The 70,844-nt window shown below is 35.0% G+C and overlaps 4 protein-coding genes, 1 long non-coding RNA gene, 13 other non-coding genes and 1 pseudogene across 20 annotated transcripts in view; 9 read left to right on the top strand and 10 right to left on the bottom strand.

Annotated features, from left to right (window-relative positions):
- Positions 1-13,778: 13,778 nt before the first annotated feature.
- LOC130721468 (NAC domain-containing protein 21/22-like) lies at positions 13,779-14,325 on the bottom strand. Its single transcript, XM_057572265.1, has 2 exons — positions 14,110-14,325; positions 13,779-13,958 (listed from the first exon to the last, which is right to left on the bottom strand). The coding sequence occupies exons 1-2, from the start codon at positions 14,323-14,325 to the stop codon at positions 13,779-13,781; spliced, it is 396 nt and encodes a 131-aa protein (XP_057428248.1).
- A 4,114-nt stretch (positions 14,326-18,439) lies between these two features.
- LOC130721459 (NAC domain-containing protein 83-like) lies at positions 18,440-19,483 on the top strand. The gene is made up of 3 exons (XM_057572257.1): positions 18,440-18,644; positions 18,858-19,117; positions 19,298-19,483. Exons 1-3 carry the CDS (start codon positions 18,440-18,442, stop codon positions 19,481-19,483), a joined length of 651 nt encoding a protein of 216 aa, XP_057428240.1.
- A 656-nt stretch (positions 19,484-20,139) lies between these two features.
- Positions 20,140-22,337, bottom strand: LOC130729747 (glycerophosphodiester phosphodiesterase GDPD1, chloroplastic-like). The gene is made up of 6 exons (XM_057581580.1): positions 21,965-22,337; positions 21,599-21,658; positions 21,221-21,502; positions 21,023-21,118; positions 20,747-20,943; positions 20,140-20,631 (listed from the first exon to the last, which is right to left on the bottom strand). The coding sequence occupies exons 1-6, from the start codon at positions 22,244-22,246 to the stop codon at positions 20,391-20,393; spliced, it is 1,158 nt and encodes a 385-aa protein (XP_057437563.1). The 5' UTR covers positions 22,247-22,337; the 3' UTR covers positions 20,140-20,390.
- Positions 22,338-27,823: 5,486 nt separating this feature from the next.
- LOC130729746 (uncharacterized) lies at positions 27,824-35,021 on the bottom strand. 3 transcript variants are annotated; one of them, XR_009016100.1, is made up of 6 exons: positions 34,481-35,021; positions 34,277-34,381; positions 33,698-33,858; positions 29,479-29,643; positions 28,937-29,343; positions 27,824-28,771 (listed from the first exon to the last, which is right to left on the bottom strand). It is a non-coding gene; the product is annotated as an uncharacterized LOC130729746 (long non-coding RNA). The 3 variants fall into 3 exon arrangements; XR_009016099.1 differs by having other exon boundaries at positions 28,937-29,643; XR_009016101.1 differs by lacking the exons at positions 33,698-33,858; positions 34,277-34,381; positions 34,481-35,021 and adding an exon at positions 29,836-30,313 and having other exon boundaries at positions 28,937-29,643.
- Positions 30,157-30,352, top strand: LOC130734758 (U2 spliceosomal RNA). The gene has a single exon (XR_009018104.1). It is a non-coding gene; the product is annotated as a U2 spliceosomal RNA (small nuclear RNA).
- LOC130734795 (U2 spliceosomal RNA) lies at positions 32,767-32,962 on the top strand. The gene has a single exon (XR_009018137.1). It is a non-coding gene; the product is annotated as a U2 spliceosomal RNA (small nuclear RNA).
- On the bottom strand, positions 34,526-34,628 carry LOC130734695 (U6 spliceosomal RNA). The gene has a single exon (XR_009018055.1). It is a non-coding gene; the product is annotated as a U6 spliceosomal RNA (small nuclear RNA).
- Positions 35,022-38,951: 3,930 nt separating the features above from the next.
- LOC130734694 (U6 spliceosomal RNA) lies at positions 38,952-39,054 on the top strand. The gene has a single exon (XR_009018054.1). It is a non-coding gene; the product is annotated as a U6 spliceosomal RNA (small nuclear RNA).
- A 1,193-nt stretch (positions 39,055-40,247) lies between these two features.
- Positions 40,248-40,443, bottom strand: LOC130734770 (U2 spliceosomal RNA). The gene has a single exon (XR_009018115.1). It is a non-coding gene; the product is annotated as a U2 spliceosomal RNA (small nuclear RNA).
- Positions 40,444-41,757: 1,314 nt separating this feature from the next.
- On the top strand, positions 41,758-41,860 carry LOC130734693 (U6 spliceosomal RNA). Its single transcript, XR_009018053.1, has one exon. It is a non-coding gene; the product is annotated as a U6 spliceosomal RNA (small nuclear RNA).
- Positions 41,861-42,042: 182 nt separating this feature from the next.
- On the top strand, positions 42,043-42,145 carry LOC130734709 (U6 spliceosomal RNA). Its single transcript, XR_009018068.1, has one exon. It is a non-coding gene; the product is annotated as a U6 spliceosomal RNA (small nuclear RNA).
- A 7,036-nt stretch (positions 42,146-49,181) lies between these two features.
- Positions 49,182-49,234, top strand: LOC130734728 (U6 spliceosomal RNA; annotated as a pseudogene).
- A 1,140-nt stretch (positions 49,235-50,374) lies between these two features.
- On the bottom strand, positions 50,375-50,570 carry LOC130734830 (U2 spliceosomal RNA). The gene has a single exon (XR_009018170.1). It is a non-coding gene; the product is annotated as a U2 spliceosomal RNA (small nuclear RNA).
- A 3,641-nt stretch (positions 50,571-54,211) lies between these two features.
- On the top strand, positions 54,212-54,314 carry LOC130734707 (U6 spliceosomal RNA). The gene has a single exon (XR_009018066.1). It is a non-coding gene; the product is annotated as a U6 spliceosomal RNA (small nuclear RNA).
- Positions 54,315-54,990: 676 nt separating this feature from the next.
- Positions 54,991-55,176, bottom strand: LOC130734955 (U2 spliceosomal RNA). The gene has a single exon (XR_009018287.1). It is a non-coding gene; the product is annotated as a U2 spliceosomal RNA (small nuclear RNA).
- A 1,693-nt stretch (positions 55,177-56,869) lies between these two features.
- LOC130734710 (U6 spliceosomal RNA) lies at positions 56,870-56,973 on the top strand. Its single transcript, XR_009018069.1, has one exon. It is a non-coding gene; the product is annotated as a U6 spliceosomal RNA (small nuclear RNA).
- A 638-nt stretch (positions 56,974-57,611) lies between these two features.
- On the bottom strand, positions 57,612-57,807 carry LOC130734864 (U2 spliceosomal RNA). Its single transcript, XR_009018202.1, has one exon. It is a non-coding gene; the product is annotated as a U2 spliceosomal RNA (small nuclear RNA).
- Positions 57,808-59,556: 1,749 nt separating this feature from the next.
- On the bottom strand, positions 59,557-59,747 carry LOC130734922 (U2 spliceosomal RNA). The gene has a single exon (XR_009018256.1). It is a non-coding gene; the product is annotated as a U2 spliceosomal RNA (small nuclear RNA).
- A 6,819-nt stretch (positions 59,748-66,566) lies between these two features.
- The window catches only part of LOC130729745 (probable protein S-acyltransferase 7), a 6,020-nt gene continuing 1,742 nt past the window's right edge, over positions 66,567-70,844 (bottom strand). Inside the window, exons 3-5 of the mRNA XM_057581579.1 lie at positions 68,623-68,919; positions 67,675-67,908; positions 66,567-67,576 (exon numbers count right to left, since the gene is read on the bottom strand). Coding sequence (XP_057437562.1) covers positions 67,073-67,576; positions 67,675-67,908; positions 68,623-68,919 — 1,035 coding nt within the window. The 3' untranslated portion in view covers positions 66,567-67,072. The remainder of the gene's footprint in view (positions 67,577-67,674; positions 67,909-68,622; positions 68,920-70,844) is intronic.

Genomic DNA, 70,844 nt, shown 5'->3' with positions numbered 1-70,844 from the left:
GTGTGAAATCTAATTCTAAAGAAACGAAAAATTTAAAATTGAAAATAAAATTCTCAACAGTTGGTTCATTCACACTCCTGCTTGAGTGCGAAACTGAATTGTGTTTTACACCCTTGAGTGTGAAACACAATTGTGTGAATCGAGTATGTTCATTATCTTTTCACCTTCTTCCTTTCATTTTAAGCGTTTCACACTCATTGAGTTTGAAAATGTTTCACAATTAGTAGGTGTGAAAATACTATCAAACTTTGATTATCTCTTTATAAGAGAGGGTATTAAGAGAATTTAGAAAATAAAAGAGGGTGTGAAATTAATAAGGGGTGTTAAAACTAATGCTCATACATTTATATGGATCAAAATAGGAAATGGGATAGAATTGGGGGGGGGGGGAATCAGTTAATTTCTTACTAGTTTAGGAGAAAACCAGTTAAGTTCAAGCCATAAACATCATTATGGAAAAATCAGATAAATTTCATTCAAAATGATAAATAATTCAATTTGATTTGAGTATTTGACATACCCCTTTTCTCTCTAGTTTCGTTGAATTCGTTTAAAACTTTCTCCCCCTGTTTCTGAGTCAATTTTCCCCTCCAATATCAAATAATCAATTTCTCTCCTTCTCAATCAATTTAGGAAATTCGTTGGTTTTTTATCCCCTTTGAGGAGGGTGTACATCGTCGTGTTTATCTCCTCTCATATATATCAATACAATTTGTGCTTTCGAAAAAATAAAATTATGAGAAAAGCCAGCAATAACGAGAGCATGGAAAAAGTTATTTCAGGCGGATTCGATGTCCTAATGGCCTAAGAAACAATCACTCTCCTCATTAAGATCGATGACCTCAACACTTCCAGCAATTCTTCCACCTTTGGTGCTCTCCCCATTAGACGCTCTTATAATCTTTGCATCCTTCTTCAGAAAGATGCGGTACACAGCCCAATTTTTCATCTGTATTTTGAGTTACAAAGTTTAGTGGTCAGATAATGTCGATGATAAATAAACAAAGAGAATTTTTTATAATAATATTACCTACCTACCAACCAACCATTCTCATGAGAATTCTAAAGATATTACTCTAAACCTTCTCAATTTTGAAAATGGTCATTGTTTTATATATTCTTTCTTTACCTTAGATGGGTTGGCAATTAAAACAAGGCGGAACTCATGCATCACCCATTTGATCCTCCTAGCACATGCTCCTTGCACCTCCCAGAAGATAAGGGTGCTCCTCTTCCCAATCACTTGATTGTTTCGAGGGATAGGGATGTCTTTTCCTTTCTCCACGACCCTTCATTGGCCACTCCCAGCATCTCTCATGTCAAGGCTTTCAAGGTCACGACCCATGGTGTTGTAGAAGAAGCACTTGCGCTCATTGAAAATCCTTCCATCTTCAAAGATATGAAAACAAACTTGAAAACAGAACAAACATTTCATAGGACATGAAAAAAAATGGATTTTTTTAAGCATGACATAATGCTCTCTAGGTAGCACAAGGACAACTAAGAAAGATTAAAAGGCTCATAGAACAAAGAAAAATGAGAGAACTAGAAAAATTGTTTCATTAACCTCCTCCAGGAAGCCCCCAAGGCTCAGTCTGAAACACATTAAAATCCAGGATGACTTGAATAGGAAGAGGTTGACCAAAGGCCCGTCTTTTCAGGTAGAAATCCACAAGAACCTCATCAGTTGCATCAAACTTGTATCCAGGTAGCAACCTAGCACTACCATCTTTGTCATAAGTTATTAGGCCGACCTCCATCTCAAAGGATGTCATCCCAAGTGAAGAAATGGTTGTCTTAACAGTTTGGGAGATCACTAGCTATAATAAACTCATAACGCGTGTTAGGGCATGAATTTATAGTTATAAGACATGTAGTGTCCTCAATGTTTGTTTATAGAGAGAGCGTTGGGGAATGGAGATGCAAGGGTGAAGGGAGTGAATGATCAGATGTAGAGAGAGAAATAGATAAAAAAAAATTCTAAAAGTCTTAGTTTTAATTAAATAAAATTTAAGAAGTAAATTAAACATCACAAAAGTCAAATTATAAAAACAACAAACTAATTGGATTTCTAAATTAAAAAAATTAAATTTTAATCTTTTTTAATAGTTACTAATTAATAATATTATTACTCATTATTATGTTTTAAATTTATTTATATAACCATCAAAAGTGTTTTAAATTTATATGTATATATATTTAGTATTTAAGAAATAATAATATTAATTTATTTTTTATTTTTTTGAATGTTTTAATTTATTATTAATAATTAGTAAAGTTTATCTGGCCTACATATTAATAATTATTTTATTAATTCTTATAATTAACAATATTATTAATTATTTCTTAAATAGTAAATTGGAGGTATAAGGAAATGTTTTTTAAGTTATAATTTAAAATAAAACATAAAAAATGGTAAACCATTCATCACTTTTTTTTTTTGGTTACAACCATTCATCACTTTATATTATAATTATAACATTTTTCTATTTTTACATTTCAATCTATATTAGTTAAATAACTATAGTTAGTTGATTTTTTTGATATTTATCACCCATTTCTTAAAACAATACCACTGGGTGGAGGGAGACCCGTTTTCATTCCCATCACAATTATTATTTTATTTTTGGTCAACCATCACAATTATTAAAAAGCAGTTAACATATGACAAAAATAAAGTTTTAAGTACAAGTAAAAGTACTTTCAAAAAAAGTACAAGTAAAAGAAATAACGTGTAGCAGCCCGGCCCAGTGAACCATCTTTTCTCAACCGGACTCAAAGACCGCCCCGACATAGAATTATTAACATTCTTTATACGTATAAAATATACCCATGATGTACATCTATTCTTTACTCATCTAGAATTAAATGATTAATTAATTTTTTTTATTCAATTCAATCTTATAAAACTTGTCCTTTTTTGTTTTATCCAAAAACAGAAATTTGTAATTGATTTTTTTTTATTCAATTCAATCTTATACAACTTATCATTTTTTTTGTTTTATCCAAAGACAGAAAGTTGTAAAGCAATAGGAATATATAGGGTTAAATATTCTTTTCGTCCCTGAACTATAGCGAAATTTTAGTTTTCGTCCCTCAATTAAATTTCTGATGCTTTATGTCCCTTTACTTAGTAAACCGTTTGTTTTCCGTCCTTTGACCATTTTGACCGTTGATGTGGCATGCCAGCTTGTAGGTGACTGCTGACATGTCAGTTATTTAGCCGGTTTTAAATTATTTTAATTACACGTGGAATATGCAGAGGGACTAAAACAAAAAAAAAGTTAAAATTTCATTTTAACTTATCATCTTCATCCTCAAACCCAGAAACAACAGAAACATTACCCAAATTCAAATCAGAAATTCACCTTGTTCAGCAGGAAAAAAAAACCCAAATTTCCTCTACAAACAGAGTACAGCTGAAATCAAGTTGGCAAACAAATCATTAGAGCATTTGAAACACATCTCGTTTACGTCCTTGCCAATTCAATTCCAACAAGTTCTACCAATGAAGAAGCTGTCAAGATATACCAATAAATATAGTAATTGTAGAACTCTGTTTCTAGGTCTCTGTAATAGATAGCTAAAGCCAGAAAAATGAACTATTGATGTTATTATAAAACCAACTAAAGCAACAACAATAACCCCAAAAATCATCAGCCCCTCCTCCACAAGTCCAGAAATCCTCTCAACTCCACACCCCCCAAATCATCATACTACATAAAAATTATAAATTTCTTAAAAAAGTTGAACTAAAGGACACAGACTAGTAAAAATCAAAACTTTATCACAGAAAAAATCAATACTTTCAGCAGCCATTGTAGAGAAGGGGGTGGTCGGACTCGCGGAGGAGAATACTCTTGTACGGACGACTTCGCCATGGCTGGAACGGAAGCGACGGTGACGCTGGGTGGTGGGTCTTGGACTGCGACGACGAAGGTTTGGCTCGCTGAAGCGGTGCGAACTAGATCGGGGCCCTTGCTTGCTGTCGGAGGTACTGCCATCGTCGATGATGGTGGACGCGAACAAGGAGGCGCAGCGAGGTGTTTGGCAGCGGGTTCGACGGTGACGTTGTGGAGCTCCGATCCGGTGGCCGCTGGATCTGCGGCGGCTGCAGGTTCATGACGGTGGGGGTAGGAGGAGGGTGCCATGAATGTTAGGGTTCTACAGAAATTACATGTGGAATATCTCACGATTTGTTTGCCAACTTGAATAGAAATAATCAAGTTCCCCATAACCCATTACTGAATTAATTTTGGATTAGTGTTCAATTGGGTTATGATTCATGGAAGAATGGTTTTTGTGTTTCTGTGTTTGTAGTTGATGAACTTTTGAATTTACCGAAGAACAAGGTGAATTTATGGTTTGGATTTGGATAATGTTTCTGTTGTTTTTGGGTTTGAGGATGAAGATGATGGGTTAAAATGCAATTTTTATTTTTATTTTATTTTAGTCCCTCTGCATATTCCACGTGTAATTAAAATAATTTAAAATCGGCTAAATAACTGACATGTCAGTGGTCACCTATGAGCTGGCATGCCACATCAACGGTCAAAATAGTCAAAGGATGAAAAACAAACGGTTTACTAAGTAAAGGGACAGAAACCATCAGAAATTTAATTGAGGGACGGAAACCAAAATTTCGCAATAGTTTAAGGACGAAAAGAATATTTAACCCATAAATAAATGACGAGGTGAAAGAAAGAGAGCAAAAAGAATATAAATGGTATAGAATTCTAATATGTAATAGTAATGATTATGCATTGTTAATTAATCATTCATGTAGAAAAAATATTAGTAATTAGTTTAGAGAATAAAAATTTCTTTTGGGGATAGAGGGACTTGAACCCTCATGATTGGATAAGGATGTCTACATATTAATAATTAATTATACCTAATTATTAGTATTAATAATTAAGGTGCTTGCTACCATACCACAACACCTAGTTTGGGTATGATACATGAGTTGATGTGTACCAATCAAATAAATCCACTATGTAATTAATTAAGTATTTTCTCCTTTTATTTTTTCTGTGAAATAAATGTTATTAAAACTACATTATTTACTTAGTAGTCCTTGGTTAATGTATCAATTGATAATAACTCTCCTCCTCCTTCTCCTCCTTCATAAAGTTCTTCATCTTCATAAAAAAATTTCCAGAAAATCAAACTTCTTCAAACCCAAAAAAATCCCAAAACATTTCAAATCAAAAAAACCAAAACAGGTTGGTTCTGCACAATGAAAAGCTTGTTTGGCGGAACCCAGTAAAAACAAAACGAAAAAGACACCCAAAATCGAGATCAGAGCACCACCACTATCAAGTTTGAAACTTTGTCGAATAACTCAGAGAATCAAAAACCCCAAAACCCAGAAGGAGGAGGAGGCACCGTCTTAGAGATCTCTCCGTCGATTTCGAATCTCGATCTGCGAAGGATGTGGGTCGCGAGGTGGTGGGGATTCAACCTAGATCAGAGAACCCAAAACCCAGATCGAGGAGGAGGAACCGTCTTCGATCACTCCATTGTTTTTGAATCTCGATCTACGAAGGACGTGGGTCAAGCTCTCTATCTGCAAAGGATGTGGGTCAAGCTTTTGGGGCCAAGGTCGCTGGGTGGCGGTGGGGATTCAACATGGAGCGTGCTTGAGAGAGAGACAGACAGAGACAGGCAAGACGGGATAGAATCTGCTTTGTTGCGTGTAGGAGATGTTGGGGGTTTGGGTTTGTGATTTCGCTTCTTTTTCCGATTCTGGATGAGTTGGCTCCGTGGAGAGTTTTGCATCACTGGGAAATTTGTCTTTTCCGTTTCTTTTTATTATCTTCCCTGGTTTAGTTTTTGTGGTGTGGATGGATTTGCCTTTCTCAATATTTTCTCTAGTTTTTTAGTCCAGGAGCTAATTGAGGCTAGTGAGAGATTTTTGTCTCTACCAATTTTCGGTGAGGCTTGTTGTTATTTCTAATTTTCTAATAAAATTCATCTTTTGTTGTTCGGAAAAACAAAGCATTGTATTTTGAAATTTGATTTTTGGGTTTGAAGAATTTTATTTTCTGGATTTTTTTTTAAGAAGATGAAGAACATGATGAATAGGATGGAATGATGTTTGAAGGTGATGAACTCGTTGAAAAATCCCAGACAACACCAGTTTTGTAATGGGGTATAGTGTTTGGGACTAGAAGTGGGATTTTCAAAGTATAATTATCTATTCTTTTATATTTTTTGATATTTATAAAAAAAAGTCAAAACTTACAGTCAAACGTTTTTTAATTGGTCCACCTCAATAAGGTATGATACAATTGAGGTATGGTAGCAATTGCCAATAATTAATAATATTATTATAATGTTTCATCAATTGCATAGTAAAAGCTAAAGGACATATAAATTGAGAAGGGAAGGTCTAGGATCAATTCCCGGAAAGTGCATATTTATCTTTCCGACGTACATAAAAAAATGCATAGTAATAATTAATATGGTTGCTCATAGTTTGGACTCTGTTTGATCTGATGATGTCCCTATTTGCTTTCACTATTGTATTCATTTGGATATTTTACTGTTGATTTTCTTATGAAGTTTCACTTTACTGATGAAAAAAAAATCAAAAGATAATTAATTTGATTTCTGAATCAAAATATTTTAATTTTTACTGCTTCGAAAATAATAATTATCAATTTTTAAAGACTTAAAAATGTATTTATAATTATGAATATATACAAATAATTATAAATTTTAATTCTTTATTTATGTTTTCCAAAAAAAATTCATTTGAGTTACTTTAATTAATTGGAAATAAAATTAATTTTAGATATTAGGAATATGTTTAAAATTTTCACATTAATTGAAATTGGATATATAAATGAAACATCATACGAAAAACATTATAAGAACAAAAAAATACTTTACTTTTTGGAAGAATTTATAATATGAGATTGTGGTTTAAAGAAGGAAAATTTATGGTTCTTTTGTAATATTTTAGGTCAAGTTTATGAGTTTAGATGGTGGGTTCTGAGTGGAAGATTGATTCCAAAGATTTAATCAATATGTGAAAATTTTACTTATAAGATTCAATTATATTTGATATTTTCAGTAGAGTAAATTTGGTTTGAGGACTTATACTTTGTAAGACATGACACGACCAGGTTAGTGGTGGCATCGAAGTACAAAACTCTATTAATAAATATCTTACCTAATAATTATTTTGTACACTATTATAAATATAGGTAAATTATAAAAATATGAATAGAAAAATATTAAATATAATGCCTTCAATTTAGTATAAATTTATTTTACTATAAATATAATTCAAATATACATATTTAATTTTTTTAATTAAACTTTACTTAAAATTATTTTGAAAGCTTTTTTTAAAGCTATTTATAAAACCTCATTAAGTCAAATATCAATTGATAAAATTTAAAAATAAATTAAGTAATTTTTTTTATTTTTTATTTGACCAAATAACTAATTATATAAAACACCAAAGAGATTTTTATTTAATATGAGAACTTTAAGCATTTAATTGAGTGGAAATTATTGACTTGATAACTTGTTGGATTCATTATCTAAAGAAACTTTGTTTTTTATTTCTTGTATATATTTATATTTTCCTATTTTCAGTTTGCTCATTGTCTCGAGCTTATATACTGACCTATATAGGACTTAATACTTTTTAAGTTGAGTTTGTATTTTGCCTACATTGAGGATTGAGCTTGTTATTGGTTATTGGTTATTATGACCCATACCGGAATTTCAAATTTGACCTAACACTTATGATTCAAATAGGTTACCATATGAGTGTTTGTGAGCACATGCATGTGTAGATTAGGTTTGGGCCATTTGGGCTTGGCCTAAAGCTACTCGTTTTTGTGGCTTTTCTCTCCCTATATTAGGGTGGAGTTTTATACTTTACTTTCGATTTTAATCATAATATTGAATTTTGTGAGGTACGTAGTGTGTCTCCTCCAAGTTTCTCTCCAAGAGAATCCTCATGAAGATTATCAAGATCCTTTCCTCCTCCTAGACCTGATTGTGGCGCCACCTTCATCACCATCTTCTAGTCTTCTATAAATTCCACCTTCTACTACTTGTTATTGAATAGTTAAGGACTTAAGGTGCTATATCCAACATCTACTTACAAAATTCATGGAGTTTGAGCGTGAATGATGTGCTAAAATTATGTCAATAACAATTAAAAAAACCTACCTAATTATCTAATAAAGAAAACAAATTATCTTATTTCTTTTTTATATATAATTTTCCAAAAACTGTCTACCTTGGAGTTACTAAACTTAGGATAAAAAAATATAAAATAAGGCTTGAATCTCAATACTAAATTATCTTCACAAATTTTCTTAATGGACATCTTATCTGATAACTATTGTATTAACTCGTGCAATGCATGTGTGGTGAACAAAGCAATATGATTCAAAATAAATAAAATATGTTGTAACATTATCAATAGTTACCCTGTTCCTCCTCTTGGAAGAAACCGTCCAACACTTTCCCCAATTCTGAACTCTGAAACCCTTCCTATATTTAAGTTGTTTCAACCCTGAGCACCACTTCTTCTCCGCGTTCTGTTATTTCCTAATTTTGCGCTTTCGATTGCTACAAAATGACTACAAAATCACACCCTATTCTCAACCCTGTGCTTCTACCTTCTTGTTCAACACACCCACCCTGTTCTTCCCGCTTCTTCTCTTTCTCAGCAAAAGAACAACCATGCCCAGTTCCTGTATCACCAAAGTTGCTCAATGGACCGATCAACACATGAAGGTCTATTATGGTATAGGCCTGGTGATTTTCCTATCTGCAGCACCCATTTTGACCCCAGAGTTCACCAAGGAGATTGTTGGAGTTTATGCCTCTTATCTTGTGTCCTTCACCATCAGAATCTTCTTCATGGAATACATGGCCTGGACAGCCATGTTACTGTCAAGGGCAACTGTGCTGAGAGCTAAGCTGGAAAATTTATGGTGGTATAAGCTATGCTTCAGAAGCTATTTCATGGTTGAGTCCCTACTTTTAACCATCATGGTGGACAACCTCTCAGAGCAGGGGAAAAGAGGTAAGGGGGGAAAAGGAAAATTAGCTCTTTCGATATTTGTGATCAACGCCTATATCATGACTGCCTTGATTTACATAGGCGTGTTTTACCTTGGAAAGAAAGTTAAGAGCGGTTTTGAAGGCTCCGTTCAATCTTTCCAAATCAACGCCTGCTTCACGTTTGCTGAAAGTTAAGAGCGGTTTTGGAGAGCAAGGATTCCTGAAAGAATAGACGAAAGAATAAGGTTCTTTCTCTAGCTTATTCAAAAGGATGCATTACCCACCAAATCAGCCCTTGCCCAGCTCCAACCCAATATTAGCATAGAAATTCAAACTAATAAGTTTTATAATTAAAACTTAAATATTTTAGTAAATAATTTAAAAAGTTATAATATAATATTAACATATCAATTTTCACTTATTCATTTATATCTAATATAAGTTATATTTAAAAACAATGATTTTTTTTTTTGACAACATAAAACTTTATTGAATATAATGTAAACCCTTCATGAGAACAATCCTCTCATGATAAAGGGAAACCGTGACATACAACAAAAAAACCTCCTTAAAAGAGCACCTTAGAGATCATGCCTCATTAAAACCTCATTAGGAAAAACCCAAAAGGGAAAAAAACCGAGTGAGGAAAAAGAGTACATAAATCGCTAAGAAGTCTTTGTGTCACACCTACCAAATGCATAACATGTCCAATATACTCCCCCATGTCAGTATAAAACAATAACCCCCCTAAAGCCTTCCATGTAATATATGTCCAAAGCATTTCTAAAAAGATATACCACCAAATCATATTGACATTACAGAATGAATTCTATGACTGCCCTCCAGGTACCATGATGCACTCCACCCTCTGTCAATAATTGTATCTCTTGTACCCTTCGTGAACTAAGGATCATACACCAAAGTGTCTTGATAAATGCTTTCCTGCGCTAATCACAACCCAGCTTAACAAATCTGCATCTCAATGTTTGCTAACACCATAAAATACCATACCAGAACCAGTACCAGTAAATAACACATATTGCAGGTTCAAAAAAGATGAAGAACAATATCTGTTTAATCCACAAAAGAACCAGAAATTCCTTCTCAAACATCATACCAGTGCCTTAATATGAATCCATACTTGACCTGCAATCTAATTTTCTCTCATTGATCCAACACCTGCCATAAAGTAACAAGACCATCTCTGCCACTCTTTGCCAGAAAGTCTGCTACCTCGTTTGCTTCTCTCAGAACATGGACAACACCCAAGCAATTGACCTTAGAAATTAGCCAATCTATTTTGCTCAGGATCTGGTACAGCTTCCACGGTCTTCGGTCACTATTCCCCACCCAACCTACCGCCAATGTGGAGTCACTCTCAATGACAACCGTCTTGAAATTAAATTGTTGGCAGAGGTTAAGCAGCCCACCAGCCGACCCAGTTTCAGGAACCAAACAGTAGTGCATCCCCAGTGCTTTTGCCCACGAATCGATCATTTTCTCTCTATCTGGTCCTAAGTTTGTTTCTTGTATCATAACTACTCCTGGCCTTGCTTTTTCAATATGTTTTGAAATAACTCTTCGTTTAGTTGATCGACCCATTCCTCGAACATTCCACGTAATCCATGGATTCCCCATCACCACGCAAACTAGAGCCAACCCAAAGTGTTATTGTAATTCTGGATGATTAGTACGCACCTGTTTCCGAAGCCTACTGATCATCACTTCATCATCACCTTTGAAAACCACGCCAAGCTCTTTGCCCACTCTCCACGCATTCCTCGCCCAAGACTCAGAGCTCTCAACAGCAATTTCGTCACCAAAGCAACCAGCTGCTTCCACCGTTTGCAGCTTTGGTTTATTTCGACTCCCCTTGGGTCTCCCTCGCTTTGTTTGTGTCTTTCCCCCTCTTTGGCCACCACGATTTAAACTCACAGCACCACCTCTTTTCCTCCCTCGTTTCTGATATACAGATCGTACAATCGCCTCTTCTATGTCTGCAAGCTGTACGTGCTTTAATGATTTATTATAAATTTAAATTTTAAAATTTAAATATTTTGAAAATACTTTTGTGCATTGTACGTGCTTTGCACAAGCTGGTAAAATACTAGTGATTCCTTGACTGAGAGCTAAACTCAATCGATTCATTATCCGACTCTTACATGATAATTTTTAAAGTAGTCTTCACACTTTATCAATATCACTAAAGTGTCAATTTCATTAAGAAAAATTTACTGAAATGTTTAACGTCTATAGAATGGATATATGCTTGTATATATTAGCTAGTCTTTTATGATATGATATTACGTAGTCAATTTAAGGTTGGAAATTAAATCAATCATTTTTTTTAAATGGAGGGTCAAAGCCCAGCAACAAACATAAAAACTACACTAAGGTAGCACGTGGGAAAGTGACTCCCGTGTGATCATACAAAAGCAAGCTAAAACAACTCGGAGGAGGAGATTCCACAACACGAAGACCCAGACTCAACTCATGAGCCATGCCGGCTTTCATTGGGTTGTTCCACACTCCCTGGAATCACTAATTGATGAATGGAATTTTCTGCCATGCTCTTCCGATCAACTTTTGTGGTCCTTAGTGCCTTATTCTGTGATTTGGTCTGTGTGGGGTGCTAGAAATTCTTATATTTTCTGTCAGAAACATATCTGCTTTGAAGACTTGTGGGATCTTCACCTTCTTCGTATCGCTTGGTGGTTGAAATCGTCAAACATTGATTGTCCATACGAGATAGCTCAATTTAACCGTGATTTTTGTCAAATTAAGGTGAATCGCAAGGTCTCTACTAGAAAAATCTCATCGTGGATCCCTCCTTGCTCGGGGCTGCTCAAGTTTAATGTGGATGGTGCTTGCTCTGGTGCCCCCAGAATTTGCGGTATTGGAGGAATTTTAAGAAGTTCCTCTGGGGGTATAATAGGCTATTTCTCGAAACCGTTGGGGCTTGGTTACGCCTTTGAAGCCGAGGTAAATGCTATTCATCATGCCTTACTCTTTTGTCAACAATTTCTTATTAGAAATGTGATTATTGAGAGCGATTCCATGGTGGCTGTTTCTTGGGTGAATTCTCTGTGTAATCGTCCCTGGAAGTTGTTAAATACTTTGAACCACATTGATGTTCTTTTAGCTGAGGTAAATTGTTTTGAGGTTCGTCACATTCTTAGAGAGCAAATGACAAGGCAGATTTCTTGGCAAAGAAAGGAGTTGAGAGTGATTCTATCCTGTGGCATTTTGATGATCTCTTGTAAGATCATGGATATATGAGCTATTGTTCTGAGGTGCATGTTCTGGTTTCTCATGGAAGTTCTGGTTGTGGTAGATATTGGACTGTGGATCCTCTTGCTGTGAAATATGAATCATATTTGGTATCCTAAGAAAGCCATGGAAGTCTGCAGGTCTTATTTTCTCATGTCAAGCAAGACCAATATCCTCTAGACAATGAAACAATGTTGGATTAGCTTGGAAGGCAAGTGTGGTGAGCTTATCAAATTTCAAGTGAAGGTTTCAATTGTTATTCCAGTGAGAAGCCCTTTTGTCATAAGCATGTAATTTAAATTTGCTTGGGTGAATTGTCTTTGCTATATCTTAGGATCCTGGTTCTCTTTTGCTGCATAATGCTATATGTACAATGGTAGTCCGTATTTTCTGTAGTGCCCAGCTTGTGTAATTGCTTTTGGTGATGGCTTTTGCTTGAGCACTCTTTTTCCTCTTTTGGGTTTTTTCCCATTGGGTTTTCCCCTTTGGAGGTTTTAATGAGGCTCTTTCACTAGCTTCTCTTTTCACCAATTAGCACATGGGTATTTTAGGACTCTGAGCTGTATTGATTATTTCTAGGTCCTTTTTCTTTTGTTCCTTGGACAATCTACATGAGAGGATTGTTCTCATGGCTACTTTCATATTAATGCATTCTTTTTGTTCTAAAAAAAATGAGCCATGCCGGTTAGACGATCCGCCACCTGATTCGCTTCCCTGCAGACATGAGAACACCGACAGTCCCACACGTACCCTAGCCATCCAAGCACGAATCTGAGCCACACCATAGATGCATAAGGATGCAAATCATCACACCCAGCATTTACCAACTGGACCGCCACTTTCGAGTCACTCTCGACCAAAACTTTGACATATACCCCCTCTCCCACGCTAGCAGCATCACCGTGAGAATGCCCTAGAGCTCCGCCACAAAACATTAGATGTTCCCGAATTCCTGCCAAAATCAAACAGCCATCGCCCATGCTCATCCCGACACACTCCACCACACGCTGCTAAACTCGATCTTACAAAACCATCGGAATTGCATTTGACCCAAGATGAAGGCGGTGGTAGCCATCCCACTTGAATATGATGATACACACGATGCCCCTGACCGATCGAGACAAGAAAATTAAATGTAATAAAATAAAATAAATCACATATAAATGTAATAAAATAAATCTTATTGAGTGCTAAATGTATAAAAAAGTACTAACAGAAAACTAACTTACTTGAACTCTAAAAGCAAATTAAACTCTCTTTATCGTTCATATTATAATAAGGAATTTGTTAAGTATTAACTTATATAAATCGTTTCAAAAAAAACTTATATAAATGATAACTCTAAACACATGACATTTATTACAATAATAAATCACTTATTGATAAATTAGAAGAGATAACAACTACGAGGAAGAAAGAGTACATTTTTCTTTAGGTAGATTCACTACCCTTACTCAAGGAATGGATCATCAGAGAAGGCCTAAGAAACTATCACTCTCAGCATTGAAATTAATGACTTCCTCACTTTCATCATCAGTTATAGCTCCACTAGAGCTATGGTCATTAGTCCCTCTTGGATTCTTCACCTTCTTTGTATCTTTTTTTTTTAAAATGCGATACACAACCCAGTCTTCCATCTGAATTTTGTGCTACAAAGTTTATTAATCAGATAATATTGATGATAAAACAAATGAAACAACTTTGACAATGATCCTACCAAACATTATCATAAGAATTTAAAAGGAATTAGTCTAAACCTTCTCAATTTTGAAAATTTTCATTGTTATATTCTTTCATTACCTTAGATGAATTAGCTATTAACACAAGGCGAAACTCATGCATCACCCATTTGGTTAGTCTAGCTTGGGATCCTTGCACCTCCCAAAAAACCAAGGTGTTCCTCTTCCCCATCACTTGATCGTTCTGAGGGATATGAATGTCTTTTCCTTTCTCTACAACCCTCCAGTAGCCACTTCCAGCAGCTCTGATCTCAAGGCTTTCAAGATCACGGCCCATGGTATTGTAGAAGAAGCACTTGCGCTCATTGAAATTTTTTGCATCTAAAATAATATGCAAACACAAATTAAATTCAACAACATCTTAGTTCAATTTCCACTTAAAAAAAGTGCATCAATATTACGTGGGGAATGGAAGTATTGAATTTTTTGTTGACAAAACAATTTGTTCACTTTTTGGGTTAGCATCAAGTCTATGAAAGGTTAAAGAGCTCATGTAATAGTAAAAAAATATATATAAAAATAATTGTTTCACCAAATTCCTCCTGGCAAGCCCCAAGGCTCAGTTTGAAACACGTCAAAATTTGGGATGATTTAAATAGGAAGAGGTTGATCAAAAGCCCTCCTCTTCAAGTAAAAATCAACAAGAACCTCATCAATAGGGTCAAACATGTACCCAGGTAGCAAACTAACACTCCCATCCTTATCAAAAGTTATCAGGCCCTCCATCTCAAAAGATGTCATCTCAAGGGGCTTGAACTCTTTGGGTGAATCACTACAGTGAACTCACGTGGTTAGGACTTCAATTTATAGCTGCAAACCTGCAATGTTATCAATTTTTGTGGGTTAGAGAAACCTATTGCTAATAAAATATCTCGATTTCTAATGCATATAAAAGTAAAAAGTAAAAAGTATAAAATATATAATTTGTTTGACCTTTGCATTATTGACATGATTAATTAGTCATTAATAATTTTTATATTATTAATTATATTAACTATTAATTTTAAATATCTTAATTTCTCATATAGAAAATTCAAATATTATCAAATTGTTAAATGATCATTATTTGTAACATTTTGTTAAATGAGTTAAAAGAATAAAACAAATATTTGTTTCTTTTTCATATTTTTTATTAAAAATATAGTATTTTTTTGAAAGTATATAAAAAATATAGTAACTATTAAAGTTATTTAATATATTAATAAAAATTTATTGACCTTCTTATTAACTACAATATTTTGTTTTCAAAATATAATATTTTTTATTTATAAAGAAATTATACAATTAGTTATTTCAAATATTAATTACAAAATATATAAATTTCATTAACGACACTATTAATTTGTTACTAATAAATTATTATATTAATAAATATAAAATATCTTAATTTCTCATATAGAAAATTCAATTATTAAAATTTTTAATTATTTTATTATTAAAAATTAAATCTATATTGAGAATAGAATTCAAAAAATAAATAAAATAAAACTAAGTAATTTTTAATTTATTTATTACAGATATATTAAGTATTAAACATAATATATATTTTAAGTAAAATTACTATAATATTGACATTAATAAAAGTTTTGATTAGTTATTTATTATATTTTATATTTTTAATTTTATTATCTATTAATCTTAAAATATCTCAAGTTTTCTCATATAAAAGTAAAATGTTAAATATGTAAAAGTTACTTGACATTAATATTTTGTCTATTCTTCAATTTTAAGAAAAACGTTCCTTGACCTTTACATTAATTACAAAATTTATTAGTTATTAATGACCTGTATATTATTAATTATATTAAAAAAATCAAATTAAAGCCACATCAGCATCAGACGTTAGGTTTCTAACGACTGATTATTTAAATTTATATTTTTCTATATTTAAATTATAGAAAATTATATAAGTTAAGAAATAATTTTAAGTAAGTAATTTGAGGTGATAATACCAAATTATTCCAAATTTACTATTAATAAACGAATATCTAAAAGTGAATAGTCTATTTATTGTTACTCAATAACTATTTTTTTTTATTTTTATAAAACTAGGTAAAAATGAATGCTAACTAGGTAGTAGCAATTGATAGGATAAATTTTATTTATTTTTATACGAGTAAACCTAATATTTTAATAAATTAGTCCTATTTTTAATCAAATATATGAGTAACTAAGTAGTAACCATCAACGGCTGGTTGGTTCAAGTAGTAAATGCTCGATTCCCCTTAAACAAAGTATCGGGTTCTTGTGCATGAAAAAAATAACGTTGAAATACAATGTTCTTCCATAACACTGACATTGAATTGAGCAAGGTTGGTTAGGCTGACTATAAATCACAATCAACTTTTGCGTCGATTTCTTATGTTCAATGAGTTCTAGGTCAAAATATTAGCGTCAGCTGAGCCAAAGTTCATTTGAAATGGAGTTGGCTCATTAATATCAGTCCATGTATTAGTTTCGGCCGAGCCGACGCTTTCTAGGTCAAAGTATTAACATCTACCAAGCCGACCCTAATTCAATCAATGCTAGGTTGTGTTCTTTTTTAAAACCTCACATAAACACTCTCCCTATCCCTCTCCTTCCCTCCTTGTCCCCACCCTGTTGCCCATCACGCCGCTCATCATCTATTGCTCTGGCATTAAATTAAAGGTAATTCTCAACATCTTAATTAACTTTAAGATGTTTAACACTTAATTCTAATTCTAGGTTTTAGGTAGTATAATACTACATTGAACAATAATTTCTAACAAAAATCAACCACAAATATGTGAAAAGATCACATACTTCAATTTTCCATAGGTAAGAAGACAAAGCTGAGACTCCTTTATTTTGGTAACTGCTTCAAGACTTCTAAATACCCCTTTTGGTCTTGACCAAGGTATTCCCACAGCCGACAACCGCGAGACTAATCCCTCGCCCCGCGGTCAGCGCACTAATCTCAAAGACAATTTCCTTAATTTAATCTTACTCTCTCTTTTAACCAAAAAAATTAAAATTTAAAAAATTATGGCACTTCAAAGTTAATATTTATTTGAGAAATAGGATGACATACTGAACATGTAGGGAAAGTTAACAATTGCATCATTTTCCTGCTTTTTTTACATTTTAGTTGATTTTAAGTACTTATGTGATGTATCTTACTTTGTTATTTTATTTTAAAAATAATTTTCTTTTTTTTTAATTACATTTTAAATATTTTTATTTAATTATTTTATGTCATCCTGCAATTTTTTTTTTTTGAAAGAATCATCCTGCAATTTTTATTTCTTTTGAACATTTTAAATTATAAATACCAATGAAATTTTATTTAAAAAACTACAATGATAAAATAATTTTGTTTGAAACAATGATAAAATAATTAGGGTAGTAAAATCGTTATTATTTTCAAATATTAAGTCTCAATCATTGCAGTTTTACTTTTATTTTCTATTTTAATATTTGTTTATTATATTTTTTCAGTAAAAGTAATTTTAAGAATTATAAAACTTAGAAATAAATAAATTTCATTTAAATAGATGGAAACGTGTTGATTTTATTAACTTGTTATCATATACTAAGAGTATCATTTGAATGTATTACATTTTAATTTTATCATTTCTATATATATTTATTGATTTGCTTATAGATATTGATATATTTATTGGTTTGCTTATATATATTTATGGTAAAATTAGTCATATATAGCCTTCAAGTTATAATCATAACTATTCTTTTCTACCTCATTATGCCATCAAATATTACAAATGGTTAAGTATTATTCCATATTAGCTAATTATTAATGTATTGAACTCTACGCCTTCTTCTTCTTAATTAATCAGCTTTAAAAAAATTAATAATGTTATTATTAAATGAGTTTAATGGATATGCACTGACAGTGTAAAATAGTTTTACACAGACATCCAATTGAATTCCGCCAAATCAGAAAATATCTTATTCTTTTAATTAAAATTAAAGTCAAATGTAATTATCTCTCCTATGTGGCATGCTTTAATTGGATGACTGTGTAAAACTATTTTACACTGTCAGTGCATATCCATTAAATTCTTATTAAATTTCTTATAATAATTTTTAAATCTATTTATAATATAAATGATAATAAATAATTATTTAAATATATTACTTTGCAAATAATAAGGGGTTCTTTCTAGTTTTATGTAATATTTATGGATCGGAATTGATATGTTAAATTTTAACTTTGCAAAAACAAAAACAAAAACAAAAACAAAAAACACTACCCAAAAAACACCCCTCTCTTACAACTCTAACGCTTCTCTAACCCTCAAACATGTGTGACATTGCATGTCTCGTAACTATAAATAGATGTCCTAAGACCATGAGTTTGTTCCATTCGTTCACCCAAATAGTTCAAGCAAGCCCTTCCTACACTTGAGATGACATCCTTTGAGATGCAAGAGGGCCTCATAACTTATGACACAAATGGGAGTATTAATTTGCTACCTGGATACATGTTTGATCCCACTAATGAAGTTCTTGTGGATTTCTACCTTAAGAGGAGGATCTTTGCTCAACCTCTTCCTGTTCAAATAATTCCAGATTTTGATGTGTTTCAGATTGAGCCTTGGGGGCTTCCCGGAGGTTGGTGAAACTTTTTTTAATCCTCTCTTCTTTCACTGTTTCACGAACACTTTAATTTTTTGCCCCTTGGGCTATCCCAGAGAGCATTGGGGGTTCTCTCATAGAAAATTTCATTTTTTTCATTGTCCAATAAAATGTTCATGTATTATTTTTAAGTGGGAATTGAACCAATTTGGTGTTTTGAATTTAATTTGGGTTTGCCTATTTTTTTAGATGGAAAGATTTTCAATGAACGCAAGTGCTTCTTCTATAACACCATGGGACGTGACCTTGGATGCCTTAACATGAGAACAGCTGGGATTGGCCATTGGAAGGTTGTGGAGATAGCCAAAGATGTTCCTATCCCTCAAAGCAATGAGGTGATTGGGAAGAGAAACACCCTAGTTTTCTGGGAGGTACAAGGAGCATGTTATAGAAAGACCAAATGGGTGATGCATGAGTTTCGCCTTGTGTCAACACTTAACCCATCTAAGGTAAAGAGAGCTTAGAACAATGATCCTCTTCAAAATCGAACATGTTTAGAATTATGTCTATTGAACTCGCATGATAATTTTTGGTTGGTAGATATATAAGGTCATAATTAAATTTATTTCCTTTTTTTATTCATCATTAGTGTATTTCTTTATCACTTGACTTTGTAACTAAATATGCAGATGGCAAATTGGGTTGTGTACCGCATCTTTCAGAAAAATGATTCAAAAAATGTAAAGAAAGTAGAAGAGTCTAATGTGGAGAGCTTCAACTATGACAGAATTGATGGAAGTGTTGAGGTCATTGATTTTAAAAAGGAGAATAAAAATTTCTCATGTCTTACCTCGATGACCCCTTCCTTTAAGTGAGGGCAGTGAATCTGCTTGAACTTCATGAAAAAGGTTTTAATATTGGGGGTGGACTCTCTTTGGATATTAGTTGAATCAAGATAACTAATCATGGTTGCTTCGAATCCTACTTGAGAAGAGAAGGTTATTTTCAAAGGTGTTTCTTAATTTCATTAATATATTTTAAAATAAATCATTTTAGTAGATAATGTAATGATGATTTTTAATAAAATATTAATGAACAATTTTTTGATGATATATTTACTAATTGTTAACTTTTTGTCTTTCAACTACTACTGCAAATTATTTCATGATCATTTAAAAAGGAATTTAAATTTGTCTCGAAAATCTAATCATTTTACGCCACACAAATTGAAACAATTACAAGATACATTAAACCCATTCAAAAAAATACGTCATGAAATATTTTCATGTATATGATTGAATTCAGATCTGAAAATCAAATTTTAGGATTTTGTAAAGAATAGTTTAAAATTCGTTATCCTAATGTTTATTATTGTTTGGCATGTGTGCCACGTTTTGTGCTAAAACAACTATGTTTCTCTAACAGAGCGAGTACAATGTAAAACTGGATTTTCCCCTCCCAATTATCAGGGAGCTTAAAAAAGACAAGAACGAAACAAACAAGTTTTCCTCGCCAGAGTAGGACAGTAATATAAGTTTCCAACTTTTCTCCATTGAAATGAAACAGATATGTCACACTCACACGGTGTAAATTTTAAGCAATGAAGATAGCATTTCTGATTTCTCACAATATCTGTAAGTCTGTAACCCACCACCAAACTATTATATTCATGCCTCCCTTCATCCTCCATGAAAATAAAATGTATGTACAAGTCTACCCCTAAACTATCAGTATGTGAAAGGTGAAATCAATGAAAAGCCGCACGAAATGCCATCTCTTCAATCAAATCTGTATCAATTGTGGGATGAGTTTCAAAATAAAAGAAAGCTCCTGCTGCGAAAATTTAGGCTTTGTGTTGTTGACCTGCACCTTCCCAATCCCTTCAGTCAAACCCTCTTCATCATCACCACCCTTTGCTGGCTTCACCATATCCCCAACTGCCTCTGTTATTTCCTGGACAAAATCCACAATCACCCCATCGATTCCCATCATATGCTGCATGTGAACTGCTTCAGGAACATTGCTGCAATGGTCAAACAAACAAACAAAAAGTCAGCACCAAATTACTCAAAATTACCAATAACCAATATGAAAAGGATGCATTACAAAGTCATCAAATATGTGAAATGATCACATACTTCAATTTTCCATAGGTAAGAAGACAAAGCTGAGACTCCTTGATTTTGGTAACTGCTTCAGGACTTCTAAATACCCCTTTAATCTCAGAGACAATTCCGTCCAACCCATTCTCCAAACTGAGTTTCAAAGCCTCATCCAAAGAGTTCCTCCTCACATCTTCATAAAGCTCACAACCTCCATTTGTCAAGAAGAACACCTGGGTCCAAAACCCCATGTTAGAATCTCAAGCTAAAACAAACAAACAAACAAACACCAACAAATAGAAAAGAACTTACAGGGTAAATGCTCTGCAATTTCTTCACAAGCAAAGCAGCATCTGGCTGGAAAGTAGAGAAAATAATAGGCCTGTCCTTAGCATATTCAAACACAACCTGTTCCACAATTCACACCAAGTTAACAACCCTTGAAACAATAAAATTGGTAAAAATTACACATTATTTACGAACTTTTCCGAATGTAATCAATGCATATACCTTCAAGATGGCCTGAAGAACATGAACAAGATAATCTTCCTCATACACAATATGATCATCAAACTTCAACTCAATATTAAACCCCAGAGAAGGCTCCACATCTTGAAACGCTTCTTGAAGAGTGCAGAGCGATGCATCCTGTTCAACATCCCATGGCAAAACCTTCCCATCTTTGGTTTTCCTCAGCAACACTTTCCCTTCCATCCCTTCCTCTCTTTGAGGACCATATGAAAGAAACTCAGCAAGACTCAACTCTGTCATCCTCTTCTCAAACACAGTACCCTGCAAGCATAATCCCAAAACAACACACATTCAAAAAACCAAACCAACAAAACAAAACCCATTTTCAGAAACTAATCATAGAACAAGAGAGCTTACATTTTCTTGAGAGAGGATGAAATCGTCATGGAAAATGACTGGACAGTCATCTCTTGTCACCTACAAAAAAACCCGCAGTTTTGCTTTAACTTTTTTTGTTCTTCTGTTTTTGCCTCAACTTCTTAAGCAAAATCAATCTTCATTTTCACAAATAGAAAAAAAAATTCCATAAAAAGAAAAAAAAATTACCCAATCAGTACCAAAAGACAAAAAAAAAACCTAGAATCAATGACTATTTACGGAAAACCCCAGAAAAGGGTAAAATCGGAAACCGGGGTTAAAAAGGTAAATACGTGGCGATTCTGGAAAATATTTATTTCCTTTTTTATTTTTTTTGAACGGGAAATGAAGAAATGGTGTTGTTACCTGAACGTCGAATTCGATGAAATCGAGGGGGAAAGCGGCGGCGGCGTTGAAGGAGGCGATGGAGTTTTCTTTGATGGCAGACATTCTGCGATCGGAGGATTGGAGCATGTTCATGCCGTGACCACGGTGACCGACGACGACGAATTTAGGCAATTTGAAGGAGGCGGAGGAGCGGGGGGCGGCGTTGGAGAAGCGGGAGGAGTAGAGGGCGAAGGAGGGGCTCTCCGGCACGTGATCGAGGCATGGGACGTCGGAGACATGAACGGCCTTGAGAGCAGCCATGGATAGCGCCGGAGAAAGAATATGAGAAGGAAGGAAGGTTATGATGATGATGAATTTGGTGCGATGGAAGGGGTGGATTTGGAGGTATTTATGCGTGGAAAAGAAGATGCTATGACAACAATGTAACGGGATCTTCGTTTGGAATATTCCTTTCTTTCTTTGTCATATTCTTTTGGATATTCGGCTTTTTGTTTTCATAATTCTTCATTGTCATTATTCGTTCACCTTCGTTTATTTGTTTTTTCCTACGTGATCTTCTCCGTTTATTTCGACACATCATTGTGAACTGTACAAATTATCCATTCCGTAACGTACGATGTTGTAAATTATAAGGAAAATAATAAGTCTTTTTTTTTTTGAAAATAAGGAAAAATAATAAGTCAAGACTATCAAGTTTCCGTATAATGCATATGTACTTCCATTTTTAGATTTTTTTCCCATGCAGTTCAATTTTATTTTTTTTATTTTTTTTGTTTCCAAAAAAAATTTATTTTTAGGTCAAAGATATTATTATTATCCATGAATTAAGAAAAAATATATACTCTATCAATTTCATAAGCGAAATAGGTAAAATAGTGCATGGAAATTTTACAACAATTAATCTATTCTTTAAAAAGGGAATAGTGATTCTTAAAAGATTTAAAATACAATTAATTTTTTTCATTAGAGTAATTTATTTAGAGAAAAAGTTTGATGCACCGACGGTGTAAATGTTTTTTACACCGTCAACCAATCAGATTTCAAGGATGTGAGAAAATCTCTCTTTTCATTTAATTTCTTTAATTGACATGTCACATCCTTGAAATCTGATTGGTTGATGGTGTAAAAAAACTTTACACCGTCGGTGCATCAAAATTAAACTCATTTATTTATTTGTTTCAAGAAGTATTTTACCTATTTCTGTAACAAAATAATAAACTAATCAACCCTAATTTCCTCTTGTAACAAAAAAAAACTTAAGTCTTTCAAGGGCAAAGTAATTATTTAATGGATTTTAATGTGTGTACATTAGCTGTGTATGGAAAAAATTTGCACAAATATCCAATGATTATCACCACATTATAAATAGAATTTTATATTAATTAAAATAAAAAGAGTTTAATTTTGATGCACCGACGGTGTAAAGTTTTTTTACACCATCAACCAATCAGATTTCAAGGATGTGACATGTCAATTAAAGAAATTAAATGAAAAGAGAGATTTTATCACATCCTTGAAATCTGATTGGTTGACGGTGTAAAAAAACTTTACACCGTCGGTGCATCAAACTTTTTCTCAAATAAAAATGTAACTACTTATATGTGACATTAAATAATTAATGTTATGTATAGAAGTTTTATATTTTTTTTCTTCATGGGAAAACATAGAAGTTTTATAAAGTGACAATGTACCAAAATTACAATCTGAGATTATTTTTAATTGTTCTTTCTAAATTAGAGCTCAGAGAACCTCTTATCTTTATGTGGTAGATGTAGGCCGAGTGCATTGCATGGTGGTGCAAGTAATACATCCATGAGGAGGATGGCAAAGGATGTACTGTAAAAAGAACTCTGACACTCAGGTCAGCTTCTGAATCAAAGAGAGAACCTCTAAGTTTTACAAGAATATTCAAAGAGAAAATTATAATACTTATGTTAGCATGTCACCCTTTTTTAATTCAAAAAATTATTTTAGTTTAAAAAATTATTTTTTACACTATTAGCCCACATTTATCATAAACTTTATATATTAAGACCCAATCAATATTTCAGATAATTTAAAGTTGGCCCTAAAGTCTTTAAAATTCCATTATGATGACCCCGGCCTCTTCATCCCCCACTTCATCTTCTTGCTTTTACCTCACCTTCACAATTAGCACACCACCACCCAACCACAATTTTCTCCAGCAAAATCTTATACGAACCCTTCAATTGGACCACCAGAAAAATTAGGTTTGTACAAACTTTGCACAAGGAAAAAATTATGTATGGTAAATGAACCCGTAAATGTGAGAGATTATATAGTTTTTTTTAAAATCAATATATTAATGAAATCATTACATATTTTTTTTTATAAGTGTAATTTTCTGGATATAGACTCTTATCATTAGGATTAGGAATAGATGAAGTATTTTTTTTTTTGAAACTAGGAATGGATGAAGTAATTAAACTCAAAAATCACTCTTAAGCTACATAGAAATTGAAGCATGGAATGACTAATGAGCGATTGCCAATTTTCACGACAAAGACTAGAAAATTCTACAACAATGGGGGAATTTCGTTTATCGTTTATTAGAAATTGGGAGGCCTATACTCAACCACAAAAGCTAGCTCAAGAGTTGAGGTTTGCACTACCCTTATAAAGCTTATCTTGGCTCTATCTCTAGCCAATGTGGGACTTCTAACACACCCCCTCACGTCCAGGATTGAACAGACTGGAACGTGGGATCAACAACGGGTGGCCCAAATATGGGTGGTCTCCACAACAAATGGATCTAGGATAGGCTCTGATACCATATTAGAAATTGGGAGGCCTATACTCAACCACAAAAGCTAGCTCAAGAGTTGAGGTTTGCACAACCCTTATAAACACTTGATTGGCCTTATCTCTAGCCAATGTGGGACTTCTAACACACCCCCTCACGTCCAGGATTGAACAGACTGGAACGTGGGATCAACAACGGGTGGCCCAAATATGGGTGGTCTCCACAACAAATGGATCTAGGATAGGCTCTGATACCATATTAGAAATTGGGAGGCCTATACTCAACCACAAAAGCTAGCTCAAGAGTTGAGGTTTGCACTACCCTTATAAAGCTTATCTTGGCTCTATCTCTAGCCAATGTGGGACTTCTAACATCGTTCCAACTTTTCATAATGATCTCATTGATTAGTTTCATAATTCTCTTATTTTTCTTACTATTTTTAATGATTTAAATTTTTATACAAACATTTCGATTGACACTTTTTTCTTGTTCAAAACTGATAGTCGTTGATCTAATTCAATGGTCATCATTTTGTCGTCCAAATATTAAGGCCACGTTTACCACTATCACACAGTATGTCATTTTTAAAATATTTTTCACACGCAGAGTAATGATCTATGCATGGTCTCTGCTTCTAGAAAAGTTTAAGACGGTAATTGTAGCTAAACTCACCTAAATTAAAAAAAAAAACAATATGAATGCAATGTAAATATATAAATATGAAGGAAAATTGTTTTAGGTTTCGTACAATATTATCCCTATTTTGTTTATAATTTCTTGAACTTAACATCTGATGATGCAATACAACGAGATGGCAATTATGTGTATAAATAAAATAGAAAAATAATACTTTGTTTAATAATTTCATTTTATCCGTTGAAAGGGGGAAGATAAGGAGAATAAAGAAAAAATAATTTAGACAACGGTGCGTGTGGGTGTGGTGTCTTTTGAATTGGCAAACGCGGAAGAGATAGGTGTTGTGTCGGGAATTTGGTTTGGCACCCCACCTATTGGGTTTCGCACCCCACTTTATTAAAAACGGGAATTTAAATTCCGATTTTAATACGAAAAAAATGGGAATTAAAAAACCGTTATGTATTTTAGCATATGTGGCACATTTTCAACCGTTCATTGCATATAAAAAACAAATCGGAATTTTAAATTCCGTTTTGAAAACGGAAATTAAATTTCCGTATTGAATACATGGGGTGCCAAACCCAATAGGTGGGGTGTCAAACCCAAATCCCTATTGTGTCATGTGTGACGGTGCAAATCTTTGATCACGGGTGGTTGGTGAGAACTGAGAACTTGCTTCGTCGTCACAACATGATCAATTTGGTAGTAGAAAATTTTAAACCATTGGATCAGAATCGTAGGACGTGCAGTTATTTTCTGCACTGCAGAGATCCCCCAATTGAATGTGACCAATTAAAAAATGTAGGTTTTGGGCTCAAAGAACATGGGGTTGTCCTAGCATTCCGGATCTGTCCCTCTTTACGTCTTCTTTTTAATTCTATGATTTTGGAAATTGAATTTTTTAATGAATTATTCACAACTCAGCAATGAATGACATGCATGCACAACTAGAATACTGTTATGATGATGCGGTGACACAGCAGCATCTACACGATGTGTATTGTGTACTAATGGATAATGAAAAGAGAATTTTAGATGTTTCTCGTTACACAACACGACAATTAGAGAATGGTTCTATTCTGCCATCACGATAAGAAAGGTGGATGGCAAGCTAAAAATAAATTAAAAACTGATTTCTAGAATGGGTCTTCCAAGGTGAACTAGCGTGGAAGTCTTTAACGGATGCAAAATATTTTCTAACCGGTTGAGTTATTCATTTTTTGTTGGAAAGTTGGGATTGTTTACCAGCACTTTTTTGTTGGCATTTCACTTTTGACAAAGCAGAAGTAAACAATTTGATTCCTATGTCGACTAGATCTAGGTGACGATTTAGACTTACGACACCGTTTGCAAAGTCTGACACAGTTTCTCGTCGGACGCCTCTGGTGTAAACGAACCAAATACAAGTTATCTGATGATGACTCCAAGAAAGAAGGATTCATCTTTGCTGACAGTGGTGGAGATGGTACTTTCGGCAGGAGCGCGTGGTTTAGGTGGTAGTGGCGCCGGTGGTTGGAATCACAATAGATTTGGGGTGGGAATAAGTGGGATGAACCATCTTCGTTTGCCAGACGTTGTGTTCGGTTGCTTGTATCAGGAGTCGATTCCAAACCAACAACCTCGTTGGCATCAAGAGGAGTCAATGCTTTTAGTCAATTCCTAACCAAACTCATCATCTCTTTCTTCTAAATGTCATGGTAAACCAAAAAGTCAGACATGGAGCTTTGGAACAAAGCTTGAAGCTTTACGAAGTAAAAACAAAGACCAATTGGATTGGATCGATGCTTAGACGACGGGGGGATGCTTAGGCATGGAGGTGCTTCGTCATGAGTGATAGGTAGGCGATGGTCGCATATGGCCAGGAATTCCTTTAGCATAAGTGGAAATTTGGCATGGTCTTGGGTGGGCAGACCTAGAAGGTATTGATGATACGTTAACGAGATAAGTGTCTTAGTTCGGGATGCACTTATGGCCCCACTATTGCTAGCAATTTTCCTCTTCCCGCCATTCATTTCAACAATGTTATAAGAATCGTCACTTTGAAAATTGTTGGCGTGAGACATATTGTTCAAATAGGAGATATGTGAAGTAGAAGATGGAAATGCAAGAATGCAAGGAATGATTTAGGGATTTAAATTCTAAGCAAGCATGCAGACTTAAATCCAAATGATACCTGCATTCTCGAGAAGAGGAAGTTTAATGATCACATTTGGTTGAAATGAAGAATGCAAGGAATGCAATGTGCTGACACTCAATAATTGGTTATTCCATATGACGGATATAAATGTAAGTTGAAAAGACATGTTAGCCGACTTGCAAGTAGTTAGTCGTTTGTCTAGTTAAGGTAAACAATTGAATGAAGAGAAAATCTTGCACCTGAACAACATTAACGAATTTTTTTGAAGCATAGGCCTAAGAACAAAGATACTTCCAAGTATGAGTTCGAATGCGAAATCTAAGTTTAAACACGTGGAAATTTGATATGGTTCCTTCCCTTAAATTTTGTAATAGTTGTTACATGCTAAGGACCACCAGATATAAGGAAAGTCAGTCTTTCAATATGACTAGGAGTGAGAGGCACAAACACCCGACAATTAGTAGTGGGGGTAGGAAAAGAGTTATTTGTACAAACACAAAATCACACCATCAATCAAAATACAAATTTCCCATTGAGTTATGATTCGTGTACACCATTTTGTGGCAGACATCTGACACCGGCAATTTGTTGCGGATCTGCATTGAGCATTCGTCATTTTTGTCCTTACTTCCCTGGCTGACTTGGGTGTCAGAGTGTTCTCATAGGTACCTCCTGCGGGAAGACTTCAGCCTTTCACCTCCATCGCAAAGAGTTGTAGAGCCAAAGTGCACCGCATCTAGCATTCACCGTTCTTGACTTCAACACTTGATTGGATGATTGGTTGGACTTAGTCTCGTCTGGGCACATTTATTTTGGATACACTTCCTTCAGCAGTCAAATATTACATCCCCTCCTGTCACTATAATTCCTTCACCACTCCCTTAAACTAAACAACTAACACAACTTACTGTAATTATCTACTCTTTCCATAACACTGACCACTTGTGAGATGTAACCCATAATGATATTCTATCTAAGATACTAAACTGAACACATGAAAAGTCTAGAAAAAAAATGATACAGAAGAACTGGAAATTTCATAGAATTCTTGTGGAAGAAAGAAAAAGTTATCAATTTTGAATGAGAAATGAGAAAAAAAAATTTACTAGTATTCTGCAGCTTCAACTTTAAATTTAAATACATTTGCAAACCACTTTGACCTTGCTAAGAGGGCTCATCCCTTTTCCAATACCATCCGGGTGGAGGAGGATCCTCGTGGGCCGTGGGGCCTGTGGCATTGCTGAGTTGCTTTCTAGGGATGTAATGGCCTCATTGCCTAATGGTTCTTCTGCTTGATTAATATAAAACTATGTTAAAAAATTACATTTTCAAACCTATTTGAAGTAAAGGAAAATAAAAAGGGAGAGCATGCATAATCCTAGTGTAATGGAAGAAAATCTAATAACATTAGGACCTAGTTTGAAGAAGATTAGAGTGAAAAAAAAATTCATACCATTTCTCAATTTGTGCGTCATTCAAGATTAAATTAGAGTTGTTGAGCATTTCTTTATAAGCACTCATAATGTTTTAAGCTTAGTCGGTGTGGGACACCATTGGCAGCGAGACTCAGACACCTGGATGCAAAGCAAGAGGCATCGTTTATCAATTACAAACACCAAAAAAGACCAATTTCCCCCCTCAAAGCAAAGCAACAAAAGTTATAAAGATTAATATTCTAATGATACCTTTTAAATCAGTTTAAAAAAATGTGTAGTTTAATTGATGTTAAACGAAATTACAGCTTACACAAGAAAAACTCTGGCTATGCTCTGGACAAGGAGTTAAAGTTATCTCACCCGGTTTGTATCAGAATTCAGAATGTGACAATAATCATAGATCCAAACCATGTAGAAAAGTTAACTGGTGAGCACAAAACAACAAATGGAAAGGCTAATTAAGTGGTAAGCATAATAAAACATCAAGCAAGCAAAGCACAATCTCATACACTGAAGTTAAAACAACAATTACAAATTACTAGTAGTTGCTTACACTCACATTACCACATGAGAAATGTAACTTTTATCATGACCACTGAACCGTGTGGGACATACGACCCTGCAATGCTAAAACAGACCAAAATAACACTAGTCTGCTCAGCCCCAACATTAGCAGCATGCAAGCATCCAATCCCAAACTTCTCCATCACGTGTTAGTAGGATGCTAGAAAGAAAAACAACAAGTTAGGAAGACACAGATCTTCTCAAAATATCACTAAGAAGCATATTATTCAACTGTAAAATCTTTCCCACAAGCATAGAAAAAAATAGAGGGAAATCTAACACATTGTACGACACTATCAGAGTAACTTCAAATTTGAACTAAATAACTATTGAATGACAGTATGAGACATACATAGTATTAAGAGAGTAAAGGAGTATATTTAGAGCATATGAGCTAGCAATCTTCTATTGGTCATCAAAACAAGCAACATACAGGCAGCACACAGATAGAGGAACTGCTTGAGTGAAAACGCACTTGCTTAAAGATTCCATAGCCACAAAACTTGTTCTGATGTCCATGTAATACACACATTAGAAGGAAGCCAAGTAAATGTCTTCAAGATATAGTAACAACAGCTGCAATACTCAACCTTTCAAGTCCCACATTGTTTGTGCAGCAAAACTGAAGCACATACATTGTATTTAAAAGCAGAGACATTGCAGTGGAAGAAGCATACCTTTCTCGGCCTTTTGGCTAAGATCAAGTGTAGTATCTGTTCTTATCAGTTTAATATCTGATATGTGAGCCAATGGCTCACACGATATTAAATTTATTTTTTAAGGGGGAGGGTCCATCACAGTAGCTTGCTATTGGGGCTCTCAAGCGTCGCCCATGCCTTACACTACTGCAAGGGACTGGCGCACCCCACCCAAACCTAGTTCAAGATTTTCAATTCTAGATGGGTAAGTAATGTTATTACAGGGCCTACACCCAACTATTATTGCTGTTAATCCGAAAACCCTTAAAAACAAGTTCAATCTGAATAATAAGTTTTGCAGTTAGCCACAATTGGGATGCACTCTTCCTTCAGCTGCCAATATCCCATCCCCTAAAAGCATCACTCCCTCAAATTAAACAACTTCTTGCACAATTTTCTCCAAAGATCAAATCTCTCTCTCTGCCCACTTGTGAAATCTAACCCAATGATGATCCATCCAAGATGCTAAACTGCTTAGAATTCTTCCACAAGAAAGATTCCACTAAATAAATTGGCAAACCTACTAGTACCAAAGGACAATAAAAAAGGAGAACACACATTAATATCCTTCTTTTTATATATATGAAATTAAAAAAAAAAATCAATGCTTTCTTTTTATATTTTGATCCTTCCGGTTTATATTAGATAGTTTCTTCCAATAACAAACAGTTAACATAACATACCATAAGAATTTACTTTATATGCAGACATTGCACAACAATGAATTCAATACAAGAAATCTTATTAATCAACAGCAACAGCAGCAACATGTAAACAACACAAACATAAACAAGGCACAAGAAACCAAGTGTTCATTTGTAGAGTGTTACAATGCCTGAGTGAAATAGAAGTAACCTACCAGCAACCTAAGCCTTGAGCAGTCAATATCACATCTCCTGCAGTCATTATAATTACTTCATCACTACCTTAAACTAAACAACTAACCAACACTACAATTTACTCCAAAGATACATTCTCTCTGCCCACTTCTGAGATCTAACCCAAATGATATTCTATCTAAGATATATACTAGACTGAACACACAAAATTCTAGAAAGACAAAATGACACAGAAGAACTGGAAATTTCTTAGAATTTTTTAAGAAAGAAAAAAAAATGTTAAGGAAAAAGATAACTACCAGTATTCTGCAGCTTAAGCTTTAAGCTTAAATACATTTGCAAACCTATTAGAAGTTAAGGAAAATAATAAAGGGAGAAGCAAGTAGAAAAAATGATAAGCAAAAATTCTGATGTGTCAAGCTTGAGTGTTGCGCATTTGCACTAAGAATGTGTTAAGCTCAACCGGTGTGGGACTCAAGAGGAAGTTAGATATCGCAAGGAAAGCTAAAGCAACACAAATCCTGCTCAGCCTCAATTTGTGAAGCAAACAAGAAGCATCATTTATCAATTAAAACCCCGAAAAAGACCAACTACCTCCCTCCAAGAAAAGCAAAAGAAGTTATAAAGATATTAAAAATCTAATGATTTATTTCAAATCAGTTTTAAGTCTAAAACAATGTGTGATATGAGGCTCTGCCCTGGACATGGAGATGGGAGTTAAAGTAAAACTCATCTGGTTTGTATCAGAATTCAGAACATGACACTAGTTGGTAGTAACACTTGTGATAGGCTAAAACACAATAAGCATAACATGCATCATGTTGAAGGACACCATTATTGAAGGAAGAAGACGAGAACCTAACACAGCTGAGCAGAGAAATGAAATTTCAAATAAATTGGACCATTTCTCAATTTGTGCGTGTCATCCTTGCACATGGTCGATAAGAATATATTTGATTTTATAGGAGCTCACTAGCTCCGGATTATTATTGGTTAAATAAGAGAAGCATAATGCACATTGAAACAAGACGCAGTTAACATTTAGTTGCGCAGCATAATGCAAATTATCTTGGAATTCTAAAGAGCAGGCAATTATCTTAGCCACTCATCAAGCATACTACAACAGGGCTAATGATGTTTAACAAATTAATTAATGGTCCTGAAATCAAACCTACCCAGCTATAACCAAAGCTAAGAGTTGCATGATAAGGCTTCTGAACTTCCAAATCTCCATTCAACAATTGCAAATAAATATTCAAAGGTCTCAACAGGTAGAAAGCATAGGTGTCAAGAAGGCATAGTAAACTCAATTATTCTGGTGTAAAATGTTAGAAGGCCAGAGAAAATAAGACTGTATAGCCTGCAATATCCTGCCTGGTTTAAATTATTGTACAAAAATACGTAACCCTGCCTGGTTAGTGGTTAGTTAGTTGGGATTTGGAAATATTAGCCCATTCAATAGAGTAGAGACTGAGAGATGATTTGCTATAAATGATAGACAAGAGAGAACAGAAAGGTTCTTTTAGTTAGAAGGGAAATTAGGAGGTTCTTGCTATGTTAATGTGGTAATAGAAAGGATAAACAAGTCAGAAGCAAGCAAGTCAAGTAAATGTCTACATGATATATATATAGTAAGTTAGTAGCTACAGCTGCTATACTCAACCTCTCAAGTCCCACATTGTCTGTGCAGCTCAACCAAAGCACATACATTGGATATAAAAGGAGAGACATGGCTAAGGAAGAAGCATACCTTTCTCGGCCTTTTGGCTAAGATCAAGTGTAGTATCTGTTCTTATCAGTTTAATATCTGATATGTGAGCCAATGGCTCACATGATATTAAATTACTTTTTATAGGGGGAGGGTCCACCACAGTAGCTTGCTATTGGGATTCTCAAGTGTCGCCCTTGCCTTACACTATTGCAAGGGCCTGGCGCACCCCACCAAATCTAGTTCAATATTTCAAATTCTAGAGAAAACAACATTGGTGCTGTTGCAGCCTAAAAATACTTAATTTTTTGAAGTTGCAAGTATATTAAAGAAATCCCCCAAAAATTATATATGCAAATTGGGAAATGTACAAGATAATCAATATATTAAAGTCCACCCAAATTTTCACATATATCCGATGTGGTACCAGTTGAATGCCTACTGCACAGCATAATATACTAGACACTAGTCTTCCCCAACCATCACACACAAGAGTCATCTCCATCAATTCTATCTCTTATTTACTCATGTTGCCCCTTTCACTAAGCTGGAGCCTGCCATAAGATAGTTACCATATAGAATCCTTGATGTGAGGAAAACATAAAGTATTTAGGTAGGATACAAACTCTCATTTGTACTCAAACTTTTCTCCTCATTGTTATGATCCATCCAGTTGGTTAGAGACTCCAACATCACATTGCGTCATCGCCTGATGTCATTATAATTACTTGACCACTCCCCTAAATTAAACAGCTAACTGACAGCACAATTAACTCCACAGATCCATTATCTCTCTCTCTGCCCACTTGTGAGATCACCCAAATGATATTCTTCTAAGTAAGATACTAAACTCTGAACACAAAATTATAGAAAAATAAAATGACACAGCAGAACTGGAAATTTCCTAGAATTCCTGGAAAAGAAAGTAAAAAATTTCAACTTTGAATGAGAAAAAATAAAACTACTCACCTCTGCATCCTTCTAATTTTGTCAACAAAGGAAGAAGCCCAAGTGTTGCCGCATCAGCTTATATTCACTAATATTGTTTTAAGCTCGACCGATGTGGGACACCATAGGAAGTGAGACATCGCGTTCAAAGCTAAAGCAACACAAAGAAACCAGCTTCCTCCCTGGAAGCACAGCAGCAGAAGTTATGAAGATATTAATAAACAATGGTGGAATAGGGAGCAATCAATTGATATTAAAAGAAATTACAGCTAGCAATCAATTGATATTAAAAGAAATCAATTGATATTAGTGTTTATAAGCACTAATTATGTGTTGAGCTCAACCCCGGTATGAGACATGAGAGGAAGTGAGACATCACATACAACACTAAGCAACACAAATCCTTCTCAGCCTCAACTGTGGTGCAAACAAGGAGGCATCATTTATCAATAAAAACACCTAAAAGACAAATTTTCTCCCTCGGAGCAAAGCAACAGAAGTAATAAAGATATTAATATTCTAATGATTCATTTAAATCAGTTTACTCATGAAAACAATGTGTGTCATAGGGAGCAATTAATTGATGTTAAAAGAACTTACAGCTTAGTCATGAAAAGCTCAGGCTAAGCCTTGGACGTGGAGATAGAGCTAAAGTAATACAGATCCAATGAGACTGTCTACACGAATTGCTCCATATGTGATAGGCTAACACACAGCAAGCATAATAAAACACCAAGTAAGCAAGGTGAAATGAAGAGAATGCAAAAATTATTAACACCATTGTTGAAGGAAGAAGAAGGGAACCTGAAGAACACAGTTGAGCTTCGTCGCAGAGAAATCGAAAATCAAAAAAATTTGGACCATTTCTCGATTTGTGCGTGTCATCCTTGCGCAGGGGCCATGCTAATCTTCTCTGTATCGTTCCAATTTTATCGGATGTCCCCGAAGGGACAAACCTACTTGCTGCGTATCTGGTTATAAACATTTATAATATCGCAGGATTAACCGGTGTGGGACTCTAGAAAGCTTCCCGCGATGCAAAATCAGAAAGCAAGTGTGCTCAGCCCCCAATATTTGCAGCATGCAAGCAAGCATCCGAGCTCCTCCATCGTCTGTTAAGAAGATGCTGCTAGAAAGAAAGAAAAACAATGGAGCTTCCTCTAGTTCTAGGACGAAAGAAAACGTCGAGCTGTGGAGCAAACGACAACGTTTCAAGTTTCAACTCACAAATAAATAAAATATTTTCAGTCATTTCAGCTTTTCCTTCCAGAATAATCAACATCTCCCACTCCCCTAAAGGCACAGAGCTACCTCTATAGCCTTCTTGATTACCTCTACTGTCTGGCCTGCGTGATTTGATTTGACATCTATTTTATTTATATATAAATAAACGCTTTTTCCTACAAAATTTGTCCAGGTAAAGAAATATTCAATAATAAAAATTCTTTCATAAAAAAATAAACAGTTTATTTATCAACTATATGTAAGTGCATAAACCTCTTTCTTAACAAATTCACCGCTTAAGAATTAAATATTTGATAAAATGCTTAAGAAGTCCCATTATTTACTAATTGTACTAGACTTGTTGATAGTGTTCTAGTTTTCTGGCTTAACATAAAAAGCAATTAAAAAAACATAGGAAAAATTAGATTTAAATGATATATGAAGTTTTTTTTATAGTGAAAAATGAGATGAGATATGAAGTTGAGGGAGGCAATTCAACAAGAAAGAATTATCACATTTAGGAAAAGGCATTAATTTGAGGGGATAGATTGAATAGAAATGTGACTTATACAGGAGTAAAATGATATAAATTAAAAGGGTTGAACAAAATTTGTGAAGTTAACCAATTTAGGGGAGAAATCATAAATTGAAACACTAGAATATAGAATATTGAAGTTAAATTACGTTTGGTTTTACTTTTAATGTTTCCAAAACTTAGTACATAGCTTACAAATATTTTTTTAAAAGGATTAATCAGTAAAATTAAGATGAAACCAGCTTAGAGGGTAAGACATTGGAGGAACATCCACCGCCCAAGTCGAAGTGACAAAGGTGAAGACGTTTTTAGACAAGAAATATGCATCAAAGTTATCATTCTTACAAATAAGTAAGAGATCAACATATCAAATGAGAAGAAATAAAATGATAATCTTGGATAAGTAAAACTAGATGTGAAGTAGATATATACACACTTCATTTTCAAACTACTTCATTTCCACCTATTTTTATTTATATCTCCCTCATCTTATTATCTATCACAAATCATACTTTCTCTTTCTTACTTTTCCTTTTCTTCTTATCTCTCTTCATTCCATATCATTCCACCTCCAAGAGAGGTGTGAATGAAACATTATTGCAGTTGCAAGCAACTGTTTCAAAGCAAACATATATGAAACCGCTAACCCCAATGACAGAATCGAGATGGAGAATGATACAATGGCAAGACCAAGCAATCATACCAAACCTTGTAACAGATGCATCCCGAACATAGACATCAATTTATTTTAATCCATCACAGGGAGGGACGACGCTAAACTGGGGAGTGTTGTGGAGGCAGAAGAACGAGGAATAGCACCTCAAAAAAAGATCGAAGGCAGAGAAAGCCCCCGTATTTGGTCTATCTTTTCTTCTCTTTTGAGAAACACGCTTTGTCAAAGCAACTGCCATCATATTATGCTTCTTAGGAACGTGGAAGATAGTAACTCGCTCTAACATTGGTTAAGATCTCGCAAAAATTCTTAGGAACGTGGAAGATAGTAACTCGCTCTAACATTGGTTAAGATCTTGCAAACAATACGTTTGGGCATCCTTGTTATTCAGAAAGATATCTACAACCTCCAAACAATTAGAATAATATATATATTTTTGTACCCCAAATCCAAGACATGGCAAAGACTTGTGTATAAGGCAAGGAGCTATCAAATTATATGCCACCATCATTGAGACGTCATCACATGAAAAATCAGACTTTCCCCGAAAGACACACCTTTTAAATTAGGCTTAATTGCACTTTTGGTTCCCCAACTTTGGCCTTTATGTGAAAATCGTCCCCAAACTTTAAAATTAGCAAAAAACATCCCTAACGTTTACACCCGGTTGCAAAATTGGTTTTCCGTCCAAATCCATCCAAAAAACTAACGGAATATTCCTCAAAAAAATAATTAAAAATTTTAGTCTCTGAATTATTCACCATCTTCATCTTCTTCGCCCATAACCAGACCAGATCCACTTTCGATTTCGGGTTTGTGCGGTTTTTGGTCGATTCAGACCCCTTATGTTCCCCTTTTGGTATCAAGCTTCTTGATCTCTCTTCCTTTATGTGTGAGTTTGTGGTTTTAGATCTGATTTTCGGTTGTTGTTGGTATTGGGTTGGCTGCGATTCTATGTCTGGGTATGTGGGGGGTTGAGGTGAGGCTCAATCTCATCGGCACCGATGGCCAGATCGGGGAAGGGTGGTTGTCGGCGCCGGCTATAAAGGTGAACGTTCGAGGCCTGGGCAATGGCCGCCGCTGAAGGGAGCGACATTGGTTCCATCGACCAGATGAGGTCGTGTTCATGGTTTGGGGTCCAATGATGGTTGCGGTTCAGGCTAAAGACGGTACGATGATGGTTCTCGTTCGGAGTTCGAACACGATCTGCGAACTGGGATTGTGAAGGATTGATTTGGGGAAAACGGGAAGCCGAAAGAAAATGAACGGACGGTGAAGGGAATTGATTCGATTCTGCAACAATTTGGTGATGGAGTTCAAGCACAAATCTGATGGTGTTTGCCCAGATCTGTTGGTGTTGGAGGAAAACGTATTGGGTAGGGGAAAAAAATTAGTAATGAAGCAGATTATTCGTAATTGATCTCACTGTTTCTAGGCATGGTTTTGATTTTTAACTGAAAGATTGTTTTTTGTGTTGATGAGAAATATATTGTTACAGACTTACATTGTTGATCTCATTGTTGAAGGATTGCTTTTTTATGAATAATTTTGATTCATAACGGTTGACGCTGTTCTGTAAAGGATTGCGTTTTTTTCTTCTAAATTTTTTGGTTCTAGTGTTTGTGATCATCTTCAATTGATGGTTGATTTGAGATCTGAAATTGATGTTTGGGGTGGGGTTGATGATTTTTTTGGTTTGCTTCTGCGTTTTGTTTTCTAGAGAAGAATATGAAGATGATGATGAAGGTTCTTTGAAGAAGATGAACATTCATCAATATCAAGTTTTTTGTTTTATTTTATTATTTTTTATTAATTATTCCAGAATTCGTTAAATATTCGATGAAATTGGACGGGAGATCATTTTTACAATCGGGTGTAAATGTTATGGACATTTTTTTGCTAATTTTAAAGTTTGAGGATGATTTTCGCAAAAAGGTCAAAATTGGGGGACCAAAAGTGTAATTAAACCTTCAAATTATATGCTACAATTATGGACTGAGACGCCATCATCATTGAGAAAGTTATAAGAGTGCAACAACCAACAATCTTTGAGAGGGAATAAAAGAAATACTTCCAAAAATCCATTAGAAGAACTATAAATCTTCTGGGCATGTAAATATAACGTAAAATATATGTTATGTTACAACCTTATTTCATTCACATTTTAATTTTTTTTCACACAATTTTTATTTAATTTTGTTTTTATCTCTATTTTATTTTCATATGATAATACATATTATCTCTTTATTTTACTTTATGTGTCTCTTTGCTCTCACATTTTATTTCTTAACTAACATATTCTCATTAGCAGTAGCTATCGTAAGACTAATCTCACACAATAATTAATTATCCATTCTATTTATGAATTTTTATCATTTAATAATTCTTTACCTGTGCAAATTTTGAAGGAAAAAGTTTCTGAATATAAAATAACAATAATACTAATTAGATGTCAAATCAAATCACCCAGGCTAGACAATAGTGGTAATGAAGAAGGCTAGAGGTAGCTCTGTGCCTCTAGGGGAGTGAGAGACGTTTTTCATTTATTGGTGTGTTGAAACTTGAAACGTTGATGTTCTCCACAGCTCCACGTATTCTTTCGTCCTAGAACGAACTAGAGCAACATAATCTGTGTCTTCCTGAAGCTTCATTGTTTTTCTTTCCTTCTAGCAGCATCTTCTTAACAGACGAAGAAGGGTCTCAGATGCTTGCTTGCATGCTTCCAAAGTTTGGAGCTGAGGAGACTTGTGCTATTTGAGTCTGTTTTAGCATTCGCAAGCCCCACACCGGATAAACATACAGAAATCTGAGTGTTTATAACCAAATAGTCAGCAACAAGGTTCGTCCCTTCGGGGACATCCGATAAAATTGGAACGATACAGAGAAGATTAGCATGGCCCCTGCGCAAGGATGACACGCACAAATCGAGAAATGGTCCAAATTTTTTTCATTTTCTATTTCTCTGCGAAGAAGCTCAACTGTGTTCTTCAGGTTCCCTTCTTCTTCCTTCAACAATGGTGTTAATAATTTTTGCATTCTCTTCATTTCACCTTGCTTACTTGATGTGCAATTCGTGTAGACAGTCTCATTGGATCTGTATTACTTTAGCTCTATCTCCACGTCCAAGGCTTAGCCTGAGTTTTTCATGAATAAGCTGTAAGTTCTTTTAACATCAATTAATTGCTCCCTATGCCACATATTGTTTTCATGAGTAAACTGATTTAAATGAATCATTAGATTTCTAATCGGCGGAGGAAGCTGGTCTTTTTCCGTGTTTAGCTCCACAGTTAAGGCTGAGTTGGATTTGTGTTGCTTTAGCTTTGCATGCGATGTCTCACTTTATCTGGTGTCCCACACCGGTTGAGCTTAAGACGCTATTAGCAATTATAAACAAATGCGCAATCCGTTAAATAAACAGTATTAATAGTTCTCTTCATTTTTTCACTTACTTCTTAGTTCTTAACATATTAATGCATGTTCTCCCCTTTTCATTTTCTTTTTCTTCTAATTGGTTTGCAAATGTATTTAAGCTTAAGTTGAAGCTTCTTATCTAGAAATTTGTGTTCAGTTTGGTATCCTAGCATTTGGGTAAGATCTCACAAGTGGGCAGAGAGGTATGGAGAGATAGAGAGAATGGATTTTTGGAGTTAATTGTGCTGACAGTAGTAGGGCATGTGATATTGGAGTCTCTAACGAACTGGATGGATCATAACAAATAGGAGAGAAGTTTGAGTACATATGAGAGGTTGCATGCATAGTAATCAAGGATTTAGTGATTAAATCTTAGGCTGTTTTAACAGAAAAGAGGCCAATCTCATGATCTATATGAAAGGCTGCAGCTTAGTGAAAGGGGCTACAAAATTACATAGAGATAGAATTGATGGAGATGACTCTTGTGTGGTTGGGTTAGACTAGTATATTATGCTGCAGTAGGTATACAACTGGTACCACATCGGCTATATATGAAAATTTGAGTGGAATTTAACATATTTTTATTAACTTAATCATTTTCGAAGCATTTATTTACATTTACTTTTTTGGAATATATTTTAAAATAAATGCAATTTTAGAAATAGTTGTTTACTTGGGCTGGAACATCAGGGTTCTATCTAGAATTGAAAATGTTGGACTAGGTTTGGGTGGGGTGCGCCAGGCCCTTGCAGTAGTGTATGGCATGGGCGACGCTTGAGGATCCCAGTAGCAAGCTACTGTGGTGGACCCTCCCCCTAAAAAAATAAATTTAATATCGTGTGAGCCATTGGCTCACATATCAGATATTAAACTGATAAGAACAGATACTACACTTGATCTTAGCCAAAAGGCCGAGAAAGGTATGCTTATTCCTCTGCCATGACTCTGATTTTATATCCAATGCATGTGCTTTGGTTGAGCTGCACAAACAATGTGGGACTTGAAAGGTTGAGTATTACAGTTGTTGTTACTAACTTACTATATATATCATGTAGACATTTACTTGGCTTCCTTCTGACTTGTGTATCCTCTCCATTACCACATTAACATAGCCATGATATCTTTAAGCAAGTGAGTTTTCACTCAAGCAGTTTCTCCATCTTAGTGTTGTCTGTCTGTTGCATGTTTTGATGACTTATAGAAGTTTTGCTTGCTCATCTGCTCTATATAGACTCCTTTTCTCTTAATACTATGTATCACCCAGAATGCAATTTTCTGCGTCCCTGCACCTAACTTGCTTCTAAGTTCCAACCTTGGTGTTTAAAGGCTTCACTAATGAGCAGTTTATTTAGGCCTTTGATGAAGTTGGTTTGAGCAGAATAAAGGCTTCACAAATGTGCAGTTTATTCACTGCAGAACTGTTTTTATGGAGACTCTGGTGTTATACTACTGGTTGTGTGTGGAATCATCATATCAATAAGCAGTTTTTCTTTGTCTTGTTCTCTTATGTATTTTATTTGATCAATTTATTTTAGAAAAGAAATAGTTACCTTTCTACTCTATTGGGTTATGCTGTGTATGTTTTCAGAATTTTCCTTAACCAGATTGGTTGATTCGTGATCAATCTTAAGGAGACAGGCTTGTGTTTTCTAATCATGATGTATTTAGTTTTTGACTGGGGGGGGGGGGGGCTTAGGCTTCTTCATATGTATCTCTCTCAATCTTGTTTTGCATGTTTCATGATAAAGGATGTCTTTTGCTTGCGCCATAGTTGAGGCTGAGTAGGATTTGTGCCAGTAGTTGTATCTAATAAGCGTGTCCTCCCCCGTAGCCTTTTTAGTTTTTGTTCACTTCTACTTGGTTTTGCAATTTATTTAAGCTTAAGTTGATGCTGCAGAAAAGTTAGCTTTTTTATCTCTTTGAGATGTCATTTTTTTCTTCCTTCAATTCAACTTATAATATCAATCATATGCCGAAGCCAAGCCTCGTGAATGGCTGCATCTTTCTTTGAGAAGATCAATGTCTTCTTAACTTCATTATTTTTCTTTCTTTCTAGCATCTTCTTAACAAACTACCAAGGAGTTTTGGTTTAGATGCTTGCTTCTGCTTGAATGCTGCTAATGAAGGGGGCTGAGTGGACTTGTGTTATTAGGGTCTGGTTTAGCATTCTCAAGTCCCACACCGGTTAAACCTTCAAGAATATGAGTGTTTATAACTAAATTCTTAGCACTAAGGTTTGTCCCTTCGGGGACATCCGATAAAATTGGAACGATACAGAGAAGATTAGCATGGCCCCTGCGCAAGGATGACACGCACAAATCGAGAAATGGTCCAAATTTTTTTGATTTTTCAATTCTCTGCTCAACCCAATTGTGTTAGCCAGGTTCCATTCTTCTTCTTCTTCCTTCAACAATGGTGTTCTTTCTTTTGACATAAATTAATTGCTCCCTATACCACACATTGTTTAAGATCTAAAACTCAGATAAAATGAATCGTTAGAATATTAATATCTTTATAACTTATGTTGCTTCGGGGACATCCGATAAAATTGGAACGATACAGAGAAGATTAGCATGGCCCCTGCGCAAGGATGACACGCACAAATCGAGAAATGGTCCAAATTTTTTTGATTTTTCAATTCTCTGCTCAACCCAATTGTGTTAGCCAGGTTCCATTCTTCTTCTTCTTCCTTCAACAATGGTGTTCTTTCTTTTGACATAAATTAATTGCTCCCTATACCACACATTGTTTAAGATCTAAAACTCAGATAAAATGAATCGTTAGAATATTAATATCTTTATAACTTATGTTGCTTTGCTTCCTGGGAGGAAGCTGGTCCCTTTTGGTGTATATATGATGCTTCTTGTTTACTCGACAGTCTACAGTTAAGCAAGTGGGTTCTCACTCAAGCTTTAAATATATCTCATATTGTCATTCAATAGGGGGGTTATTTAGTTGAAATTTGGAGTTACTGAACTCGTCCTATAATGTATTTCCCTCTATTTTTTTTTCTATGCTTGTGTGAAGATTTCACCGATAATAAATATGCTTCTCAAAGATATTTAGATGATAGGAGGTTTCCTACACTTTGAGGGTGGAAAGTTATGTCATATATGCTCGAGGCTTGAGTGAAAGGCTGCATTAATGTGCAGTTCATTGAGGCCTTTGGTGAAATTGATCTGAGAAAAATGTATTCTTGGGTGTCTATTTCCTCTCAACTTGCTAGGGAGGGGATTGTGTTTATGGAGAATCTGCTGTTTCACTACTGGCTGTACCTGTTTCAGTTGAATCGTCATATCAATAAGCAGTTTTGCTTTGTCTACCTCTCTTAATGAATTTCAATCTTGTCCCTCTATTGAGTTATATGCTTTTAACCATATTTCTTGATGCCCGATTGATTTATCAATTTTAAGCGGATAGGGTTGTGTTTTCTAATCATGATCTATTCTGTTTTTAACGGTTAGGGGCTTAAGGTTCTTTAGATATATCCCTGTGAATTCTGTTTAGCACTTTTGCGGTGTTTTGTACTTTGATTGTGTAGCACTGTAGCATTTGTACTCATTTTATCAATGAACTCGTTTTGTATAGAATTTTTTTTATAGCAAGTGCACCATATGACATCTACGACCTTATTTGAATTATTCTTTCTAACTCTGTGTTGATGCTTCTTTTGGCAGCACCAGGTGGTCAAGATCCTGCATTAATTGGTTGTAGCTTGTGAGTACATGAGAAGAAATACTTGATGGCTTCCTCACTTTCATAGTGATAAAGTATTTGGTGATTAAATCTTAGACTGATCTAACAGAAAAGAGGCTGATTCTGTGATCTCATGATCTATATGGTATTCCACTATCTCCTGAAAGGCAAGGCTGCAAAGTAGTGAAAGGGCTAAAAGACTACTTAAGAGGTACTTAATTTTATCAGTATTTGTATGCTTTCATAGTAAGGAATGGACTTTTTTCTATGCTCGTGGGGAAGATTTTTCAGATGAAAAGTATGCTTCTTAGTGATATTCAGATGTTATGTGGTTTCCTACACTCTGAAGGTGGAAAGTTATTTCGTTATTCCCCAGTCTTGGGTGAATCGATTTGACCTTTGCCCATAAAGGCTTCAGTATGCAGTTTTATTTAGGTCTTTGGTGAAATTGATTTGAGAGGAATGCATTTTTTGGTGCCTCTTTCCTCTCAACTTGCTATGGGAGGGAATTGTGTTTATGGAGACTGATGTTCTACTACTGGCTGTTTCATTGGAATCATCATTTCATTAAGCAGTTTCGCTTTGTCCTCCTCTCTTATGTATTTTATTTAATGAATTTATTTTACAAAAATAAATATTGACCTTGTCCCTCTACAACAGAATACTATACTGTCTTTACTACCATGTTTTCTACCTGGTAATTTTCAGTGATTATTTGCATGTTGAATGGAGATTTGAAAGTTCACAAACCTTATCATGCGACTCTTAGCATTGTATAGAGGGTAATATGTGTACACAAACACTTTCAACTTTATGAAAGCATCCAATTATTGACGGGAGACATCATATTCTATAGGTTTTGTTCTATTGTTCCTAAAACTAGACACAACTGGACTTTCTTTCAGTGACATTGTTGTGGCGACGCTGCTAATGGAATTTTATTCAAGTCCCATCTTCTTGATCTTCATATGGTGGGACCATATTCTATGGAACAATTCACCAGGGATGATGAGTAACTCAAGAAATATAGGATCCATGAGTGCCAGAGACACTGAGAATTTTTCATGAGTAAGCTGTAAGTTCTTTTGAGATAAATTAATTGTTTTTTCTTACCACCCATTTTTTCTATTTTTTAGGTCTAAAACTGATTTAAAAGGAATCAATAGAATATGAATATCTTTCTAGCTTCTGTTGCTTTGCTTTGACAAAGGATACTTTTTGTTTACTCCACAGTTCAGGCTGAGCAGGATTTGTGTTGGTATTTGTATGTACTTGTCTTACTGCAACTTTTGTCCCACACTGCCTGAGCTTAACATGGTTTTAGTGTTTATAAACATTCGATCAGCTGTATTGCTTATCTTTTGGGGCCATGCAGAGAAAATTAGTATAGCCTCTCCGCGATGATGACATGCACAATCCAACAAATTATCCAAATTTTTTTCATTACAGTTTTCTTCCACTGGATCTAAACATGATTTTTGAAATTTGCTTATAAAAAAAAATGATTTTTGAAATTTGTTGCCTCAGTTCAGTTTAGTATATTGAATGGAATATGAGAGAGAGAGAGAGGGAGGGAGATTGGATTTAGGAGTTAATTGTGCTGTTAGCTGTCTAATTTGAGGGAGTGAATTGTTATGAAAGCAGGGGATGGCATATTGACTGCTGAAGGAAGAGTACACATGTCCCAAAATAAATGTGTTCTAAGGCTTTTGGAGGAACAGTCAAATTTCAATGTAAATTATTTGGTGACTGGATTTGATGTGAAAGGGCAGATAAATTTGTTTTAAATGAGTGTGCCTATCCTCCTTTTTTAACTCACTAAATTTGTTTTGCAGTGAAAATATTGACCTTGTCCCTCTGTTGAGAATATGCCTTATATGTTTTCTGTATTTTCTTTAAGCTGACTGCTTTATTCATGATTGATTTATGATTCTTAAGGGGCAGGCTTGTGTTTTCTGTTCATAATGTATGTAGTTTTGACAATCGTAGCACTGATTTGTTGATTCTGTGCCAAATCGGTGCTATATCACAGTGACAATATGAACTTCTTGGAAGCTTAAATTATTAAGGAATCTTGGTCATGGTCCTCATGGATTAAATCCTAATTTTAGGATGTGAAAGTGTTTATGTTTACAATTTAAGCTCCTAATTTAATGAGGTTTCCTACAGTGTGAAACAAATGTGCTGACTAAAACTTAATATTTTGGAGTAGGACTACTTCATAAGATTTGTGTGAAGATTGCTGTAATGAACATTATTTACTCTATCTAGAATTCTCCGCGTCCAAAACCGTCGGAAAATGACTACTTTTATTGGTTGTTGTGACTATCAGCAATGTTAGAAATAATAATATAAAGTCATTCATGTGACACTTACCGAACAATTTAAACTTCTAGGATAATTGTTCCTGACATGGTATAAGAGCATGTCCAAGCAGTTTAGAGTTTGTCATTGTCGTCTTCAATTCTTTAAATAAAAAGTTGAATTTCAGCACAAGATTATTTATGTTTCAATGCCATGACTCAACTCTTAAGACTAGGGCGCAACCCTTCCTCCCCTGTTCCAGAACTTCACGCATAATGCACTACCTCCCTTGTTTTCTATTCACGTATTGCCTCCTGCCTCCGTGTTTGGTCGCCTAGCCCCCTCGCCTTTATGTAATTATCAACTATTTTTATTCTTATGGCTTTGGATCTTTTGTTATTTTAAACTATACTTGTTGGTTCAAGTATTAAATGTTTAATTCCTCTTAGTCTCACCGTGATGTAAATATTCTTAGCTTGATCACAATTGCCTCTCATGGAAGATATTTGTAAGCACAAAATAATGATATATATATTTATTATTCAATTTATGATTTAATTTTTTATATATGTATATTACTATATATTATATGATACCATTCACAATTTAAATATTTCTTACACGATACGTATCTCAATTTGCAATTTTTTGTAGAAATATAGTAAAAACCCCTTACTTGAAGTGGATCGAAGTAGCCCAAAATGATAATTCTGGTGCTCTACTTAAATTCACGTTTTGACAAAAAAAACTTAAATTCACGTAAAAAAGTAATTAAAGAAGAAAAATCATATAAATTTAAATAAAACATCTGAAATTACTATTTTTTTTGTTACATCAGAAAACAAATAACAAAACACTAAGGCATATCAGTGACCAAAAAAAAAAGACTAAGGCATATCTAGCTTGTCCTTCAGTAGAAGCAGATCCAGGTTAGCTTGATAGTCCAGTCTACTATTATGTATAGTAAAAAATATGAATTGGTTTTTTTTTATACTCTTGGTTTAGTTTTGTTTCAATATATTTTTTTTGACAAGACAAATGATTGAAAAAAACGTGCTTAAAGTATGTTTTAAGCAGTTAAATAGAATAGAAAAAACGTTAGAAAATGTCAAATTGAATTTATTTTTTTTGAAAACTAAATTGAACTTTTTTTTTTTGAAATGTAAATTGAACTTGAATTAGTGAAGATTTGAATTTGATTTCAAAAGTAAAAAAATGAAGATTTAAGATCTCATTTGCAAAATTTATTTGAGTTCATTTTTTTGAACCTTATTTGAGTTATATTATAGCATAAACGTTTATGTAGTGTTTAAAAGAGATTATGTAAATAGTTTATGAATTACCTGTAAGTTGTTTTGAGTTTATTTTTATAAAGTTGTTATAATTACCTAATCTTTTTTTTTTGAAAGTTATAATTACCTTATCAATAAGAGCTGATACTAACAGAGGTTCTCTCATTTGCAAGTTCTTTTCTGCGCCATAGCTTGGAATCTATGGAAGTGGAGGAATAGTTTCATCTTTGAGCAGCGGCCGTGGCAACCAACAGAGGTTCTGCAGCGCATAACGATAGACGTTGTGGAGTTCCAGCGTTGGGGACCTGGGTTGACGCCGAGCACGGTGATAACGGGTCACGATGGTGATCATGCAAGTCTTTATACTGATGGTAGCTGGCAGGGTGACCCAAATCGCATGGGAGGAGGGGGATTAATTCGCGATAGCAACAGACGGTGGTTGTCGGGATTCTCTTCAATGATGGGTTCCGGTGATGCTTTTAAGGCAGAATTGACTGCGCTTCATAGAGGGTTGCTGCATGCTTGGGAGCTCGGGTTACGCAAGGTGAAGTGCTACGTGGACTGCCTTGAGGTTCAGCAGGTTGTTACTAACAATAACGATGTCCAAAACTATTGGCATGAGGAGATGATTCTGTTGGTTCGTGCCCTGGTGTCTAGGAATTGGACTGTGTCTGTGACCCATATTTCTCGAGAGATGAATTCAGTTGCGGATGCTTTAGCTAAGATGGCGATCACGGAGGATTGGGATTGGAAGGTTTGGCGGGTTCCCCCGCCGACGGTGGTGCCTCTTCTTTGTCAAGAAATAGTTTCTTAGTTCTGTTGTCTGGTTTCTTTCCCTTTGTAACCAAAGAAAAAAAATAAGAGCTGATACTAATTCATAACATATTTTCAATTTATTTCAATAAGCTTCTAATATTAACTTACTAGACATAAGCGTTTAATTATGCTACACCATTTAATACTAGGTTTGTAAGGTTTATGTACAAGGATACTTTATAAATAGGTCCTGCTCAGGTGCGGATCCACCGCCTAGCAAGCCTGGCCATTGCCCAGGCTTTGGGAAAAAAAAATTCTTTGGACCAAGTAAGCTTTTGGGGAAAAAAAAAAGACAGAAAAGGTAAAATAAGGTTTTGAGAGGGCCTCGTTGGTTGCTAGCTAGTTTTGAGGGTGGTCTCTTCAATTATTTATGTTCTCTAATGCTGCATTGCTGGTTGATGATCTGGATGATGATGCATGCTGGTCTTGCTGCCCTTGGTGAGATCAAGATGGTCCTTGCTGTTGCTGTTGCTGCTGCTGCATTTTTATCGTCTTTTCCCTATTTTATTGTTTGCTCTTTCTTTTCTAGCCCTTGTCTAGTTTCTCTACTGTTGTTTTTTTTCTTTTGCTATTGTTGCTTTGCTTGGACTTCAACTCATTTGGGAGAGTTTGTTCCCAAGCATTTCTTTTATCTATATATTTCCTTTTCAAAAAAAAGGTTAGGGCAAAATTGAAGAACTAAATCTTTAAAAACAAAAGTTTGCCCAGACTTCTATGTTTCTCTGGTTCTGCCACTGGCCTCAATCTTGTGAAAAACATCCACTTAAAAGGAGATTTATGCATATTAGGGGGATTGGGAATTTCTCTTTACAATTTTATTTATTGAAAAAAACTAACTATTAAGACATTTATAAAAAAAAATATATAATTCACATTTGGATTTTTATTAAACACAATGTGGATTTATATTGAAAAAAACATGTTAAAATCATACTTGTTTGATCATGTTAAACTCAACATGTCAATATGAAATTAGATTTGTGTTGAAACCGCTTAATTAGTTTGTTCTGGAAAACAAATTGGAGGAAAAATGTATAAATATAAAATAAGAGGTCAAATCAAAGAACGCAGAGGCTAGAGGTGAGAGGTCTATGTATCCAGCTTTTCCCCAGTGACAAGTGAGAGACATTTTGAGAAGATCAATGACTTCCTCCTAACTTTATTGTTTTTCTTTCTTGCATCCTCCTAACACATGACGGAGGAGTTTGGTCTGGATGCTTGGTTGTGCTTGGTGTGTTTGGGTTAATCATTCTGGAAGGAAAAGCTGAAATGACTCAAAATTCATGGTGTGTGGGAAACTTGAAACGTTGCCGTTTGCTTCACAGCTTCACGTTTTCTTTCATCCTAGAACGAAATAGAGGTACGTATCTCTGTCTTCTTAGCTTCATCTTATTAACAAACGATGGAGGAGTTCAGATGCTTGCTTGCATGCTGCTAATGTTGGGGCTGAGGAGACTTATGTGTTTTGGGTCTGTTTTAGCATTCTCAAGTCCCACACCGGATAAACATACAGAAATCTGAGTGTTTATAACCAAATAGTCAGCATCAAGGTTCGTCCCTTCGGGGACATCCGATAAAATTGGAACGATACAGAGAAGATTAGCATGTAGACATTTTCGATTTCTCTGCGAAGAAGCTCAACTGTGTTCTTCAGGTTCCCTTCTTCTTCCTTCAACAATGGTGTTAATAATTTTTGCATTCTCTTCATTTCACCTTGCTTACTTGATGTTTTATTATGCTTGCTGTGTGTTAGCCTATCTATCACAAATGGAGCAACTCGTGTCATCTGGGTTGATTTATACTACAGAGACCATCTCATTTGATCTGTATTACTTTAGCTCCATCTCCATGTCCAAGGCTTAGCCTGAGTTTTTCATGACTAAGCTGTAAGTTCTTTTAACATCAGTTAATTTCTCCCTATGCCACACATGTTTTCATGAGTAAACTGATTTAAATGAATCATTAGAATATTAACATCTTTATAATGAAATGTTGCTTTGCTTCGAGGGAGGAAGCTGCCTAGAATTATGCTTCTTGATTGCTCCCCAGTTGAGGCTGAGTAGGATTCGACCATTTGTGTTGCCTTAGCTTTGTATGTGATGTCTCACTTCATCTTGTGTCCCACACTGGTTGAGCTTAACACATTATTACTGCTTATAAACTCTAAAAAGCTTGCTCGTTAATCTGTAAGCTTGCAAGGGTACTGACAAGGGACAAAGAGAGGCATGGAATGAGAGAGAATGGACCATTGGAGTTAATTGTGCTGTTAGTTAGCTGTTTAGTTTAGGGGAGTGATGAAGGAATTATAATGAAAGCAGGGGATGTGATATTGACAGTGAAATTTCATTGTCAATTTGGTGACTGGATTTGATGAGAAATCGCAGACATGAAGGGAACAAGAGGGGTGAATACAATTTGTTTTGCAAATTACATGACCAGATTACATGCTTACCGCTTAATCGGGTGCTATTTTTCATCATAAATACCAGCCTATAGTTGGTGTTAGAATATAATATAAAACCATTGCTAACAGTTGGAAAAGGCCATTGAATCAATAGATATTTCATCACCAAATTTTGATATGGTTGAGTGAGATCGAGTTTGGATAGCCTGGAACTATGATTTGCTCTCAAAGTAGATTTAGTTTGGATAGCCTGGAACTATGATTTCTGTGAAATAATACAATTTTAACAATTTTCAGTTATTCAGGGAAGAACAGCAGTATTTAAAATCTTAAACTAGGTTTGGTGGGGTGCGCCGGGCCCTTGCAGTAGTGTAAGGCATGGGCGACACTCGAAGATCCTAGTAGCTAGCTACTATGGTGGACCTTCCCCCTTAAAAAATAAATTTAATATCGTGTGAGCCATTAGCTCACATATCAGATATTAAACTGATAAGAACAGATACTACACTTGATCTTAGCCAAAAGGCCGAGAAAGGTATGCTTATTCCTCTGCCATGACTCTGATTTTATATCCAATGCATGTGCTTTGGTTGAGCTGCACAAACAATGTGGGACTTGAAAGGTTGAGTATTACAGTTGTTGTTACTAACTTACTATATATATCATGTAGACATTTACTTGGCTTCCTTCTGACTTGTGTATCCTCTCCATTACCACATTAACATAGCCATGATATCTTTAAGCAAGTGAGTTTTCACTCAAGCAGTTTCTTCATCTTAGTGTTGTCTGTCTGTTGCATGTTTTGTTGACCAATAGAAGTTTTGCTTGCTCATATGCTCTAAATAGACTTCTTTGCTCTCTTAATACCATGTATATGTCTCGTAATGTCATTCAATAGGGGTTTACAATATCACCCGGAATGCATTTTTCGGTGTCTCTCTATCCTTGCACCTAACTTGCTTCTAAGTACCAACCTTGGTGTTTAAAGGCTTCACTAATGAGCAGTTTATTTAGGCCTTTGATGAAATTGGTTTGAGCAGAATAAAGGCTTCACTAATGTGCAGTTTAATCGCTGCAGAACTGTTTTTATGGAGACTCTGGTGTTATACTATTCGTTGTGTCTGTTTCAGTGGAATCATCATATCAATAAGCAGTTTTGCTTTGTCTTGCTCTCTTATGTATTTTATTTGATCAATTTATTTTAGAAAAGAAATATTGACCTTTCTACTCTATTGGGTTATGCTGTGTATGTTTTCTGAATTTTCCTTAACCAGATTGGTTGATTTGTGATCAATCTTAAGGGGACAGGCTTATGCTTTCTAATCATGATGTATTTAGTTTTTGACTGTGGGGGGCTTAAGGTTCTTTATATGTACCTCTGTCAGTCTTGCTTTGCATGTTTCATGATCTAGTTTTGATGTGGGTTGGGAAATGCTGGCGACTTGCGTGAATGTGGCATGAAATGGTTGCTTTATTTGTTTGGAAAGACTGGTGACTTGCTTCTTGACAGTCTATGCTGCTTGCCATTTGATCTGAAATGCATGTCAACTGTTTGATATTTCTGATAGAACGCGTGTCTCTGGGAATTCCATGATTGCTGGGTATTTTGAAATGGGCTGTTCCAAAGAAGTCATTTGTTTCAAGTAATGCAATATCTTGGAATAGAGCCTAATGTGTTCAGCTTGGTTAGCTTGCTTTATGTTTCCTCATCACATAGTTATTTGAATTTTGGACGATTATGTTGTTGTTTATATCACCTTGGGTTTATGTGCTCTTGCTGTGTTTTGAGGTCGCAAAACGCAGTTCAAATGTCGGCATTTTGGTGCTTTGGGTCTTCAGCTGAGACAGGGAGGGGAGGGGGGATTTCTCAAGGGAAGTTGAATTGCCAGAGAATGTAAAGGTGGATCAGATTAAGGCACATGTGGAAAATTGGAGTGCCGCTCACCTATGTAACGCGTAAATTTGCCTATTGGTCATGAATAGAACTTTTGTCTATTTTTACAATTTAGGTTGGAAGTACCAATAGTAATAACTATGACCTCTGCTTCATTTGATCGCAATAGTAAGAATATGCTCATCAATATATCTTATGTTCTTTCCTATGCTCTTAGATTCTACACCACTGTATTTTTTCAGCCTTCAAGAAGTTTCCTTCCTCAAAACAAAGTAAGAATATGGCTTACAGTTCAAAAACTTATGTCCTCAATCTGAAAGCCATGAATGACTTCATATTTTTCGTTAAAAATTTCTTGCTTTTTGTTCTTCCACAGATTTACTAAGGTTTCTCCAAATTGGTTGGTGATGTCAAGTTTTTTAAGCTCATCGGCTTCTTGTCTATGGAATTATTTGAGTTCTGGTTTTTTGCATTTCTGTTTGTAATGTAAATGATTACAAGTCGTTTGATAAAGAAATTCCACTTTAGAGGATTTCATTCACAAGCGGAATAATGTGGCTATAATATGATCTTAGTTCTTAACATTATCTTTGCTCTTTTGGTTTGTACTTATGTTTTATTGTTTATTCCATCACTGTTTTTCTTCTGTCAGAACTCGTAAGTGCTATAATGTGGTATACTTAAGTAGTACTATCTATGTTAGTTACTTGCTCTCTGCTTTAGTTTTTTCAGTTTTCTTAATAGGTAGGGAAGAAGCCTTAACATATATTTTTTTTTCATTACTTTTCTTAAAATAAAAACAGTACATATATGGTATATACTGCTGAGGAGGTTGTATCAAGTGGGAGGTTTTATGTGAGAGTGAGACGATTAATTTTCAAATCTTAGATAAAAACCAATTTTTTTCATATTACAACTTATAAAAAAAAATGCACCTGCCTTCTTTCTCTCCACTCTCACTAATTTAACTGTTCGATTAGATTTAAAATAACCCCTTCCTTTGTTTTTGAACGTAAAACCATCCAACAATTCAATTCCTTTCTCACGTCCTAGAACTCGATCCTTTTTACTTTTTTGGTGCTTTGGAAAATTAACAAAACAAGAGACAAAACTACAAGGCTAATGAGTCTTGCAAGAGCAAGACTTCTAAATCCGGCGTAGAGCGCTCCACAATCTGAACTCCAAGGATGGCCATTGAAGACGCTTTCTTTGCCAGCCAATCTGCAACAACATTACCATCTCGGTGCACCCAAACCAGCTTCGCATGCCAATTCCGATCAAGAATGTCACGGATTCCTTGGAGCAGTAAAGCCTGTTCATGGAACTGACAAGCATTTGGTCTCTTCAACACAGACACGAGGTTGGAACAATCAACTTCGCAAACCACGTTCCTATAGCCTTTGCTCCAAGCGAGTAAGAGTCCTTCTCACAATGTCGTCGCCTCCGCCGTGAAGGGATTGCCACCAAGGCCGCTCCAAGAAAAACCCCCAAGCCAAGTACCAGTGTGATCACGAAGGAGCCCCCGCCACCTTTTTACTAAATATATGTTTAAAAGTTAACTTTAAAGGATTTTAGATTTTGATTTCATTTGATAGCAAAGTTATAAATCTAGCTTTTGAGTTACGTCCACAAATTGAACGAAATACCAATGTTATAACCTGAACAATTAGTTTTGATCCAATACTTGGAAATTAATTATCTCACTCTTGTAAGAAACCCTCTCTCACTTAATACATTCTTTACTAATGAGATTTAAGAGAGATAATGAAACAGTGAAAAATCAGATCATATTAATTATAATGTGGATTTTGCAATGTGAGAACTAAGAAGTGTAATTTTAACGTTGTCAGTAGTAATATTTTGCATTACTAATTTACATTTGAAAAAAAACTAATAGATAAAATACCATTATTTTAAAAAATTAATTTATGATACTCATAACCGTACGTTAGTTCTTTATCTCAAAAATAAAAAAAAAATCATTGTATCTAACTTATAAAATGAGATACTTGTACACCGTAGATATGATAGCATGTTTCTTATACATTTGTGTGGAAAAACGTTAAAATATAAAATAACATGAAGGAAGTTAGATGTCAAATCAAAGAACGCAGGGCCACAACAGTGTAATCAAAGAGGTCTATGTAGCCAGCTATGTCCATTGGAGGTGTGGGAGACGTTGATGATTCCCAAAGAAAAACTTCTGTTTTAGCATTATCCAGTCCCACACCGGCTAGACTTTGAACAGTAGAAGTGTTTATAACCAAATACTCAGCAAGTAAGTTTGTCCCTTCGAGGACATCCGATAAAATTGGAACGATACAGAGAAGATTAGCATGGCCCCTGCGCAAGGATGACACGCACAAATCGAGTAATGTTCCAAATTTTTTTGATTTTTCATTTCTCTGCTCAAGCTCCACTGTGTAATCCCCAGGTTTCCTTCTTCTTCCTTCATTTCATAGTTTAGTATCTTAGTTAGAAGAATATAATTTGGGTGATCTTACAGGTGGGCAGGGAGAGGGAGAGGGAGAGTGAATGGATCTGTGGAGTTAATTGTGCTGTTAGTTAGCTGTTTAATTTAGGGGAGTGGTCAAGTAATTATATAATGACATCAGGGGATGTGATGTTGGAGTCTCTAACCAACTGGATGGATCATAACAATGAGGAGAGAAGTTTGAGTACAAATGAGAGTTTGTATGCTACCTATATACTTTATGTTTTCCTCACATTAACGATTCTATATGGTATTTCACTATCTTATGGAAGGCTCCAGCTTAGCGAATTGATGGAGATGACTCTTGTGTGTGATGGTAGGGGAAGACTAGTATATTATGCTGCAGTAGGTATTCAATTAGTACCACATCGGGGATATGTGAAAATTTGGGTGGATTTAATATATTGATTATTATTATTTTTGAATAGTATATTGATAATCTTGTACATTTCCCAATTTGCAAATATAATTTTTGGGTGATTTCTTTAATATAATTGCAATTTCAAAAAAATTAAGTATTTTTAGGCTGCAACAGCACCAATGCTGTTTTCTCTAGAATTTGAAATATTGAATGGGGTGCGCCAGGCCCTTGCAATAGTGTAAGGCATGGGCGACACTTGAGAATCCCAATAGCAAGCTAATAGCAAGCTACTGTGGTGGACCCTCCCCCTTGTGAGCCATTGGCTCACATATCAGATATTAAACTAATAAGAACAGATACTACACTTGATCTTAGCTAAAAGGCCGAGAAAGGTATGCTTATTCTTTTGCCATGACTCTGCTTTTATATCCAATGCATGTGCTTTGGTTGAGCTGCACAAACAATGTGGGACTTGAAAGGTGGTACAGTGAGAAATGTCATTGAGTATACCATGAAGACATTTTCTTGGCTTGATTCTGATTGATGACCAATACAAGTATTGCTTGCTCATATGCTCTACAATATGAGTTGAAGAAGCATAAGCAAGACTGGCAGAAAAAGGGCTAAGAACTTTATTTAGGTATGCCTTTTAGTGCTAATTAATCTATTAATCTATATTAAAATTGATACATCTTGTGTAGACTTTGAATCTGATTATCCAAACTCTTCTTAATGCAGCTTCTCTCAGTCAAGTATGATGCCTTGATCAGTTTTAAAAAGATCAAAGGAAAACTTGGGGTTAGAAATTTATTTAGGTGTGCCTTATACTGCTGACAGTGCTGAGTGTTTTGGGAACAAATGGCACTTCATCAGATGCCAAGTTCAGGGGGCAGAAGGTGGGAAAATTAGTACTTTAAAGCCTTTCTTGGCTGTGTTGTGATTTTTAGATTCCAATTTCCTGATCAACTCTCATATCATGTCTATTACTCAATCTTACACTCCTTTTATTCCCCGCATTGTGGGTGAATCAAATGGACCTTCATCAATTAATGTGCAGTTTATTTAGGCCTTTGGTGAAATTGGAAATAAAGGATTTACTAATGTGAAGTTTCTTTGCTGCAGGATTGTGTTCATGGAGACTCTGGTGTAATACTACTGGTTTTGTCTGTTTCAGTGGAATCATCCCACCAATAAGCAGTTTTGGTTTGTCTTGCTCTCTTATGTATTTTATTTAATGAATTTATTTTACAAAAGAAATATTGACCTTTTTCCTCTATTGGGTTATGCTGTGTATGTTTTCTGAATTTTCTTCAACTAGATTGGTTGATTCGTGATCAATCGTTAGGGGATAGGCGTGTATTTCTAGTCATGATGTCTTTGGTTTTTAACTGTGGGGGGCTTAAGCCTTAAGGTTCTTTATATTTATCTCTGTCGGTCTTGTTTTGCATGTCTGAGAGGAAGAATTCTAGACAATCCAAAGAGTTGGACACGCCCTATCATGCAACCCATAGCATTGGATAAATGGTGTATGAGGACACCACTTTCAACTTTTTGAATGTATCCAAGCATCCAACTATTGACAGGGACCTTCAGTTACATGATTGAGTTTCAGTGACATTGTGATGGTGATGCTGCTAATTGAATTTTTTTGGAGTCCCATCTTCTTGATCATTCATATGGTGGGGCCATATTCTATAAACAGAGTAACTCTGATAATTTGCTGCTCTTGAGAAATATTGGGTCCATGAGTGCTAGAGACAGTTTGATTCAATGTCCGCGGTGTCCAGTGCGCAGCCAGGACTTTTCATGATTAAGCTGTAAGTTCTTTTCAGATAAATTAATTCTTTCTGCTTCCCACACATTTTTCTTTTTTAGGTCTAAAACTGATTTCAAAAGAATAATTAGAATATAAGTATCTTTTTAGCTTTTGTTGCTTTGCTTCGAGAGAGGAACTTTGTGTTTTTAATTGATAAAGGATGCTTTTGCTCCACAGTTGAGGCTGAGCAGGATTTGTGTCGGTCCACACACCACACTGACTGAGCTTAATATAGTTTTAGTGTTTATAAGAATATGCTCAGCTGTTGGAGGTTTTCCTTCGGGGACAATTTGATTAAGTTGGAACGATACAGAGAAGATTAGCATGGCCCATGCGTAAGGATGACATGCTCAAATCGAGAGATGGTCAATTTTTTTTAACACTCCAATTTTCTTCCATTGGCTTCAATCATTATCCAATTTTTGGTTGCTGAATGCCCTAATTTTTATTTGCACAAGTCTATGTAGAATTCTATGCAATGGGAATAATATTGCCCGGATGTTTATGCATCTCCTCCCTTTTTAATTTTTGTTTACTTCTATGTTTGCCAATTTACTTAAAAGTTGATGATGCAGAAGAATCAGTTTTTATTCCCTTTTTTTCTCTTTCAAAGATGTCATCTTTTTTCTTTCTTCTAGAATTTTGTTGTCTCAATTCAGTCTAGTATCCTAGATGGAATGTCATTGGGGTTAGAATTCACAAGTGGGCAGAGAGATAGGTTTTGGATCTTTGGAGTAATTGTTTGAATTTAATGGAGATGGTAGAAGAACAAATCATATCTAGCTAGAGTTCTTCTATGTCAAATCATCAAAAGCACACATATATATATATATATACATACTTTTGCTGCCTTCAGCATCTTTCTTCAACATAAATGCAATCTTACCAATTGTGGGTACCTGGAAAACTTGTTATTTGGGAAGAACTTGTTAATGGACCAAGATTAAGTCAGGTGCAGGCCCTATAATGAACATTACTTAACCTATCTAGAATTGAAAATCTTGAACTAGGTTTGGTGGGGTGCGCCAGGCCCTTGCAGTAGTGTAAGGCATGGGCGACGCTTGAAGATCCCAATAGCAAGCTACTGTGGTGGACCCTCCCCCTAAAAACATTAATTTAATATCATGTGAGCCATTGACTCACATATCAGATATTAAACTGATAAGAACAGATACTACACTTGATCTTAGCCAAAAGGCCGAGAAAGGTATGCTTCTTCCTTTGCCTTGTCTCTGCTTTTATACTTATTACATGTGCTTCAGTTGTTCTACATAACCAATGTGGGACTTGAAAGGTGTTACAGTGAGAAACAGAAATGTATGATATAATCTTTTAGCACATACATGATATGGCACCTGTGAGCCTGTATAAGTATTCTTTCCAACTCTATTGATGCTATAATCTTTTCAGGTTTTGGATCTTCTTTTGGTAGCACTGGTCAAGATCTAAAGGTTGGATAGATATGTGGTCTGATTTTCTTTGGCAATCTAACACTATACAACTGAATACTTGAGTTTGCTATGCGTTCTTGACACCTATCTTTTCAGTGTTCATTTGCGTGTTAAATGGAGATTTGGAAGTTCACAAATCCTATCATGCAACTCTTAGCATTGGTTATAGATGTGTATATGAGCACACCGCTTTCAACTTTATGAATGTATCCAAGCATCCAACTACTGATGAGGACATATATTCCATAGGTTTTGTTGTATTACTCCTAAAACTAGGCACAACTGGACCTTTAGTGACATGAATCATGATCGATATTTCTTTCAGTGACATTGTGGTGGTGACTAATGGGATTTTCTTCATATGGTGGGGGGGCCTATTCTATCAGTTGGAGCAATTCAATAGGGTTGATGAGTGACTAAGATAATTGTCTGCTCTTGAGAAATATTAAATCGATTGTGCTAGAGAGACAGTTTGGTCCAATTAGTGATTATTATAGGAACTAGTGCATTGTTCAGAATTCGTTAAGATAAATTAATCGTTTCTCCTTCCACATATTTTTTCAATTTTTTAGGTCTAAACCTGATATAACAAGAATCATTAGAATATGCTCAGCTGCAGGATTTGTGTTGGTATTTGCATCTACTTGTCTCACTGCAACTTTTGTCCCACACCGACTGAGCTGTTGGAGGAAATTTCCTTGTAATCTGATGAGGATCTAGAGACTGTTTTTCCAGATGATCAATGAAGAACCATAGAAAATGCTAAACCCAGTCACTGATTTCCTGGAATCTGGACCCAGTCACTATCACCAAGGCCTTAAGAGATAGAGTAGAATCAACTCAGAAAATAAACCTTTGCCTGGGCAGTCCTTGATATGCCTGAGTATTCAAGAGAGAAAAAGAGAGACATTAGATTTTAGAGTAAATTGTGTTGTTAGTTCACTTAGTTGTTTAATTTGAGGGAGTGATGGCGGCATATTGACAGCAGGGGATAGGATATTGACTGCTGAAGGAAGAATCTGTTCCCAGGTTTTGGAGGAACAGTGAAATTTCATTGTAAATTTGGTGACTGAATTTCATGAGAAATGGCAGATAAATTGATTTTAAATGAGTGTGCCTTTCCTCCTTTATTCTTAACTAAATTTATTTTACTATGAAAATATTGACCTTGTCCGTCTATTGAGTTTATGCCTTGTATGTTTTCAGAATTTTCTTTAAGCAGATTGCTTTATTCATGATTGATTTATCAACCTTAAGGGGAGGGGTTGTGTTTTCTGTTCATAATGTATTCAATTTTGACAGTGGGGGGTTAAGGTCCTTCAGATAAATTAGATATACAGATGCTCCATTGTAACAATATGAATTTCTGGCCTTCTGGAAAGCTTAAATGCTTAAGGAATCTAGGTCTAGGATTAAGACCTCTTTGTATGGGTTGTGAAAGTGTTTCTACTTGCAATTTATAGCTCCGAATAATTTACTACATCTAAAATTTAAAATCTCTAGGTTTGGGTGGGGTGCGCCAGGCCCATGCAGTAGTGTAAGGCATGGGCGACGCATGAAGATCCCAGTAGCTACTGTGGTGGAGCCTCCCCTAAAAAAATAAATTTAATATCGTGTGAGCCATTGACTCACATATCAGATATTAAACTGATAAGAACAGATACTACACTTGATCTTAGCCAAAAGGCCGAGAAAGGTATGCTTATTCCTTTGCCATGTCTCTGCTTTTATATCCAATATATGTGCTTTGGTTGAGCTACACAACCAATGTGGGACTTGAGAGGTTGAGTATTGCAGCTGTAGTTACTAACTTACTATATATATCATGAAGACATTTACTTGGCTTTTATTTCTTTTTTTTCTTTGCACTAAACATTGTATAGCCATGCACTTCTATGGAATTGAAGGATTTGAGCTTTTTGCAAGTGTTGTTTTAGCTTCGGGGTATGAGATTGTGCTTTGCTTGCCACTTGGTTAGCCTTCGCATCTGTTCTATACTTCTATTATGATTACCAATTAACTATTGTACATGGTTTTGTTCTATTACGTTCCTAAAACCAGGTACAGCTGGACCTTTAATGGCATGAACTTGATAACTTTCAGTAACATTGTCTCTGCGGTGCTGCTAACATGGGCGGATCAACTTGTAAGTGAGGGGGTTCACAACTGAACCCCTGAACAATTTTTTTTTTCACTTACATCCCTATGTAATATATTTTTTGAACCCCCTGAAATTTTTAAATTATACTAGTAGATTAAGTTTTGCACCTATATGCACTAAAGACTTACCATCACTTATTCCTCTCACTCTCTCGCACACACACGCACTCAGCCACTCATCCTCTTTCTCTCGCTACCCTAAGTCCCACACAACTGAGATGTGAGAACTGCAATCAGAATCATCGTATGCAAAATAATTCAATCTCAAATTATGCTTCCTTTATTCAATTTTTCTGTTTCGAGTTAGTTACTTAATTCTTGAAGACAATCGAATTGTTCATTTATCTGATTTTTACTGAATTGGAAACGTTCAATGAGAATAATATATTTTTCTGGTGTTTTTTAGTTTAGATTTCTCACCTCAGTTGGTCAATTTAAACTAAGATATTTTGCACGTGTATATATACATAAATATTAATGAATCATACATACATATACATGTGCATATATACATAAATATTTGCAGATACAAAATTTCAAGTGACATATACTTTTTCCTATGTTTTTACTTATTTGGACTGTTATTTTCGTTAGTAAGTAAAATAATAAGAGAAAGTTGCTTTTATATATTTCTGCAACTTTTATGCAAGATTTAACTTTATTCAGTTTTCCTTCGATTGAGGGGAGAAAATGATCGCTACTGTTAATGTAAATTGTTCAACGTTTTCATAATATGAAATCACGTAGAGGACAACTATGACTTGTATAATTTCTGAAACATATTAAAGTTGTTTTTAATTATATTTTTATCGATGTGTTCATGTGAAAAATTTGAACCCCTGGCCGGGGGTCCTGGATCCGCCTCTGGCTGCTAATGGGATTTTGTTTTATCTTAATCTGGTTGGGCATATTCTATCACAAGTGGAGCAATTCAACTGGGCTGGTGAGTGTCAAATATAACTCTTAAGGAATATTTGGATGATGAGTGCTAAAGATAGTCTGGTTCAATGCCTGATGATTATAATCATTTGATAGCGCAGCCAGTGTCATATTCTGAATTCTGATACAGACCGGCTGATAAATTACTTGAACTCCATGTCCAGGGCATAGCCTGAGTTTTTCATGATAAATTATTTGTTTCCCTATACCACTCATTTTTTTAGATCTAAAACTGATTTAAAAAGAATCATTAGAATATGAATATCCTTATAACTTCTGTTGATTTGCTTCGAGGTAGGAACTTTGTCCTTTTCGATGTTTGTAATTGATAAATGACGCTTCTTGTTTGCTCCACAGTTGAGGCTGAGTAGGATATGTGTTCTTTAGCTTTGCATCCAGGTGTCTCACCACACTGGCTTAGCTTAACACATTGTTAGTGCTTATAACAAAGTGCTCAACACTTGAGTTTCCCCCTTTTAATCCAATAAGAATTGGAACGATACAGAGAAGATCACAAATCAAGAGAGATTCGATTTTGGAGTAAATTGTGTTGTTAGATGATTAATTTGAGGGAGTGATGGTGTTATTGTTATGACAGCAGGGGATGGCATATTGACTGCTGAAGGAAGAATGTGTTCCAGGCTTTTGGAGGAACTGAGAAATTCCATTGTAAATTTGGTGACTGGATTTGATGAGAAATAGCAAGCTTTATGTTAAATGAGTTGTGCCTTTCCTCCTTTTTTCTTAACTGCATTTATTTTACTATGAAAATATTGGCCTTGGTTCTCTGTTGAGTTTATGCCTTATATGTTTTCTGAATTTTCTTTCAGCAGATTCCTTTATTCATGATTGATTTATCATATTGTATTCAGTTTTGACAGTGGCGGGTTAAGGTTCTTTAGATAAATTAGATACAAACTTGCTTTGCTCCATTGCATTATTCTGTGCCAAATAGGCACTATGTTACATGAACAATATTTTGTTTTGGAATGCTTAAATTATTGAGGAATCTTGGTCATAGATTAAGTCCTAATTGTCTGGGTGGCGGGTTAAGGTTCTTTAGATAAATTAGATACAAACTTGCTTTGCTCCATTGCATTATTCTGTGCCAAATAGGCACTATGTTACATGAACAATATTTTGTTTTGGAATGCTTAAATTATTGAGGAATCTTGGTCATAGATTAAGTCCTAATTGTCTGGGATTTGAGAGTTTACGGTTTCGTAGCTCCTATATTTAATGAGGTTTCCTATATAGAAAGTTACTTAGCAAGGTTGGTATATATGTACATTTGCACTAAGTCATTTGCACCAGGTCCTTGAAGATCCCAATAGCAAGCTACTGTAGTAGACCCTCCTCTTAATATTGCTTATAGTACATGAAATGGAGTAGAAAAAGTTTAATGTGACAATTTGATATCTCACGCTTCAAATTTAATATATTATAAATAAATTTGTAGTTAATAATTAATTATACATATGAGATCCAATTTTGTTTCATTGAATTGTTTCTGCTGTGGCAGAGCTTCAAAGAAAAATTTGGGGGAGCAATTTAGAAATTAAGTATATATTAAATTGTTAAGTAAAATGTTAACCCAACCATAGTATAATTTTTTTGGGTTTCTTCTTTCTATCTTCTAAAAATATTTATCATATGTTTTAAAGAAGTTATAATTTATGATGCAAACGCTTTGGATTTTTCAAAAATTAAACTTCTAATAGAAAACAATAAGTTGCTTATTTACTGAAACAATAAAATGAGGAATAGTTGAAGTTTCTTTGAATTTTATTTATAACTTATAAGCATCACCAACCTACGATCTTTCTTCTCTTATGAAATTTCTAGTTACAGAAATAGATCATTTCTAAACCGGAATCTTAGGGTACCACCACTAATAGAAGGACAGGGACCGAGACCATGAGTTCCTAGATGAGTTGCTTAATCACTATTTTGGTGAGCTCAGACTGCCACACAAGATTTAAGCAATTGATGTAGATTTCGCTATAACTACTATTTCTTATTCTACTTTTAAGTTTTAGTTGAGTCCCACTATATAATCCATATACTTTTATTTTTATTTCCACATTTAAATTTAAATATTAATTAATTAATTAATCATCTCCGAATGATAGCTTAAGTGGTAAAAGCCAGATGACATATGGTTTGAGAGGGGAAGGTCAAAGAATCAATCATTGGTGGGTGTAATTTATCTTTCCGATGTACCTAATTAATTAATTAATCACTAATTAATCTTCTTACTAACTAATTTATTAATTAAATACTTTTTTTTCTTCTTTTTAAGGCCTAAATATTTACGATTTTTTTTTTGAAAGTTACGAAGTTACTAGCCCACCTTGCTTTTGTGTTGATACACTATAGCTATCAGAGTGAAAAGATTGGAGCCTCCGTGGCTTCCTTGTTTGTTTCCCGTTTGGGCTTGGGCTGTTGGGCCTCTATCAATGAAAGTATAACAACCTTTGACAAAAAAAAAGCTATCAGAAAATAAAACCGAAAAACTAAAGAAGTATGAGAGTATTTAAAAAAAAAAAAAGTATGAGAGTGAAAAGATTTTGGGTAATTATTATATCTTGGTCAAACATTAATTACAGAAATACTTATTGATTTTGTTTTAGATATTGATTTAATTTCCTGATTCGAACTTAGTTTACGTTATATTCATTCAATTTCTATAAATACCACAATTGAAGAACTCCAACATCACTTTTCTATTTCTACTCTTATAAGGATTAAGCTGCAGTGTGTATTCAAGACAAAACACCGATTACGACAACATAGGTATGATTAAAACCACAACAATGATTTTATATTATATTCTAACAATACTTAGTAGTTACATTTTATTTTCTTTGATAATATCATATGGTTTCAGTTTTATATTTTTGTCTTCCGATGAATCCTGTTCTTGTTTGTTTTAATGGGAATGGGGTTAGTGTTTTTTTGTCGGACTGTGCTCTGAATCTCTAAAACTAAAACATTCTCTCCCTTTGCAATTTTGGCATCAAATTAAGTGATTTTGTCCATGTGTTCTCCTCACCTTTCATGTAAAGATTTATTCTTTTTCAAAAAAAGGTTCCCACTTTTAGGTGGAAAAGGGTAAAAAGAAGAGAGGGTGGGAAAAAAAATAGAGATAACAATAAGTTTTTTTTAAGAAGCATATAAAAAGAAAGTTAAGGTGGAAGAGGAGTACTAAAAAAAGTGTGTATGAATAAATTATAGTTGATCTATGTTACAACTTATGTGACAAAACTTTTCTGGATGATAGTTAAGTAAGTTATTATCTATATAGCAACAGTTTTGTTTTTATTTAACCATAGTTAGGTTTGTTATTTTGTAACTACAGTTAGTTAGCTTAACTAGGATTAGTTAGCTTAATTTTCTGTTTAGATGATAGCTTAAGCTTTCAGCCACTGTATATAAACTGAATTCAGATACAATTGTAACTAAGCAGAATAATGAATATATAATTTTCCACACTTTTTGCTCTTTGTTCTCCACTCTGCAATTTGGGATTCTATGGGTTCTTGAATTCTCACAAAAGTCTTAAAATAGTATATGGTCTTGTTATAATTAATTAAAGTATCCGTATGCTTCACCAATTTCATTTATTTGAAGAGAGAAAAAGAAAATTATCAACAAAAAATTATAAATGTTCTAGGGCACTAATTATGTACATGGGTTGTCTAAATGACTCATGATAAAGTTTAAGTTAAATAATTCATCATCCAATCACATTGAAGATAAATGAGTTGTAAATAAATTAATAAATAAAATATAAAAATTTCAACTCACTCTCTGTCACCCTATGTACATTGTAAAAACTTCAACCCACTTTCTTTTTGTCACTCTGTCACTCTCTTTAGGTGGCTGTGCTTTTACTTGTAACATTTTGTCAATTTATTATAATTATCATCATTATTGTTGCTGTTTTTTTCCTAGATTTAATTGTATTTTATGAGACCAATATTTATATTTTTTTACCAATTTTGTGTTTATGTTGTGATTGTAGAGAATGGGTCGTGCAAAAGTAATCTTGAAACCAATTGAAAAATTGAATGCTCGGAAATTAACTTTCAGTCAAAGAAAGAAGGGACTTGTGAAGAAAGTTTCTGACTTTCACAAATTTTGTGGCAATGAAGCATGCTTGATTGTGTATGATGATGATGGTAATGGTGAACCAGAGATTTGGCCTCAAGAACCTTCAAAAGTACACTTAATCCTTGAGAAGTATGAGCATCAAAAGAGTAACAAATATAAACCTGCTCCTAAGACATTTGATATGGAAAACTTCTTTGATAATAGGAAAGTGATGGTTGAAGCTGAGATTGCTAGAGTGAAGAAGGAGATATTTAAGGTGAAATATCCAACTTGGGATCCATGTTTCAATGAGCTGACAATGGAGCAACTGAGTTTCTTCATGGCTAAGCTGAGTGCTAAGATTGAAGCTTGTGATCATAGGATTAATATGTTGAAGATGGAGCGGCAAAGCGAAGCTTGCAGTAGCATGCAAAAAATGGCCCAGGAGAGTGCTGAATCCTCAAATCCAAGGCAACTTAATTCCATGTTGAATATCTCTCAATGCCAACTTGTATGTGCTCCTGTGAAGCCACTTAATGATAATAGTGTGATGGTGGATTCAACTGGTCAAGTAGATGCTTCCGTCACCGCCTTCGGTAGCGTGCAAAACATGGCTCGGGAGAGTGCCGAATCCTCAAATGCAAGCCAACTGAATTCCATGTTGAACATCTCTCAAGGCCAACTTGTTTCTGCTCCTACGAAGCCACTTAATGATAATAGTGGAATGGTGGATTCCACTTTTAAAGTAGACCATGTGCCTCTTGATTCAACAAACAAACTTGATTGATGATGCGAATTTAGATGAATTGGAGCCTCTAAATTGGTGTAATGTTTCTACCAACTATCAAAGCGATCTTATGCTTTGGGCCAGCCAACTTGATGACCCTATTTTTCAGAATATATCATTTTAGTCACAGAATGCAGACTGTTCTAATTCAGTCTCTCACATGCTTCAAATGATTGGAGTTAGGAAAAAAAAACCTTATCTTCGTCCAATTGATATATTACTTCATATTGACTTCTCTTTATCTATTCTTCACCTGTGTTTATTCTTCACCTGTGTTATTAGGCTTTATTTTGCCCCACAACTTGAGATGCATGAGTTACATGAATGGTTTTAATGTGCTAAATTTAACTTTTTACTTTAACAGTAAAAATTGATACAAACCTATTGCAAATAAATTCTTTTTCAAAGAGATCAATTGCTAAAGATTTTTTTAGATTCCATTTTAAAAGTCAAAACTAAAACATATGTAAACCTTGATTACGCTTTACATTTTTTATCTTTCATAACGGTGGGTTGTATATGTCACACACATTGCAAGTACAGAATGGACTAGGAAATGTATGGTTTTACGTGATTATACAAGGTACACAGTTACACACAATCTTTCTACTAGAATCCCTATGAAACTACAGTGGCAAACATAGTAAAGATTTGACAATCTGTCTCAATAAGTTTATCATCCCAACACACCAACTACATTTAATTCAAGCATCCGAGGTAAGTTAGCAAGAACAGTTCCACTTGACCCATCATCAATGTCCTCCACAACATTCTCCCAACACTCCATGCTAACTGCAGCAGCAACTTCCAAAGATGCAAAGGCTAATTAATTGGTAAGCAAAGAACAACATCAAGCAAAGCAAATCAAAGCTCACTCAGAACACCAAACAATTCCTTCTTAGAAGCAGAATGGCTAAAACAACACTTAAAACACGCTCCAAATGCCTAAAACCCCCACAACCTTTATAGCACATGCAATAAATTTGTTGCATAGTTGCCATATGATATAACAGAAAACCCAAATCTTCTTGTCTTTTAGCCATGCTATTGGTGTGCCAAACTACTACTGCTTCCTCCTCCACCCACACGATTTGGTTCCCCCACCCTGGCTGCCAAAGCAAGAACTTCTGGGGACATTTCCCAGCTTCCACTTTTCCTTCCCCAGCTAGATCGCCGAGGATGCATTCCAGCACGGTCCCCCGTTTCATCTGCTGTCGTCCTGATTTCAGGAGACAGCTCACCATCCTTTATCGACACTCGATCATTGCTTAGTTGAGCTTCAGAATCATCAATTCCAGCACCACCCATGTCCCACACTGCTTTTCTGCCCACCTCTATGTCCTCCCCTGCTTTTCCCCCACTTTGGTGCAAAAATCCTCTACCCCCTGATTGAGCAGGTAATTCTTGTTCATTTGGCACCCTTGCCCTGAAATTGTTCTTTGATGGGGGAATGCTGATGCAGAATATCTCTTTGAAATTATTGAACACTCCTAGATTATATGGGTTGACTCGCCAATCATATCGGTATCTGAAGTTCTCATATGTAGTCTGCAGCAGTAGTAGTAGAACAAATATCAAGTTCTATATACATTTGACAAGCTAGCTTTTATTTAAAGAAAATGAGGACAGTAAAGAACAACAGTTACCTGATTTGTAGTTATCAGATAAAAATGGAAGGCAGTGAGGCCACCTACAAACCACATTGATATGAAGGTGTAAATTATTAACACTATGGAGGCAGGAGTTTTGATCATTGCCTTCCAAATTGTTATCCCCTCTGAGTCCTTAATTCTTCTTATATAGACCCAGCAAAATGCGAAAACATAGATACAAAGTAGTGTGGTTGAGAAGACAAACATGAAGAAGAACCGATAGTTACGCTGCAAAGCAATTGTCCAAACATTAAGATACGTCACATATTTTTCAAGAATGACATGTAACAAATGAAAACTGAAAAGTAATCAGAACAAAAGATCTTTTATGATAAATATGAAGAATTCATTGAGAATGAAAAATATAAATGTGAAATAGAAAAGTAATCTATGTTTAAGACCCTTATATTATGGAACTAAATAAAATGAGGCCCCTATTCCCCTGAGTTCACTATGAAGCATTTGTTAACCCATATTAACAGTTTATGACACACAAACAAATTGTAGGGAAATTTTCCATGGCATGATTCACTTTCATGACAATATACACCGACTAAGTGAAAATGTTTGTTTGTTCTAGAACTTCAGACTACTATGCATTAGTGACTATGCTAAGCTTGAAAGCGAAATTATACTTGCAACAACATAAGTATAATTTACCGAAGAAGAGTTTTCACTTGAACAAAGAATCCTGACTTATAATAGTTCGATAAATTTATAAAACATGATAATTTTCTCAATGGAACCCCATTTACAATTTATGAACGATTTCAATATGTTCAAAGCTGAATCACTTACATATCTTCTACAACTAATAGAATGTACCCACTCCAAATACCATACCAAATTTAACAATATCTGATCTCGAATAAGGTCAACCCCCCCTACCCCAAATATTTTCATTGCAAATAGAAAACTTGGCAGACAAAACATCCAACTTACCAGCCCAATACACTGCCCAACCCAGGGGCAGTGATGATCAAACCGTTCTACACAGTTATTACAGATCGAGCAGTGTGAGCATCGAGGCGGCCTGTAGAGCATACAAGTATCACAATATTTGACCTTAAGATGGCACCCATTGACCACAACGTCCTTAGTACGGGGCAACCTCAACTGAGGAGTCTGACCAGAACCGCCATCTACATTACCATCAAAACCTTCTGGCTCTGGAGGATGTGCATTACGTGGAACTATGCCAGGATCTCGACCAGATGTCAACAAAAGAAGAACTAAGATCTGAAAATATTGTAGCATCAGAATAGGATTGGATAGAATATCTTCCATCATGCATAGCACAGAAAATTGGTGAATTAATGCATCCACCTTTTTTCTGACAAAATCACCATCAGTAATTAAGCAATTATAAGAAGTTAATAGCTGTCAATGAAATTTATCATTTTGGCAACTGGTCAGCCAAACACGTTAAAATTCACCTTTCCAGATAAATTCCTTACATGGACAGTTTTCAACCAAAAACAAAAACACCTTCCAACCGTATATGCAAATGATATATGCTAATTTAGTTCATCAAATGCTATATTTCACAATATAGGCTTCAGAAAATTTGATTAGGTCCAAAGAGATAGTCCACACAAATATGATCAAACAAAGATTAAAAGAAGAACCCAGTAGCAGTATAACATGCTACTTTGTATTACATAAAGTGTCCTCTAAGATCTACTCAAATTTGTAGAGTTAACCTTTCAGAAAAAAAAAAATACTACGTAGAGTTGTTGACCTTCTATGGTAATACCAATGGAAGTCCAAGTTGTAGCCAGAATTGTTGTCTGCCATCATGAGACTGCTGTTTGACAGATAGTGCATAAAGCATTTTAATATGTAGATCAGATGAACCGAAAACATTCCCCACCACTGCCCCCAAGTCTTCCATTATCCTTCAGGTAATGTTGGAAAGACTTTGGGAGTCATACCTTCCAAATTACAAGGGTTTGTTAACAGGTACTTCAAGCAAGTTATATGGAAGTTGATCAATAAATCCTCTTGCCTCAAGGTCAACAGTCACATGTCCAAGCAAAGTCCACAAACACAAAGCTCCACCAATGTCCTTAAGGGTATTTTGGAATATGCACCCACATGTGCCCCAGGGAAAAGAAACCAACTGTGGATGTCAGGCCTTTCTAAAAAGCCCTTCCTCACTTCTATCACCTTTCTTCTCTGCAGTTTGCATCAGTCTCCCATGCATAAAATTTCACACCAAATATTGAAAGAGAAAATCTTATGCTAAAACCCTCACCGGCTATTGCTTTTGCTTGATTCTATTCATTAGTCTTCTAGCTTAGTGATAGAAACAGGCACTAGAAAGAAATACTGATATTATTGAACTTCCAGTTCCAGGTTATTTGAGAGAACCTGGTCTCTCCCAACTCCCATTACAAAGATACAATTTCTCTCTAAGTCTTTCTTATTTATTACATTCTTTGACTTTCTAACTAACTCTCTCAACTAACTAACTCTAAGGACCAATCACTTAGACAAGTAGATTACAACAGTGGATTCATTTGATGCAATTTCTTTCTTCTCCTCTATATAGAAATATATTATGCCTACACAAGTAGTAAAGCAGCTAACGACATCCAAAACTGCCTCTAAAATTAATTCCTCCATTTACATCGCAATACTCACTGCCCATCACATGGAGTAGGCTTTTTGGTGTGTGTGCCAATAGCTTAGAGCATTTTCTCTTGATAGGAATTGGCGGAAGCAAGGAGTGTTTTATTATACCAGTATCCCATATATGCTATCATTTGGTCTGGTGTCTCTAATCAAAGCAGAATATTAGATACTCATAGGGACATCTCATATCCAAAGAGTTATTGGGGATAAATTTGTTTTGATGACACCACTTTGTTATTCCATGGAACTTCAACAGAGATGGAATCAGGGAACTCTAATAATAGCTATGCAGCAAAAGGGATTGCAGAAATTATTGTTTTTTCCCTGTGGTTTAAGGAGGAGAATGTTCAATCCCCACATCCCATAATAAGCTATTATTTTTCATGTGAAAAAGGAAAAATGGCCAATGATATTTGGCTTAACCATAGATTCTACTTGCTTGTTAGCATTTGGGATTGTGTTAGCTGCACTAGTTAGAGAGCATATAGTTTCGCAACAGTTATGGCTAATTTTGTTCTGGTGATTAT

The sequence above is a fragment of the Lotus japonicus genome, chromosome 1 (assembly GCF_012489685.1).
Source record: "Lotus japonicus ecotype B-129 chromosome 1, LjGifu_v1.2".
Lineage (NCBI taxonomy): Eukaryota > Viridiplantae > Streptophyta > Magnoliopsida > Fabales > Fabaceae > Lotus > Lotus japonicus.
This window is presented reverse-complemented; position numbering and strand designations above follow the sequence as displayed.

Excerpts from the sequence above, each read along its gene's own strand:
- LOC130729747 (XM_057581580.1), bottom strand. The coding sequence starts at position 22,246 with ATGGCTGCTCTCAAGGCCGTTCATGTCTCCGACGTCCCATGCCTCGAT. Across the intron at positions 21,659-21,964 it reads TCATCGAATTCGACGTTCAG|GTGACAAGAGATGACTGTCC; the intron begins GTAACAACACCA and ends GTTTTTTTGTAG. Across the intron at positions 20,632-20,746 it reads CTTACCTATGGAAAATTGAA|CAATGTTCCTGAAGCAGTTC; the intron begins GTATGTGATCAT and ends TGACCATTGCAG.
- LOC130721459 (XM_057572257.1), top strand. The coding sequence starts at position 18,440 with ATGACATCCTTTGAGATGCAAGAGGGCCTCATAACTTATGACACAAAT. Across the intron at positions 18,645-18,857 it reads GCCTTGGGGGCTTCCCGGAG|ATGGAAAGATTTTCAATGAA; the intron begins GTTGGTGAAACT and ends CTATTTTTTTAG. Across the intron at positions 19,118-19,297 it reads CAACACTTAACCCATCTAAG|ATGGCAAATTGGGTTGTGTA; the intron begins GTAAAGAGAGCT and ends CTAAATATGCAG.
- LOC130721468 (XM_057572265.1), bottom strand. The coding sequence starts at position 14,325 with ATGGGCCGTGATCTTGAAAGCCTTGAGATCAGAGCTGCTGGAAGTGGC. Across the intron at positions 13,959-14,109 it reads TAATAGCTAATTCATCTAAG|CACAAAATTCAGATGGAAGA; the intron begins GTAATGAAAGAA and ends TAAACTTTGTAG.